The sequence below is a fragment of the Sebastes umbrosus genome, chromosome 15 (genome assembly GCF_015220745.1).
Source record: "Sebastes umbrosus isolate fSebUmb1 chromosome 15, fSebUmb1.pri, whole genome shotgun sequence".
Lineage (NCBI taxonomy): Eukaryota > Metazoa > Chordata > Actinopteri > Perciformes > Sebastidae > Sebastes > Sebastes umbrosus.
In genome coordinates, this window is record NC_051283.1 from 14,384,915 (window position 1) to 14,457,003 (window position 72,089).

At 41.4% G+C, this 72,089-nt stretch overlaps 3 protein-coding genes across 4 annotated transcripts; all 3 read right to left on the bottom strand.

Moving 5' to 3' along the window:
- Window positions 1–15,143: 15,143 nt before the first annotated feature.
- Window positions 15,144–20,665, bottom strand: snx10a (sorting nexin 10a). Its single transcript, XM_037793873.1, has 7 exons — window positions 20,315–20,665; window positions 18,080–18,127; window positions 17,508–17,594; window positions 17,321–17,421; window positions 17,113–17,211; window positions 15,778–15,972; window positions 15,144–15,686 (listed from the first exon to the last, which is right to left on the bottom strand). The coding sequence occupies exons 2-7, from the start codon at window positions 18,110–18,112 to the stop codon at window positions 15,611–15,613; spliced, it is 591 nt and encodes a 196-aa protein (XP_037649801.1). The 5' UTR covers window positions 18,113–18,127; window positions 20,315–20,665; the 3' UTR covers window positions 15,144–15,610.
- Window positions 20,666–24,681: 4,016 nt separating this feature from the next.
- cbx3a (chromobox homolog 3a (HP1 gamma homolog, Drosophila)) lies at window positions 24,682–28,720 on the bottom strand. Of its 2 annotated transcripts, none has more exons than XM_037795349.1 (5): window positions 28,567–28,720; window positions 26,800–26,953; window positions 26,441–26,597; window positions 25,746–25,840; window positions 24,682–25,301 (listed from the first exon to the last, which is right to left on the bottom strand). In XM_037795349.1, exons 2-5 carry the CDS (start codon window positions 26,943–26,945, stop codon window positions 25,175–25,177), a joined length of 525 nt encoding a protein of 174 aa, XP_037651277.1. In that variant the 5' UTR covers window positions 26,946–26,953; window positions 28,567–28,720; the 3' UTR covers window positions 24,682–25,174. The 2 variants fall into 2 exon arrangements, with proteins under 2 accessions (XP_037651277.1, XP_037651275.1); XM_037795347.1 differs by having other exon boundaries at window positions 28,423–28,653.
- A 1,649-nt stretch (window positions 28,721–30,369) lies between these two features.
- On the bottom strand, window positions 30,370–39,009 carry nfe2l3 (nuclear factor, erythroid 2-like 3). Its single transcript, XM_037795270.1, has 5 exons — window positions 38,095–39,009; window positions 35,048–35,128; window positions 33,423–33,536; window positions 32,748–33,216; window positions 30,370–32,650 (listed from the first exon to the last, which is right to left on the bottom strand). Exons 1-5 carry the CDS (start codon window positions 38,617–38,619, stop codon window positions 31,875–31,877), a joined length of 1,965 nt encoding a protein of 654 aa, XP_037651198.1. The 5' UTR covers window positions 38,620–39,009; the 3' UTR covers window positions 30,370–31,874.
- Between the last annotated feature and the right edge of the window lie 33,080 nt (window positions 39,010–72,089).

Sequence of the window (72,089 nt, forward strand, 5' to 3'; positions counted from 1 at the left end):
AAATAGAGACAAAACAAGAAGAAAAGATGAAGAACTAAATGAAGGAATAAAGGAGAGAAAGACAGAAAGAGAAGGCACCTTATTAGAGTCTACTGTTACATTAGGTGTTCAGTTTGTGACTTAGTAAAATGCTGTGTAAGGTGCTCCCCTCACCACACACACACACACACACACACGCACACACACACACCAGTAGCCCCTCTGTTGATTTGTCACTGGAGTTGATCAATAGCCGTGATGGAAACAGAATCAGCTCAGATGGATTAAACGTCCCAGTGGCGCTGACGTTATTTTCCCATTAAAAGAAGGCTAATCATTACACACACACACATGCACACACACACACACACACACACACACACGCACACTGAAGCACATACATATGCATAAATCTCTATACTGCACTGCATGGATGCAGTTTCATATCAATTTAGGCACAGTTAGCGACATTAACAGGACTTTATACGCATGGTGGCACGTCTAAACACACACACACACACATTGGATGTTAAAGAAGCTGTGACTAAAGTGCCAACAGTGTGACTGTATTGATCCAAGCTTGTTCCCCTCAACAACACACACTTTGCTCTTAAACAAAACCCCACTTATCACTTTAATTGACAAGAAAGCAACATTTTACAAGTTTTTCCCTTTTTATTACCTGTTAATCATGTAAGAAATAGAGTGGACATGGATTTCTCTGGATTATTGCCCACACAATGCTATAATTTATGTAATGTAATGCTGATGAGACGATGAAAAACGAGAAAATCCACATCAGATTGATGTAATAGATTTAATTTGCATTTAAAGGATTGCAAAGCAGATAGGTTTGGGTTTATGTGCCGAGGTTTTGAGATATTCCTCTCTAGGATATTCATCCCATTGTATTGAGATGGAGGCAAAAGTTGAAGGAAAAAAAAACATATAGTGTCCTTGTAAGTTCCTGAGCCACCATGAGTCTCCAAAACAGCTTCTCGGCATGTATTCTGCAGGTCTGTGGCTCTCTACTGGAGGGAGGAACGCCATTTTTCCAAACGATATTCCTCATTTGGTATTGAGAGGAGACCGCAGTCATACGTCACTCCAATGTCTCCCGTTGGTGTTCGTCGGGTTAACACGTGGTGACTGTGAAAGCCGTACTGCAGTAAATTATTTATTTAACTTTCATACTTATTAAACCACTCAGTGACACCTCATGCCGTGGAGGCAACTGCATTTTCTTTTCACTTGTTCGTTCCTTTTATTGTTCTTTAATTTGTCACCCATCAGGCGATATAAAACCAAAACTATTTGCACATCTAGATACCACTTGAGGTAAGTAAGAAAAAAGTGTTGTTGTTGTTGATGTTGTTGTTTTTTGCTTGTTTGTTGTTTTTTACATTTTTGTGAGCCAAGGCATTAAAAGATAAGGCTGGTGTTGCAGATCTCATGAAACAAAAGAAAGTTTGTCCCTCTCTCAATACTTCCCTACAGTACTCTGTCTGTGGCACTCAGCACTGAGCCATTCATTTCTACTGAAGATGTAAATCTCTGAAACTCGGTACACATATAGTTTAATTTTAAAATAAAGTTAAATAACTTCCTAAGACAGATGGGCACTGTAGTTGTTAGCAAAAGCTACTCAAACAGGAGTAGCTTTTGTAACATTTGTTAGGCACTATTTTCAGCCATGAATTAATACATATTTGTGAGTATTTACAGCATTACATTATTATTATTATTACACTCATATAGTGGATGTTTTTTGTCCAAAGCAACTTATAAAAAGTGCATTTAAAACACGTTGGAGCAAGATATTATCCAAAATTGGGAGTGTATCACTTTTTAAAAAGTCACTAAAACATGTTCAGTACTACGGGGCAAGTATGGCACAGAGGAATAAGCAGCCCGTTCACTGGGAAAGGCGTATGAATACCACAATAATGTGCAACGCAGTTAGCATGCAATAAGAGTGCCTTTCATGCATTTAGTGTGTCATTTGTGCACCATGCAGTCTGTACTGGCTGCAATGTAAACGCATCTGCATAAAAATGCTACGCTCAGAGCTAGTGATGTAGAATAAAAAGGGGAGAAAGACCGTTCACGTTCATTAACCAGAAAACCGGTGTTTTGTTATGAAAGTTACATTAGTGATGTTTGTGACGTGTTTTTTAGTGACATTTGTGGCGTGTTTTCCGTACTTATGTCACGTTGGTACCGTACGTATTTTACTTAGTTTCCGTACTTATTTTAAGCCCAACCATGACGTTTTTCCTAATCCTAAATAAGTGGTTTTGTTGCCTCAACCTAACTGCGGACGTTAGTTTTGATGCATGCCGTACAAATGACACGCGAAAAGTGGTGTACAAAGGACATGCAAAAAGTCTAAAATGCATCCTCATGACATGCAGAATGCTGTTGTAATGTCGTGCTATTTATACGCCTTCCCGTGAGACCAAGTTGGAATAACATATATCAGGCTCTGTCTACACAGGCGACATTGTTAGTAGGATAAATAGTTGCTTTTGGTATTTGTATGGGATTTGTTGACATTGAGAAAAACATGGATTGTCACTAGTATTATCCTTTAAGAATAACAACACCACAACAGTGACAGAAATCAAGTTAACCCTGCAAACCCCTGCCAACAGAAGGCATGAGTCAAGTGTAAGACAGCAAATAAGGTAAATACTATATATGACCAAGGACGGTGAGGTGAGGTGATGCATTATCCGACGTGTGATGCAGGAGAGAACATGAGGAGGGAGTGCAGAGAGAGAGAGGAGAGTGATAGCTCTGCAGGGAGGAAGCATGAGACCATCTGCTGTTGGCTACCTGCTGTTCACCCTCTCTCTCTCTCTCCACTCACCTTCCCTCTCTTCTTTCTCCCCATTTCCCCTGCAGTCTATGAAGGTACTCAGTCAGTTAGTGTCAGAGAGATGGCACACACATACACACACATGCACAGACAGTACAAAGCAAGCGTTCAGTTAATTTGTGGCTTCATATTTGATATTTATAATCTCCATTCACTGCATGCTCGTTGTTGCAGTTACTCCTTTACCCCTCATGCCTCTTTTCCCCTCCGTCTATGTCACTAAAAATGCATACATGACACACACACACACATGCGTATACAGATACACAACAAACACACACACACTGCGAGAGGGTCTCTCTAATGGATTCTGAAGATTCCAATTTCCCCTCTGCCACCAAAGACAGAAAACCCTCTGAGCTCAATTACCCCTGTCTCACACACACCAGACGAGACCACATGCACACACACTCGGACGCATCTTCACTTGTAATCATAGACGCACACACACACACATCCATGCACACCTTAAGCCACTGTGACATGCCGAGAATCACACAATCAGAGTCACGCAAGGCAAACTGAGAGGAGTATTAGTCTAAGGTAGATTTCATGTGATAGGAGATAACAGGGTGAGGGAGGAGGGAAAAATGAAGGGGGTTGGTGGGAGGTGAGGTGCGGGGGGAGAGGTCAGGATACACAAAAAGTGAAGATGGTCGGATAGAAGATGGCAAGATGGGAGAGAGAAATATGGGAGCTGGCAGAAGTGCAGAGGCAAAGAAAGATGTGAAGGAGATTATATGAGCAGACTTGAGAGGAGGTGCAGGCCTATGGCTTTTACAGAACCCACTCTTCCAGAAACCTTATTAAATTCCACAATTAGCCGAACGTCTCAGGCTATAAATAGGCTCACTTTTCCCATTCCGTGATGTCAGTCAGCGGGCCAGGCTTCGACTGTGGGGGGAAACAAAACAATTTAAATTATAGCGAGGCTCTCTCTTTGTCTGGCCACCCTTTTAACGGGATAATTACTAGTCTATTCATTCGCGTTCGGCCAGGGCGATATATCACCTCGCTGCGCAGCGGCCCCGCTTTCTGTGATAAACGTCCTTTACTAGGGGGATGTGGGGAAGGGGGGGGGTGAGGCTGAGGGTTAACGTGTGCCCGTTTGATATCAGCTCACTGTCTGCCGCTGGCTTTCACCGAAAGCCTCGTCCGCTAGATTGAATAGCCTCCTGCCAGAATCTGGAGAGCACCAGGAGTGCTGCACCTTGGTTTCTAGAGTGACACCGACACCCTCCCATGGGGCCCCTGCGATGAGGAAATGAGCGAGAGAGAGAGGGGAATGAAAGGGAAAGAGAGGGAGCGAAAGGCATCTATTATTCAGCACGGCCCCGACCCCTGCATACGCGAGCCATTAAAAATAGGAAATCCATAGCGGAGACAAATGGCTTCTAAATGAAGCGCTACAGGAGGAGAGCGGAGATAGGGACCCCTGTCACATGCGCTTTAATTGTCTCCCGGGGCGATAAGGGGATTTATCAAATTCATCGCGCTAGTAAGGGCTGTTAGGCCTGCGACGACGAGCGGTTGGAGAAACAGCGCAGCACGTGTTTGTTCGTTCAAAGATACGCGCCATGAGACGGGATGGGCGAGCAATTAGAGCGGTCATAAATTGTGCCGAGCTAAAACAACTCCAGAGCCAACTGACTGTTATGGTTAAATAAAAGCCAACGCATGGGCTGCTCCTTTGTAAGTAAAAACACAAAAGGAAACTTTCTGAGGACACAACAAGCAGTGATTGAAACGCATTTACTCAGCAGGTATGTGACAACAGCTGGTGAAAAGAATCAGTATACCTTCATCCCCATAAACCGCGTTATCGTCTTCACCAGCAGGAAAAATATATTGCCTTGTCATCAGCAAAGCAGACTTCACCTAAAACCACTCAAATGTTAGGAGACCTATTTGACCTTTCTGAGATCACAAGTGCTCCTCCCACAGAGGCCAGAGGGGAGGGAGCTGCTGAGAGATATGTTTTTTATTTGCTTCTGCTGTAAGGGTGGCCGCATGGGGTTTAGAGCAAAAGGGAAGGACTGCAGGGTTAACCTCTGACCCTGAATTATGGAGTGATGTTTCAGGGTTGTTTTAGTTTATTAATACTCACAAATGCACATAATAACATCCAAATATGATCTTTAGTTGGTGAATAGATTTATTTGGCTGCTTATGATCTCTGCTTTAGCCCCAACCATAACAAATAATCACAGAATAAAAGACACGAAAATGCGAAATACCTGCCTGCAAATATTATATGTCTAGGGCTTTTATTGTGAAAGGTAAGAACAGAAGGAGTGGATCTGGTCTGCGCGACCTTTGTTAAGATTGAAAGAAGTAACAAAGTTTTTTCGTCCTAGTTTGGACTCCGTATTGTTGTTTAATAAATATAGGCACAACTCAACTCGTTCCGTACAACATGATTGGTTGATGCCTTTATTCTCAGTGGGAAAATCTGTTGCATGTGACGCCATGCACACTCGAGAGTGCCTTACTCTCTTCGGCTCCGTTACAGGGCCAACAGTGTGCAACGATAGATAACGTTCGGTTAGAAAAGGAATCCGCTAACGCCAACAAACAACCAGCCCCCACCAAAACTCAGACGCCAACACAAACTCCACAGAAGCACAAAAAAAACAAAGTTTTATCTAGTTAGGCCCTTCTTGCAAATCAGGAATGTGACCGAGGTTTTGGAAAACTAGGATCAACATCGGCCGGGCCTTCGATTCATGGAGGAACCTTCGATTGGTTTGGTTTCCAAACTGAGCCTGAGCTGACAAATTCCTATTGGACAGGTAAGCTAACATTACCGCCAAGCTGAACTATAGATTGATATTGTGGTTTTAGCTGTCAATCACGTTGTGTCGCCTCACTGATTTGACCGACGCTCGCTCACGTCTACGTAGTGCGAGCACAAGCGCGAGCAGCGGGACGCTGACTGTCTTTGACTTAACAGCTACAGGTGTCACTGTTAACAAGCAATTCCTGATTATAGCCCCTTTAAGATGAACCCTAACATACCCACACTTGCTTTATTTTCATGCAAGAAAGCATTTTGTCAGTTTATGACAGTTCAGTTGTTTGTGAAATGCAAACAACACAAGACCATAATTCCTGCTAATCTATAAACAAATGTTGTTTTTCGACAAACAAATTCCTGCTGCCACTCTCGTCTCCAATCTCCATTTACATTAGACAAAGTGACATGTGCCCTGCTGCTACATTTTGGGATAAACACCAGTTACCCGACTGAGATTCTAATTTGGTGTCATGCTGTTTCTATTTTAGCTCTAGAGACACACGCATACATACATACATATTTGCTCTCTCGAAAACACACAGAGGCATGCAGCGTGCACGGTTCTGTTGTTGAGACATTATAAATGACCCCATTAAAATTAATGACAAAAGTAATTACAATTTAATTAGAAAATGAGCACTTTTATGATTGTTACAATTAACCCCGACTGATGTTACAACTGACCCTTGCTGCAGAGTAGATTACGCCAATGTGCCCCTCTGCTTTTCATAGCAGTGCATTTCTCTTTTGAGATTACACAGGATGCATTGAATCAGACAGATAGGAGTGCTCGGTATCAAATTTGGAGTCTCTGGGCGAAATAACCGCAGATTAATGGGGTAATAAAGCGAAGGCATTTCAGCAGTCCCTGCTCTCATTTAGAGCTGAAATTGGGAGGCAATTCCTTCTCTAAAATACTTTTGTGACAGTTATGGTCGGGAATAGAGACGGAAACAGAGCAGGAGAGAAAGATGTATCGATGGAGACCAAAAAAAGTCTTTTAATCTAAGTGGAAATTTAAATGAAAACAGAAAAAAAGTGTGTTTAGCTTTGTATCCCAGGGAGAGTGTATATGTATATGTGTGTGTGTGTCTGTGTGTGTGTGCTGTCTTTTGTGATGGATGAATGACAGTCGGCATGGCAGCTCATCTCCTCTCAGGCGGCTGGGTGACAGAGAGAGATGTTACAGCGCAGAGACAGCACAACCGCCACACTGGTGGGCAGGTGTCACACACACACACAGTCAAACACACACATATCCAAAGCATGCACCTGAATGCAACATCAAGATCCCTGTCTTCCCTTTCATGGCTTTCACCCGCCTCCCATTTCACAACCCTGCCACCTCTGTCCACCACCTCTGTCTGCTCGTCTCATGCGCCCGCCTCCACCCCCTCCATGTTCCCTGTAAGTGAGCTGTCTCTTTGTGGGCGGCGGCCTCCTCGTCTTCCTCATGGCCTCAGACCTGAGCCCGTCAAACGCTCACCCACCCCACACCCCCCTCACCCTCTCAATACCTCCCACCCCAATCAATGGGAGAGCCATGAAGATTTCACACACCTCAGGCAGGCGTGAGGCAAGCTAGGAGGAGGAGGAGGAGGAGTGTCCCGGTCGCCTGGAGGGGAGAAGGGGGAGAAATAGAGGAACGGGGGGTGGGATGGAGGGTTGGGGGAGGAGGGGGTGATTTAGGCTGTCAGGGCGCCAGTTTGGTGGAGAGATGGGGCTTCTCTTCCTGAGTCAGACAGGGCCAATAACTCATTAGAGAGAGAGAGAGAGAGATGTAGAGGTGAAGATGTGGCAGAGAGGAAGCGAGGAGGAGAGGGAGATGAGGGGAGAGCTCCTCGCCACAAAAGCAAGGAGATTTTTTTGTCTCCTTTCTCTCTTTCTGTCTTTCTCAACCCCTCACTTCTGTCTCTCCTCTTTTCCTTCTCACTCCTCATCTCTCCTTTTTTATTACCACACACACACACACACACACACACACCCCTTCCCCTCTTTCCCTCGGCAACTCCCCGCTAACCCCTCTCCCCCTCCTCCCCTCCTCCTCTCCTCTCCTCCCCTCCTCCTCTCCTCTCCTCCTCTCCCTCCATCTGTCTTTCTTGCTGCAGTGCCCATGCTGCCAGGCAGTATAAATCACATCTCTGGGCTTGGCTGCAATGGGCCTGAAAATAAAAAGGCATAAAAGTGTCGGGATGAGCTACGGGCTGGGGGGGAGAATTCCTTTATGATGGGTCTAAATCCTCCTCCCGCCCCGCGTCCTCCCCGGCACACACACACACATACATACACACACACACACACACACACATACACACAGATTGTTGATGCATACACATGCACAACATACGCCTCTACTCTGAAATTATCCCCCCAAACATCAGCAGTTTGGGTCTCTCTCTCTCTCTCTCTCTCGTAGACACCTGTGCAACCCCTACAAACACACACACACACACTCTGCCACACATCATATTAAAATCTTTGTTGGCTGTGATCATAATTGAGACGTGGCCTGTCTTTAAAGGAAGGGACAGTTCAACTAAAACTCTAAGACTATGTTGACATAAGCTTGTCACTGTCATCTGCCCTTGCTCACATTTCTCTAAAGGCCCAGACACACCAAGCCGACATCAGAGAACTAGCAGCGATGAAGGCCGACCGTTGCGTCGCCTCACGTCGCTTTTGTCTTGGTTGACAAGTTCCATTTGAACACACTGCAAAGACTACAGCCGACAGCCAGTTAGCACATACTGTACGTTCTGCGCCTGCGTGAGAGGAAATAACTCTCCACACCAGCAGGCAGCGGTAGTCTGTATTATTCATTCAAAAAGGGAAACAAGAAGGCCGAGGACTTTGGATATACAAGCCGTTGTTAGGTCACATACTTGAAACGAAGCGCCAATTACCGACCATTTTCACACCACTCTCACTCACCACTTGGCTTCATTCCAGATGGCCATGTCGTTGTGAAAATATCCGTGTATTGGAATGATCAGATGAGATGAAGATGAAAAATGAGAAGATCCTTGTGTGTTTTTCCTCTTGACTTTAGTCATTTGCTTGCTTTCCTCAGGTCCGTTTCTCTTCTCATGCACTGATTCGTTTAAGCTGAACAGCCAATCAGAGTGATTTCTCTCACCGACAAGCTCCGCCGCCAATTTAACGTGCTGAATCGGCTGAAAAACCTCTGACACAGGCAGATTAGAGCCGACGGTGCGGGACACACTGCAAAAAATAGGGCGACAGACGCTCACCGATGGCCCCAAACTGTCCAACGACCGACATCCGGACGAAATCACTCTGATTGACTGTTCAGCTTAAACTAATCAGTGACAGAACGGAAGTGAGGAAAGCAAGCCAACGAGTAAAGTCAAGAGGAAAAACACAGATGGCTCATCTTCATCTCATCTGATCATTCCAATACATGAACATTTTCACAATGACATGGCCATCTGGATGAAGCTAAGTGGCGAGCGACAGTAATGGTCGGCAAATGTTGCTTTGTTTCTTGTACCTTCATAAAAATGGCCTGTATATCTGAAGTACAAGGTCTTCCGGTTTCCCTTTTTGAATGACGAATACAGACTGACGCAGAACGTACACACTAACTGGCCGTTGGCTAGTCTTTGCGATGTGTTCGAGTGCAACTTTTGGCCAAGACACAGTGACGTGAGGCGACGCAACAGGCGGCCTTCATCGCCGCTAGTTCTCTAATGCCGGTTTGGTGTGTCTGGGTCTTTAGTGTTTGCAGTGACCCTGGAGACAAATTGCTCTTCTCTTTTTTTGAAAGAACAGGAAGCGATAAAGGATGGTGGGAGTGACATCTACAAATTGCCACATTCGATTCAAATGTGCAAGGGCAGGTTGAAAGAGCAGTCACGTTACTTGCAGCCCTTGAAGTATTTGAGTCCATTCCAATCTGAGTTTTACACAAAAATGAAACGTGTCATTTTTGAAAAAAATGTACACCAGCCCTTGCAAGATGATGCAATGGCGAGAAGTCACAGGTGATAAAAGGATAACCCTTCTGCAGACAGGGACTCTCACAATTTGGGGATATCAAATTTTGTTCACAAAAATGATATACAGGGAGTTCCTCTAAGGTTTAGTCTAGTATTAATGAGGGCAGTGGATGTGAGAGTAAATGTGCACCGAGTACCTGAAGTCATCCTTTACTGTCTGAAATGGATCCTACAAAGGTGTTCACCCCGGATTATAGCACAAAGGAGAGTCACTTCACTGTGTATAATGGTAATTGTGGACAATTTATGATCTCTCTCGTCTCCATCTATGTATCGTTCTGAGTAAATAAACCAATAAAAAATGATTGAGGAGGCCTATAACATATTGAAATGAACCTGCTGGCAGAGATGCATTGTAAAGGTTGTCTAAATGATTACGGGAATGAAGATGGAGGTGAGCGAACGCGCGGCGAATGGGCAACTCCATCACCTGCTAAAATCAACCTATAGCTCAGAGTTCTCCTTTAATCTGCGTCCCGATGTGCACTTTGTCAATTCTATTAGGTCACGCTGTGTGTGGTATGAACATAGGCACACACACACGCACACACACACATAGAGTGATGATGATAATGGTGAGCACCTCCCTAGGTGAAGCCTATTCAGTCACAGTGGGAGCCATCTCAGACCTAATTATGCTTGGTTTGGCGTTTTAACTGTATTGATCAAAACGCTGAAACAAACGAGAAATGCTTATCAAGCTGGAAAGGAAGAGCCCTCAGGAGTTGGTGTGTGTGTGCTCCACAGGAGTGAGCGAGAGTGATGGCGCAGGTCTAAGAGGTGGTGAGATATTGGTGGTTATAAAAAATTGCAATTCTGAGCTTATGAGTTATTAATTACAGCCTCCCCTCCTTCACCCCTTTTTACCAGCCATTACCAGCCACACACACACAACCAGATATTTCTATATGCTCACATATGCAGGCCTCGGGACATGCACAAAAACACACACACATCCAGGATCATGCACACACTCGCACGCGCAAATTAGCTCGTCCATATAGCAGCACTAAGTGTACAATACCCTGCTCTGATGAGCAAGCTCCCGTCGACCTTGGAACTCTCTGGAAAGACAATGCAAGGGGAGCCATGCTGCGAAAGGGAGGAGGTGTGGGGGGTGGTGGGGGTTGGTGGGAGTAGATAAGGCGGAGGGAGGGATGGAGAGAGGGAGACAATAGATGAGCGAAGGAGGGAGGGAAGGAGAGAGAGAGAGAGCTTCTCAGTATAGGGCAGGAGGGCAGTGCTCCCTCCCTCCTCTCCATCTCGGCTCATCTTGAATGCAAATGTGGTTTCTATACGGTTCCTTTGTGCCGCTTCTAACTGCTCCAGAGAGAAGCAATTACAACTGCTCCATTCACTCAGAGAGAGAGAGACACGCATGGATAGAGAAGGGTAATTAATAAAGAGATAGGAGGGATGAAGGAGGAGGAGAGGAGGTGAGCACGTACCTGTGGAGGAGCTTCAACTGTATTGATTGTAGTGGCAGCTTTGTTATTGACACACACATCGACCGGCTCATAATTTCAGACCGACTACTCTATGAAAGGTCAAAGGTGAGAGGTCATAAGCATTACACCAGAAGTGCTATGTAGAGTGTGTGTAATGCAGCATCACACCGTGGCCCCCTCTGTAAATATGCTTCATCTGTCTTAAGAGTCGTTATTCCCCCGATCACCGCTTCACCCCGCAGAATATATGGAATCAAAAGAACTCCATCTAGATATGACATCACCCTCCATTCCTCTCCGTCTTCCCACAGACGGATAGTTGCAGTGCCAGCGCCGTACCCCTGTTGCAGTCACAGCGGCCGGGGCGGCGCTGCAAGGTGCGGCGGGACTTTTTATGGCAGTCATTTGGGCCGCTAATATGTCATCTCCATTAGCCGACTTTTAACACTCGCAGATAGATGGCCCTGTGACATTTATCTGCGCACGGGTCGTATTTTAGCTGTTAAATGGCCGGCGATGTGCGGGGTGCGTGCAAAATGAGCGTGTGTGTTTTAGGCGTGCGATGGTTGGGGTTGGGGAGGGAGAGAGAGGGAGATGCATTGACTTTTAATGATGCTCTATGCAATAGCACTTTAGAGGTAATAATCGCAAATACAATGCGAGTCGTCACCTTTGACCCCCACTACCCTCGCCCCGGCGCGAAACAGAGAGAGTAGAGAGCCGACTGCGAGGTCGAGACCCAGACCTCCTTCCTCAACAGTTAAGACGGCTGAGGTACAGTGAGCCGGGGCCTGCAGCGTCAGCAAAAAAAACTACAAAAGAGTACAGCTAATTAACTTAGCGGTCTACAGAGAGATGATGAGGGTTAGGAGAGAGGAAGGAGTGAAGAGGAATAGAGGTGGAAAGACACTATGGGAGCAAATATAAGGTGCAGGAGCAGGGTGAGAGTTACATCGGATAATTGCTCATATGGATTTTGCCATTGTTGGCTTTTGTAGGGTCAAGGAGGTGAAGTCATTCCCCGTGGTGGCTTCAGGTGAAAGTCTAAATGAGCTAATAATTTAAGCTCATAAACTAATACTAATATTGACGGCCACCACACATATTGAAAAGCATTAGAAGGATCCCTGCCATAAAAAACAGCTGTAAATATGATATACCATCTCGTCATTTAACTCGTCACATACGGCGGCACCTTTTCCCCTCCTTTGCTCATAAAAGCACCATCAAACTACGCCGCATCAAAAAACTAAGAATATGTTCAGTGTCATTTTATGCGTTGCCTATACAGGAGCTCGGTCACCTGTCCAGAGGCACCGAAGTTGACTAATGTGACAGAAAATTAACAATTAAAAATATCACACGGGGCCCAGAGCCACCGCAACGTGGGCCGTTCACAACTCAGTGGACACCCTAATTGCTTTGAAATACAATTGGGTTTGGGCTTTGTTTGGTGTTTTGGAGGTATGAAGCGCATCAATGCACACTGGAAATTGAGTTATAAATTACCGAGCTGAAATAGACATGTACCGAGAATATCCAAATGTTCTCCGTTACAAAAAAGCAGATGCGTGCGTACACACACACACACACAAAAACACAAGATGCCACCACTTGAGATTGCATTTCATTTTGACAGAAAATTGACTGGCTCCGAACCAGACAGTGTGTGTGTTTATGTGTGTGTGTGTCGTGCTGTACGGCTGTCACGGGGTGCGTTGATAAGGTCAACCTTAACAGCAAACAGAGATGGAGAGCTACAAAACCACAAACCAGTGGGACTCGGAAGAGAAAATGTTCACTCATCCAAAGCTTCCCCACCAGTGTATATGTGTGTGTTTGTGCTCACAGCTGTCAGTGTGTTTTCAGACACGCCACTGTGTGTTTGTATGTATGTGTCTGCCGTATGAATACAGCTCAGTGGCTGCCTGGTGTGTGAAGTCACTGACAGCTTCATTATGGCTTGTGCGCACAGGGGAGACAGCACCATCCAGGGGAAAGGAGCGAAGAGGACAGAGACGGGGGACAGGCCAGGTTTACTGCTGGGGCCGGCCCGCGTCAGTCCAGCAGTTGGTTGGAGGGAGGGGAGGGTGAGGACAGCTGCTGTCTCCTTTAATGAGCCTTCGCTTCTTTCATCAGCTTTCAATTTACAGGGCTGTCCTGCACTCTTGCACACCCATCCACATCGCCGTAACACACACACACAGTTTGATGCTGTCTTGTTTCTTGCAGGTGATTCCCAAGAGTGGTCTGTAATAGTTAAATTAATTTGCTGTCTTCCTTTAATTAGACCATCTCACCTGGGACGGCAGTGACACGGGGATGAAATGCGACCAGCACTCGACCTCTTTCTCATCAATATCACATCACTGAAGATGGTTAAAATCGAACATGCACATACACTTGGTAGATAGATGTGGTTCATTATCACCTATACCTAGCAGCAATATTACAGCTTGTATAGAGCAGTGAAGGGCTCTACAACTTAAAAAGATTTTAGCAAGATACTGCGGTTTGTTACATACACCTAGTTCCCATGATATTACATGCATAAATATGCATGAAAAGTAGGCAAAGGCAAGTTCTCTCACTCCATTTTCTGTATTTTTGATCATGTGACTGAGCATGTCCATCTCAATGTTCAGTCCCGTTACCTAAATTATTTCTTAGATGTTTGTTTTTTTTCCAAGAGTTTTCATTTGGGGATGCTAAGTGCACTCATGATATAACATTGATGTCATGTGGCTACATTTCATGTATTTGCTAATGCTGTGCTACAAAGTCAGTCCTGTTACTTTATGAACCATTTTACATTTAGAAAAACCTTGTAAAAAAAATACATAAAGTGGCCTGACATTGACCGTTACACATTTTGAATGGTTAATGTGTGTTATGATATACAGTGCTGTAAAACGTTTTAATTATGAAAAGTTACAACATGCAAATGGCCCTGATTCTGTGGAATGGCCTGCCTTCATGAGGGGTTGTAATGTTCAGTTTTTTGTTGAAAGTGTAGGCCTTGACTCAACTTTACAGTCATTTTTACCTTGGATTGAGATGTAGATTTAATTGAGACCTATAGATTTAAAAACTACTTCAGTAAAACCTCTCTAGAACAGTTTCAACAAAAAGTGATTATGAAGGTAGGTTTTTTTGCTCACTGTTTACGCTAAGGTTTATTGGTCCCGTGTTTCCTTGCCCCAATAGGGACATGGATCATTTTGTACAACGTGATACCCACGTGGACGAGTGCATTATGGATGATCGTCACTGATGGGGATATAACAAGCATCATTAGGTGTGTTACATGCACAAACCCAGCAGCTTAATATTAGAGTTGCAATGATTAATCAATTAGTTGTAAACTATTAAATTAATCACCAACTATTTTGATAATCAATTAACCGGTTTGAGTACATTTTTAAGAAAACAAAAGTCCAAATTCTCCGATTCCAGCTTCTTAAATGTGAATATTTTCTGATTTATTTACTCCTCTATGACAGTAAACTGAATATCTTTGAGTTGTGGACAAAACAAGTCATTTGATTTTGTGTCGATTTCATCTTGGGCTTTGGGAAACACTGATCAACATTTTACAGATCAATCAACTTATTAATCAAGAAAACAATCTACGGATTAACAGACAATGAAAATCATCATTAGTTGCAGCTCTATTTAATATTGAATTATTGATGTGGCCTGAAATTGCACACTGTAGTCTTGCACCAATAATGCCTTAGAGAAAATTAAGAGAACTTTAAAAACGACACCATTGATCAGCACACAATCAACAGTGTAAATAATCAACTTTATCAGCATTGTAGACTTAAGTCCCCCCTGCTGTATTTCCTCAGTTTGAGGTCCTGTGATGTCTACACTCCCTCTACTGGGCGGTTACAACAATGCAGTCCTGTTGCAGTGTATTCATTAGTTACTTTTTAAGGTCCAGCTAAAGAAAAGTAAGAGCTGGCCAAAGTTAATAATATAATATTCAATGAATATTTAAGAATGGAGTCTTGTTTTTCTTCAAAAAAGACAATTTATTCATCCATTAAATCGTAAAAGCATTCAAATATTTTTCTAAAAAAGTTCTGTCAACAATTCAAAACATCCTTTGCTAACCCAAGTACAGCTTCAGTGCAAATACAAATAAATACATAGTAAATATTTAAGAATTCACCTTTATAAATGTAGGTTTACTATACATTTTTTAAAACATGTTTTTTCTTCAAGTACTCACTAAGTTAAATAAACATGGTGTTGCTTTAAGAGAAAACTAAAGCAAAACATTAAAACAATAAATGTCTAAGGGAAATCATGAAGTTAACAAAAGGGTAAAACAACATTTTTTGCTCTTTTGGAGGTTAACTAAGAAATCAAGAGCTCCATGGAGAATCACCAACAGGTTGATCCTCTACAACTGCTGTTTGTCAGGGTGCTATAAGTGGGGAATTCTGAACGACAGCCGAGCAGCTCTAGGTCTCTGTCAGGACTCTAAGAACGAGACGGGGCTTCCTCGCACCGTAGTGTCCACACTTTGACCCAAGCCTGACGAAGAACAGCTGCAATGGGAGGGAAAAGGGATGGAGGGGTCAATTTAGGCATTGAAAAGTATTCTTTAAAACATGTTAACTATTCTGTCCAAGCTCGTACCTTTCACAGTCTGAGTCGAAGGAGACCTTGTCCTCCGGTCTGCTGATGATGCCGCTGCTGGAACGCTGAATGGCTTCAGCCACCGTGTACCTGGTCTTACCGAGAGCACACCTCTCCATCTTTGTGATGCTGAGCTCTGACTGGAGGAACATATGGAGTCGACTGTCCGATAACAACAAAGGTTTCTGAAGAACACTAGAGAAGGAAGGACATTAATGGCACATTGTCAACCAGTGAACATAGACCAGGTTTACCAAAAATAAAAACTATGTCCTTTAAGAAAAACTAAACTGAATCAATATTGCCTGGGTAAAATAAAATAAATGCAAATTTATTTCCATTTTGATTTTTTAGCAGTGATATATCACAATTAAAAAATGGAGACAACATGAATTTCCGTCAACTCTCATGACGTTGAACCACAGAAATTGCATGTACTTGATCTTCCATGGGGTGGCGCTATGCCGCAATTGCTTCACAATGGATACTAAAGTAGTGCAAAGATTCAAGTTATGGCCATAGTGCTCACGGGGTTAATGTATTTTTGTAGGCCAACCAGGAAGTTAGCATCGCCCTGGTTCCCTCGACAAAAGGCCAATGTGATTTTTCCATCGGATTAAGTTTATGATACCTACATGTTTTGTTCAGCAAAATAATCTCCACAAATTAACGGCACTTAATGATTTTTGTAGTTTAAATGCGATCGCCAGAAGGAAAAGCTAACATTTGGCTATAAGCAAACTACACCACGATGCATGAAAGAGAGTATACACAACGAGGTTGTAAAGGCGGACGAGTCGGCGTGACAACGTTTTGTACCCACTTGTTAGCAACCGCCTTTCTTTAAGGCACGTAAAAGCTTAAAAACTCATGAGTGGGAAATCTACTGACGTATTTTATGTTGTAGAACAAAATGTTAAATTATCTTATGCTTGTGTGAACCACAGACCTTATTTCAGGCATCTAACTAAAAACCCATCGACATACGAGACAAGGGAACTGGAAGTGCTAAAATGCTAACTCATTTCTGGGTTTTACAACTCATTCCCGCAGCATTTTATCCCTATACAGTTCTCCAACCATTTATTTTGTATGTATATGTAGCTACATACATCTGAGACATTATAGCAAAAACAAACTAAATCTACTGTGAAACTAAGTATAAAAACTAAACCTTTTTAAGAAACTGAAACTAAAAATAGTAAACACACTGAAAACTAACTAAAACTAAAGTTAAATAAATACAACTAAAATAAGATAAAAACTAAAGGGTACCATTAAATGGCAATGCTATAATTTGGTCGCTGCCATTGCTTTAGCTGTGCAGAAACTCACCTTTCTAAAAACTCCTGGAAGCCCTTCATCCTCTGAAAGACCTGCTCTGCGTTCTTCAGACTGAAGAACGGGTTCCAGGGCGGTAACTTGGGTAACTCCCTGGACCGAGAACAAAGACAATGAATTTAGCATGCTCGGTTAAGTCAGACACAATGGAAGTCTGATTCATTATAGTGAGCTAACGTGTCAATAAATGATATGAACATACATGATCAGAGCATTCTGCGCCAGACAATGCCGCAGCCAAACAAACTCACTGTAACGCCGCCTTACACAGGAAGTCTTCTTTCGAAAGCACATGCTGTTGGTCTGCAAAGTGGGACGGCAATTCAACATCACATGAAGTAAAATTACCCCCCCACTCGGAAAAAAAGTTTCACCCAAGTGGCACTTACGTGTAAACAGATCTCGTAGTCGACGTGTGTGTGCCAGAAGTCGTCTTTAAGAACCCTTGGTTCCCGAACACAAATGCTGATAAACTCCTACAAAATTCAAAACCACAGTTCCATTACATGGTTTGTAAAGATTAGAGCTTCAACGATTAATCGATTAGTTGCCAACTATTAGATTACTCGCCAACTATTTTGACAATCGATTAATAGTTTTTTGTAATTAGAAAAGTCAAAATTCTCTGATTCCAACTTCTTAAATGTGAATATTTTCTGGTTTCTTTACTCCTCTATGACAGTAAACTGAATATTATTTTTTAGCATTTTATAAACCAAATAACTAAGCGATTATTAAATTAAGAAAATAGTCAATAAATTAAGTGACAATGAAAATAATAGTTGCAGCCCTAGTAGAAATGCGTGCACGTTTTAAATGAAAACACAATAGGTGCGTTTCAGCGAAATTATTTTCCATTGGTCCTCAATTCTGGGACGTTATCAGAATGTCAAATCAGTTGCGACTGCACAGACAACAGAACAAAACAGGAGATCATGAAAGAGCATGCTGGACCACTTACAGTTTTTGACAGATTGTCCAGCATACTGTCCATAGTGGGTACAAAAACCTGCCAGAGAAACAAAGAGAGCCTGTTGTATTGAAAATGAGCTGTTCCAACTTATTTTAGCACTACATTGTCTATGGTGACCCATGTCATAAAGAGTCAATTTTTAACAGTTGAACTATTACAGTACGTTACATTTCATGAAGAAAGCAGAAACGCATTAGTAAACACAGTAAAAGTTTAACACACTAGGCCTAATCATAAGTCCAGCAGCCAAAGTCCTTTGTTTTCAATGCTAGATCTGTTTTGGCAGGCGATTAATACTGTAAGGACTCAAAAGTGCCAACATTTGGAGCGGATGTACTGTAGTTTAAAAGGGGAACAGAGGGCAAGACACACATGCACACACAAACACAAAAACAGTTGGAAACAAAGAAATCCTTTTCTGGCACACAGCAGGCAGAAAAACAGGCCAACAAGCTCTTAGCCCACATAGCTATTATAATGAAAGTTTAACAATAAGATGCATTTTCAAGCAAAGCAAATTAGATGAAAGTGACTGCATGGATGATCAGCATTTCTTTAAGATTCTACAACAGTGTACCCCTCACATGACAGACGTATCTAAAGGCTCCAGCAACATCATCTGCCCCTTGACACCTTAAAGAGTCGTGCCATTTACATGCACCGAGTCCAAGCAGAGCAAATCAATAAGTACAAACAATGAATGAAAACAAAGTCCTGAGATGAACTCAAAGAGGGACATTCTGCAAAACATCACATGGAAGCATATCTAATTGGATATCGGTTAACCTTAAATAACAATGACAATAGTCTATCATTGAAAGGGGGTGGAGCGGTGGGGGGCTCCCCTCCATCAGGTGCCCTTGCTCAGACCACACCTGTCTTCGACCTCTGCCTTCATTTTGATCTCAGTGACACACCTGAAAAGTTTTGTGACTCCATCTTGCACAGTTGTGACACCATCACGTTGATAAAATCTGTCTCAAAACCACTTCTGTGGTAGTTCCTGCTACAGTAGGTGTCTCCAGGAACATATTTAGCCTTGATGACTCACACACAGGCAGTGGTGGATTAAGGTGGTCAGGGGGCCTGAGGCTAGTCTTTGTATGGGCACCCCCAACCTTTCTCATCATGTTTTAAAGTTAGCAGAAAAAAAGTAATTTAGTGCCATGTGTTAAAGTGTGCTAGGAATATTACACGACCTTACACGACCCGCACGTACACACTCGGGGAGCACTGGCATATACACACACACACATATTGAGACAGCCTAAACCTTGAAATATCTAGTCAATTTAGAGATTTTCTTTAGTAGATCTTTGGTCATGTTTTTGGTATGTCTGTCTCTTGTCTGTGCTCTACCTCATTGTCAATACGGATGTCATCCTCTTTTTTTTGCTGCAAAACAAATCTACCTACGGGTACAAATAAAGTCACCTGAACCTGATGGTGTTCTTTCAGCTGTTGTGCTTTTCGTTTTTGTTCCCCCCCATGATCATATTTTCATTTTATCGCTATTCTGTCCAGTAATGATGTATTATTTGAAAACCAAATTGAATTTATGAACCAGAGTACATCATGGGGCCATAAGGTCAGCTGATTGGTAGATGTGGGCGCGCTTAATTTTTTTAATGTTTCTTATAAACCAATAAGGGTAAAGGTTGTTTTTTTCTATGAAGTACATTAAAATAATTACAAATAATCTGGCCAATCTGGGGCCTTTGCAAACATGGGGCCCCTATAGGCTGCAGCCAAGGCCTGCATGTGCATCAATCCACCCCAGCACACAAGTGAAAATACCAGTCACATGCATGTTAAAATAAAAAAAATAAAAAATCACTGCTGTTTATGGAAATCAGCTTTAGGTAGGCCCACAATTGGTGCACTAAAATCATTGGTTTATGTCCAAAAAAGTAGCCCATGCCATCCATGTTATTCCAACCCTGATCCAGGATCATATGGCTGAAACAAGACATTAACATGTGCAGACCAGGGACGACCTAACATCCTGAAAACAATCAGATAATCACATTTTTAAGATATCCTACTTTACTATAAAACTACCAATCTATTTAAAAGTTGGTTTTAAAACATGATTGAAAAAATATATATATATAATTACCCTAGTAATTGTAGCTCCATGGCTTCTACTAGCCTCCCTACAATAACCTTCTGCACAAACTACAATAAACGTCTACAACAAAACATTCTCCAGTTTCATCCTACCTCTCCCGTCTTCTCTTCCAGCAGTAATCCGGTGTTTTGTGAGCAAACAGGAGCAGAACAGTGGTGGTGTGGTTTGAGACTCACAGCTGCCTGGACTGAATTGATACAATCTGCTAATACAAGCTGTTAACTCCTCAGTGAGACCTCTGACTCGGTGCTTGTTGTTGATGTGTTTTCAGTCCCTTACAGGTCATAAACGTTATAAAATACACACAAAATAAAATATCTTTAAAATATCAATTTAAATAGTTTAACTTAACCGCTCAGAGAGACAATGTGAGCCTTTATGAGTGAAACGTGTCGGCTATGTCCTCCATGCGTACCTGTCCTCAATTGATTGGCTGATTAAATGGAATCACCTGGTGGGCGGAGGTCACCTGATGAACCTCAGATAATAGGCCTACCAATAATATATAATAAATTCGCCATCAATACTATTGATATGCTATAATTATCAAAGATATTGTAGTTATTTCTTTTTTATATTGTCAATCTCAGGGAAAAAAAAGGAAAATGTCTCTACTCAATTTTTCTCCTTCCAAAATTTAATTTAAATTAATTTAATCAAATATGAGTATGAGTAAATATTTTTTTTTTAGCAACCTTGGGATTTCAATTAATATACATTCACACAGTATGATTCCAGTATTTTTTTAGACTGAATATTTGACGACTGTTAGGTCAACCAGACTTGTATTATGCACAATATGGAGAATTATTTCAAAATAAATGTAAACACCTTTGGAAATACAAATTACAGACTAACTGAACAATTGACTAAATTAAAAAAAAAAAAAAAATGAAAAAAACGACTTACAGACTTTATTTCTTGTGTCTAGGAGTCATAAAAATCCAACTACTGGTGTCATTTTATATTTTAGTTATACATATATATAATTTATTTTATGTTGAATCCAAAAGGACTCAATTTTCTCACTAACCTTAAACATGATCTTCTTCCAGTTCAATTCTCCATTGAGTGATGCCCACAAAAACAACAATGCTATTCACTTTCAACCATTAAAGGAAGACAAGAAAGATACAGTGATAACAACTCTTAGCTGCCCATGGCCAATCAGTGTGTAATACGTATTAAAAGAGTGTAGCTCAGGTCATCCACAACAGTAACTGTAAGAAAGGAGTGCAGCCACCAACCACCCTGCATGGTTCATTTAAACTAACACCCAGGATTTTTACAGTTTAACTCTCAATCCAGCATTCCCTTACATTACCAAAGCATCAGATATAACATCTATGATCAATTTGTGTTACCAGTCACTTTTACTCTTTCACCCAGTCTCATACCAGTAATGTTACTCTCCAGACTAAGAACATTCCCTGTAAATACCCGGTGACAACACACAGTATACTATCACGATGGAAAGAATAATATCACCTCTTGTGCACATATTGCCTTCAATTACAGTTTAGATTTAAGAAAGAGATCTTACCAAAGTCCTCAGAAGTATATTCCAAAATCCTATCCTGCCCAGGAGTGGAGGTGAACAAAACTAGTGGAACGTGGCCTTATATAACCTCAGGTAAGATCATTAAAGGGACACAATGGTCTGCTCATTTACATATAAAGGTATCTTTATCTATTTGGAAAAGTCATCGGGTAAAAAGTCTTTCAGTGGATATTCACTTTCAAACTGTCATGATAAGCTACAAGAGAGCAGCTTTATTTGAGTTTAAAGTCTCTAAGTAATCCAATTGTCTTGTTATGGCTAATAAGAGCAATTCAGAGAATGCTGAAGAAAGACATGCTGAGTGAGGCAGCTGCTCTATGATCCGGACTATAGACAACCATCATGTGCTGGGCACACAAAGCCACAGATAACAGCCTGGTAATACAGTCACGGACGTCCGCACAAAGTCCTTTTCTTCACTCATTTTGAGATGTAAAAAATAGATTTGACATTACATTAACATCCCATATCTCCCATAGCTCTTCAGCTTTGACCTTCAGTATGTGGTCATTCTATGCCACACAGCGGACATGAATAAAACCCAATTATATTTTTAGAAGATGTACCATTAAAAGTGCTTGATCAAGGGTTGAATCTTGTTTTCATTGTAAAGATGTAGTTTCGTGATCTCAGATTAGCATATAAGTGATGACTGTGCTGCACTGATTAGAGGTTTGACTTAATCGAGATATTACAGATTTAAGATGGACCCACAGTTTTTAAACTCTTCTCTCTTCTCCTTTAATATAAAAGAAACACAAACCTGCTTCCCTTTTGTTCCTCAATCTCAGTATTACTTTATTTACAAAACACTTTAGAAAACTGTCTGTTTGCCACTGTACTTGTAGATCTGCTTTCATGTGGGGAATCATAATTGTTTCCTGATATGATTCAATTTTAGTAGGAAAAATGTAATAGTTTTCTTAAACAACATGTTTGGATGAGGCCCATGCCACTTTGTCTGTTTAAGGATGTGATTTTTCCACGAAAACCAAATAACTCTTGTGAGTTGTCCCAGAAACTTAATTTTCACTAATGCGCAAAGGTCCAAAGTCCATCTCCCATGCCCTAATGCCAGTCATGAGACCGTTCTCCTCCACACTGCTGCAGTCAGAGGTAGCCATGCCATCTGGCCACATGGCCCAAGAGAGACCCATCACTGCTGAACTCAGCTGTTTGTTAGTTCTGAGAAGTACTGAAGGTGTCACCGGGGTTGAATGAGGTACTCAGTAAAAAGTAGCACTGCCACAATAGAAAGCTATCCTGGCACAAAATGAAAGTCTTACAAATTAAAAGCAATGAGGGACTTGCATAAGGAATATTGAGCTTCTTGTTTTCTTTATGTACAAATTAATTGGTAATTAAGGGCTGCATTTAGTAGAATAAAAGTCTCTCAAATCTGTGCTGAAGTATGGTATATAGTTACTACCAACCTATGCAGATTGGCTTCAGATTCAGGTAGACAAGAGGTGTTAAAGGAGGACAGCTGTCTACATGTACAATATGACTGGTTTCAGTATTAATAATAAGCTAACAGGGTATTTAGGCTCTTGTCTACAGTATTCATACTGTGTCTGGGCTAGGGATGCACCGATCAGACTTTTCGGTCTTGATACCAATACAGATACCTGGGCTCTGGGTATCGGCTGATACCAGTGTTTAATTAATAATCTGTATGCCTCACTGTGTGGAAGTCACTGGGGTCATTATTCATGTGTAAAACAACATCAGGCTTGACTTAAACATTGTTTCCTTAACTTTGTAAAAAAAAAACGTAACAAATAAATACATAGATGTAAATTTACTGAACTGATTGGATTTATTTGATAATTAGAAAAACACGTAACACTACATTGCAATCATTACATATGTTAAAAATCACCAAGAATAAAAACACAATAAAGCCTGAAGGCTTATTTCCATTGTGGTCCTCTGGTATAACACACCACAAGATAAACAATACACGACAAGACAACAAGTGCATACAATACAATCAGCATATAAATAGCAGGTGGCAGGGGAGCTATGTCAGCATGCTCTTGTCATCTTTATCATAAAAATGTAAATATTTAAAATTGCAAATGAATGTGCTATGGTATTTTCCACTTTAAACGTGTTCTGTGAAATACTAAATTTCAGATTTGTGGGCAGATTATATTCCTTGAATTGTTATAATCTAAATAACAAATCGTACACCAGCAATTAGGTTAAAAAAAAATCTTTAAAATTAACTTCAAGTCTGTTATATGGCATATAGACATGGAGTTGAATAGATCGGCCTCATCGTCACTGATATCCGATCCAGCTATGTGAGTCAGTACGGGCCCGATATCCGATATCAGCGCATCCCTAGTCTGAGTCAGAGTTAGTGATGAGCATGACTCAGCTCTTCAAGACTCAAGCAGTATTACACAAGATCTTAGACCCTGACCCGTCATGTGCAGGAAACGACAAGAAAAAGGAAAACATGCTCGAGGTATAGGTCAAACATTATGTCATAAACTCCTTAGAGACCAGCTGAGAAATGTCATCATAACTGTGGTGACTTGTGGGAATTTTGTCATCACTTTAAGTTTAATTGTGTTTGTTGGCACCAAGGCAACGATTTCAATTTAGATATAAACGTGAACATGTACGTGAACCACCAGAGCAAGAATTAACCCAAACTGTAACACTGAGACCAAATTAACAGTTAACCTTGAAAACTTAAAATCATAAACCCAGTTGCAGGTACGATCAAAATGTAAGCTCTACTCTGTCAACATCTCCAGTTTTCAACAAATCATCTCTTGATCAAAAATATGACTGAAAACATTTATAGTTAAAGCTGCATATGTATTTTACTTTACCAGTTCTTAAGACGTATTTCATTGGAACCATCACAAATAAGCCGTGGAATTTGGTCACATAAAACCTTTATTAGAACTTCAAATAATATTTACAGACAGAGTATACAAAATGCACTTTCAGAACAAAACATTAGCACTAGTGTAGAAAACAAAACAACAAAAACCATCTTACAGGAGATTGAGGAGGTTGATGCCTTAACGGACCAAAGTAGCCATTTAGAATTTACAAAATTTGACCAGATATGAATGAATGAATACGGGTGGTGGTGGGTTCTATCAAAAAATATGCTTTCTAAACTGCCATCACAGTAAATCATTACATGATAACGGAAGACTTCCATTTGTTATAAATCACAACACCATCACCTGCTCTCCTGCAATCAGTTCAGTTAATATGTACAACAACATAGTTCTCCTTGATAGCCAAACAATGCGGGGGCAGAAACATCTTCGAAAATAACTAAGACTAAAAGGCAAGCTAGAGAAGAAAATTCAGTCCTGAGGAAAAAGATTTAAGGGACTGCAGGGACCAGCGGACCGGACTACTGAGCTTCATCCTCTGGACATGAATGCCATGTCAGTCTCTCCTCATAGAAGGAAATGACCACCTGAGGGCAGCGAGTGTTGGCCTCACGGGCCGGGACCAAATCTGCTTCATCCGAGTCTTTCCTAAAGGAAAAAGGAGCAGAAAAACATTAATGCAACTGTGGACCCTCGTTTTTTTAAGAAAACACTCAAACTTTTATTCCAGCTTTTTCAATGTGTATATTTTCTGGTTTCTTTACTCCTAGGAGTAAACTGTCATAAATGACAGTATTCTGAATATCTTTGAGTTGTGGACAAAACAAGACTTTTGAGGACATCGTCTTGAGTTTTTGGGAAACACTTATCAACATTTTTTAGACCAAACAACTAACTTGGACGTAGACGTTACTTAAACTCGAGCGAAATTCTGCATTACCTGTCTAAATGTACGTCTTGCTTATCTCTGAGGGATATAAAAAAGCCAGCGTATCATTACGGGGAATAATGGATTTACTGATGGGAATATTAAATGTTTGCTTCAGGTGCAAAAAGGATTACAGTTTGAGGACCATTTCCTTCTGTACTCACCATTTCATCAAGAACATCAACTCCCCGCTACTGTCCGTTGCGCCGATGATCCGTTCTGGGTCGAGGTTCCTAGCGAAGCCACGAGGTTTCTCAGGCTGTAAGTGGTGACAACAATTGCTATAAGAATCTTTGGGTGGTCTAAACAACAAGGTAATGCTTACTAGGGATGTAACAATACATCGATCTGAATTGATTCAATAATCAACGATCCAATATCATCGATGCAAAGTGAGACTATCGATACATATCGTCATCTTTAAGATAAACCTGTATTTTGAAATTTCCACTTTATATTTATTCTTTTTATTAAAAAGAATAAAGAGCCCAGTAATAGAATTGTCAAATCATAATTACGTTGCTTTTTGTGAGTTGATATAAAGGTAACTGAATGTATTAAATGGGCACATGATATCGTCTCAAATCAATTGCAGGCACCTGATTTGAATCAAAATCTTATCGTAGCAGACTTTGTGATATAACGTATTGTTGTCCAAAGAATCAATATAACATTGCATTGTGATGAAACCTGTGATTTACACCCCTAATGTTTACAAGCAACATCTTATCCTTCCCATTTTTCAGAATTTTGAGAAATGACCCTCACGTGAAGGATACCCACTGCTAAATTCAATTGGTGTCATCTCTCAAGTAAAATGTGGGTTGGAGAGGCATGCGAAACGGTTGGGTGAACTCACCACATCTTTTTTCTTGGCTTCCGTCTCTGGCTCATCTGTTGACGCCTTCCGTTTAACGGGAGCAGGCTTCTCCTTGACATCTTTCTGTGCTTCCAGAAACGCTGAAATTAGCTCTGGACAATCCAGGTTATCCTCTGGCTCCCAGGTATTGTCAGCCCTTTAAATGAATAGGGAGAGGATTACCATTTGCAACACCCAAAACATCCCTTAAACACTGATTTCCATACAGATGCAAACAACATAGTTAGCTTCTATGCAAAACAGCAGCTTAGTCATGCAACAACTAAAGGACAAAAGGCATAGCACAACCCTATACCAGGAAGTACTTCAAGCTCAGTGGGGGAGCAGGCTATACTTACTCTGTAAATCCTTTCCACTTCAGGAAAAACTCCACTTTCCCATTAACAAGACGTGAGTCGAGTACTTTTTCGACAACAAATTCCTCAGGCTCCTCCTGTGGGTCTGATGCATCCTTCTTACCCTTGGGATTCTGCTTCTTCCCCATGTTGTGCACTAAAAACGAGAAGGGGTGTGAAAACTTTAGCTGTTTCAAAATGGTCCTGCAATGCCAATCCAATAATTCACATGCATAAAGCTACTGCTTTTATCCACATTAAGTTGAAGGGAAAAGGGGGGCTGAGCAAAATGAAGAGATGAAGAGGCCTTGAACCAACTCTGTGTAAAAAAAAACTAGAAGTAATCATAACGTGCATCATCAATGCTATTGCAATGCTTAGCTACAAACCCAAGTTGGAGTGTGAGAACTTTAACTGTTTAAAAGGGTCCTGCAATCCAATAATTCACATGCATAAAGCTACTTGCTCTTATCCACATTAAGTTTAAGGGAAAAAGGTGCAGAGCAACATGCCCCAAAATCAGGCCTTGAACCAACTCGGTGTAAAACAAAAACTGCTGTTATTTTAACTAAGAAGTAATCAATAAAGTACATCATGCAATGCTATGCTACAAACCCAAGCTGGAGTCTGAGAACTTTAACTGTTTAAAATGCCAGTCCTGCAATCCAATAATTCACATGAACATGCATAAAGCTACTTGCTCTTATCCACATTAAGTTGAAGGGAAAAAGGGGGCTGAGCAACATGAAGAGAGATGAAGAGGCCTTGAACCAACTAGGTGTAAAAACTGCAACTAAGAAGTAATCAATAAAGTACATCATGCAATGCTAATCTACAAACCCAAGCTGGAGTGTGAGAACTTTAACTGTTTAAAATGCCAGTCCTGCAATCCAATAATTCACATGAACATGCATAAAGCTACTTGCTCTTATCCACATTAAGTTGAAGAGAAAAAGGGGGCTGAGCAACATGGAGAGAGATGAAGAGGCCTTGAACCAACTCAGTGTAAAAAAAAAAACTGCTGTTATAATAACTAAGAAGTAACATCATCAATACTATTGTAATGCAAAGCTAAAAAACCCAAGTAAGCTTATGCAAAAGAGTATTCAAAGCTAAACAAATCACATCATAACGGTGTGTAGTTTAGCATCAGAATCGTATTTATTGCCAGGTGTAAGAGGTATACACTAGAAATGTGATTTGGTTTTGTTGGTGCAAGTAAGCAGTATAATAACAAACATAAAAACATTAGTATTAAAAAAAAATTAAATTCTACCAATATACAAAATAAGCTATAAATAAAAATAAACATAATATATGCTAATAATATCTCAGGCTTTACTGTGCAAAGTTGATTAAGATGTGTGGTGTGAATAATCAAGTTAAAGTGATGTTACATTAGCATTAGCAATGAGCTAGCAGGCTCATCCAGGTAAAAAGGCCCGAGGATGCAACAAAATCATTAAATACACATTTCCACGTGTAGCTAGCTGGTAGCTCACGTTAATGTAAACATTGATATATACATGACACACATTAATAATGCAACTTTACTGGTGTAAGTATGCTTTAAATGGTAGTTATCTAGCTAACATTGTTGTGTGGTAACGTAACGTTGTGACTCACTTTCTGCGCACAAACTCAGCGTTTCCTGCTACAAAGGTCCAACTTTACACCGACAGATATCGTTTACTTTGACCGAGTTAAACTACAACCAAAGTGTTGCACGATGCAGCATTCAGAGTGAATGAATTACTTCTGCATACGCACCTTTTAAAACAAAGACGAGCTTGCTTCAGTGATGTCTCCTCACCACGCGGTCAGCCTGAGCTTTATATCTCGTCTGAGTCTGAGTCTCTGCAGCGGAGCAGAGAGCCGGCGCCAAATGAGAGCTGGTGGACGTAAGCTACGGGAGCCCAGGAGGACATACGCGCTTCGCTTTTTGCCCTTTTTGCACCTTTTGACTGGATGTTACTGTATTTAAAGCTCAGGGGTCAGCAACCTTTACTATCAAAAGAGCCATTTCAGTCAAAATAAAAGAAATAATCTGTCTGGAGCTGCAAAAATTTGAGCATTGTGACACAGTTTATAGTCTAAGTATATAGTATATTAGTCTAATGTAGTTAGGGCCAAAGAGCAAATGTACTACAGAGTATTAGGGCCACATTGAAGGGAAAAACATCTGAAATTTCCAGAATAAAGTCATAATATTACGAGGAAAAAGTCAAAAGTTCATGAGAAAAAAAGTTGGAATATTACGAGAATAAAGTCACAAGTTTATGAGAAAAAAAGTTGTAATATTATGAGAATAAGTCATAAATTTAAGAAAAAAGTAGTAGTATTATGAGAATAAAGTCAATATTTAAAGTAGTAATTTTATGAGTCATTTTCTTTTTTTCTCGTAAAATTATGACTTTATTCTCGTAATATTACAATTTTTTTCTTGTAAAGTTATGACTTTATTCTCGTAATATTACAATTTTTTTTCTCGGAAATTATAAATAAAGTAGTAAATATTGCGAGATTAAAGTCATAACTTTACGAGAATAAGGTCGTAATATCACGAGAATAAAGTCCTAACTTTAGGAGAAAAAAAGTCATAATATTCCGAGAATAAAGCCATAACTTTGTGAGAATAAAGTCGTAATATTACGAGAATTAAGTCATAGCTTTCCGAGAAAAACAATTCTAATATTACGAGAATAAAGTCATAACTTTCCGAGAAAAAAAATTCTATTACGAGGAGAAAGTCATAACTTTACGAGAAAAAAAGAAAATGACTCATAAAATTACTACTTTAAATATTGACTTTATTCTCGTAATATTACAACTTTTTTTCTCATGAACTTTTTAGTTTTTTCTCGTTATATTATGACTTTATTCTCGAAAACTCTGATTTTTTTTTTTTACTGTCGTACCATAGACCTACAATAATGATAAATAAAATGAAAATGTAAACAAACAGTTATTCCTTTCCATTTTTAAATATCCACAGGGAGCCACTGGAGAGGGGCTAAAGCGCCGCAGGTTGCAGACCCCCGTTTTAGCCCAAAGGATGTGTGGTTCAGGGAACTTATAATAAAGGCTTCAGGGTCTAAAACTATTGAAGTGGTGGGACTTCAGCTTATGTCCCTGTAAGAGTGATTTATATATAAATATAGAATAATTTAGCCTGCAGATATCAGATAATAATGCACAGTGCACTTCATAGACTAAGCTACTGGAGTTACCCTGCAACTTACTAATTTTTAACAATCTCTTCTGCATTATATTAACTTTTTTGTTTTCATAGTCGTGTATCACAGCTGTGACCCTGCACTATATTCAGTTTTAACAGTTTTCTTCATCTCCTTGTATTTTTATATCTGGTATATTTGTTTTGTACTTTGTACTACTCATTTCTTTACTTCCTTTTTACTAAAATGTTTTGCACTATGGAACTGTGATGCTGGAAACTTGAATTTCCCTCGGATCAATAAAGTTACTATCTATCTATCCTACCATCAATGCTGGTTATTCAAAGAGGGGTAGCTATGCTCATAAAACAGTGACACACAAGAATGAGACAGGCTGTTTTATCTTCTTTCTTTTTTTTTAAAATCAGAAATACAATGTCTGCAATAGCATTCAAATTCCCTAAGCAAAAATCATACTATCAGCAGTCAGCAATCACCATGCAATCAAAAACATTTTTGCCCAAAAAAACACAAAACAGAAAAGAAAACTCTTGGTCAAACCAGAAAATTAAATACAAATGTGTGAGGGACTAGGAAAAAAAAGAAATTTCATGAGTTACACTATTACTTTATGCGCTTTTCTTCATTTAACTCACTCACTCTGCTGACGGTGTGTCCATGAATAAGATGGTAACTTTTATTAAATACTTATTTCACCTCTCAGATAATCTCAAATATATAAAAAGCAACATCCAAACGACATTCAAATCTATTAAATAGAGTTGGTGATTGTATTTTTTCTTCTTTTTTTTTTCCAGAAATGGGATGGTGAAGGTCCATTTAGGGCCATTTTAATAATGAGTGCATTTAAGTTACCCTAAAAAGTTTTCTTTTTAAACTATTTAGCCAAAATCTATAACATAAACTAAGGCGTGAGGTAGAATGTAATCTTGCCAAAACGCTTAAGTATTTGAAATTAAAGGGTTAAGCAAAATTGTGCTTGAAACAAATTATTAAAAATGACTGTAAACCATAAGATGGTAGCCTCTTAGAAACATTTTTGTTATGATAATGTGCATCTGTGGATCATGTGCACACACAATAACCAAAACACTTATCCAATGCAAATTAAGGCCTTGTCAGTTTAATCATTGGTATATTGTATGTCATCAAGACATAAGGAAAACAACATTTCAGTACAAACCTCTACTGAACAGTACATGCCCTCAAATATAGGAAACAAATCTGTAAACTTTAGATAGGCAATGTCCCAATATTCTCACCACTTTGAGATAAACTTACCATTATGAAAAAAAAGATACTGCCCTCGACAGTCTCATGATGCATATAAGCATTTCATTTACCTCAGAAACTTTAATAAATACAATCTTCAACCTCTTCTTCATACTGAATAGGTATACATTGAGAGGCAAGATTACATGGAAACAAACAAACAAACAGAATCCTCCTCTGAAATCTCTATCCAGTAAGTGTCACACTGCTGGCCATGTTGACTTTAGACATGGTTGTCTATGTTTGTTTGTAAAAAGACCCAATGACTTTAATGTTAACAGGCACAAAGAGAGGCTGGTGGCATCGCCAGCAGCTTAGCTGATCCCTTAAACTGCCCCGGGTGCCTTGTCCATCTTCAATAAGCAAAACATGTCCAGTGTGTAAGCTACATTTTTTCCCCATGAGAAATTATATTTACAGAAAGTTTTTTTTTATTTATCTATGATCTGAGTTTCTTTTGTTTTTGCAGCTTTTGCCGATTTAGGCTCCCAACAGCGGTGAATCCACACACACTTTTGCAAAAGAGGAGATCCCAAAACCAGAGTCAGGCAAGTAAGTTCAGAAATATCCAAAAACCTAAAAGCTCAAGTATCAACTGGCAATACCGCATCATTGCTTTTTCTCCTTCTTCCTCTTGTCTGTTTTGCTGCCTGTTGATGTGGTGACAGCAGGCCGCCTTATAGGCTGAACTACGACCCTCCCATTAGCCCCGCACTGCAGGGTGAATCTTTCTGGGTTCAGGGGATGTCCTGTATCATCCCTCAGCCGGGCCAGGACGTCTCTGGTCAGCTGCTTTATCTGCTGACCCACAGCACCCATTGTCTTGGCTGTGAGCTGCTTCTCCCTCAGCAGCCTGCCTCTCTGAGCATGCAGCCTCTCCACCTCCTCCTGCAGCCCCGTGATGGCATCTAGTTTGCGCTTCCGGCAGTTTTGCGCCGCCAGTTTGTTCTTTCCCCGCCTGCGGATATCCCTCAGGAGGGTCACCTGTTCAGGGGAGAAGCCGTGACCGTCGAGGACCTCCAGGAACTCCTCCACGGGCATGTTGACGATCTGCAAGACGGAGAACGGGATGCACATGGTGCGGGCGCGCATCTCATCGCGACTCAGCTCCCGGTCTTCAAACTTTGGCCCGTCGTCGTCTTCATCGCTGAGAGGTTCCTCTTTGATGCCTTTGTGAGGAAGTGTTACTGATGGCGGGCTGAAGAGAGCAGGAGATGAGTAGCTGTGGTCATGCCACACGCTCTCACTCAGATCAATGGGTGACCACGTTGTGTTGTAGTCCATGATGCCTTTAGAGGGGACTGAGTCCACCTCACTGCTGTAGCCTGTAGCTCCACACTCGTCCTCACAGTATGAGCTGGATGACGACGACATCTCAGATGAGCCTGGATGAGTGAGGAGTTCATTATTGTATTAGTATGTGCGACAAACAATTTCTTGGCTTCACAAAATATATTAAATATTAAGAGATTTTGAACTAACCTGGTGAGACTGGACCTCCGGAGCTGCTCTCCAAGGAGAGACCAGAGTCTGAGTCCAAGTCCTCAAGCACCTGTGGGTCTATGCTCTCCAGAGAGCCCATCAGCTGGGTGTCCAGGCCTTCCAAACCTAGCTGATTGATCTGGTCAAACACGGCCTCGTCAAGACAGCCACCCAGTGCGCTATGCGATGACACATTTCCAGCTAAATTACATACTGAAGCAAACGGGAGAGCAGCCAGGCCCACCGCCATCCCTGGTGATGCGTCAGAGTGCGAGGAGCCTGTGGATTCCATTCGGAAGAGGGTTCTTTGTTGTTGGGCGACTGGCCTGGACTCAACTCTTTCAGACGCCACACCAAACACTCCAGCGCTGGTCACCATGGCATCATGCAAACTGACATCCTGGCTGATGGCGCTGGTGATGTCTGTGTCGAGGCCTGTCAGGCGCTCAGTAACAAGGGAGTCCAAGTCCTGCACATGAGACATACATTTTAGCTGAATTTGAATTTAAAAAAAAACCTCCACAACATGTAGATCATCACAGGATGCTAAAACTCTCCATCGTAACGTACTGATTTGTCCTAGATTATGCATCTGAATTACTGTTTGCAAATTGGTATTACGCTTCATGTAAAATAAATTTCCAGGAGTCTAATGAACATGACCGGAGAACTTACATCAAGGTCAGTAACAGACAGAGAGAGTAAATTGCTCCAATGCTGTTCGATATCAATGGTGGGAGGATGGTGGCGTGCTGGATCGGACAGTGCAGTGATGCCTTCAAGCAGACTCTGAAATAGGCAAAAAGAAAATACAAAGAATACAGCACAATGTGAATTCAAGTATTTGTGCCAGAGTTTAAAATCATATCACAGTATATGTTTAAAGGGCGGGTCCATCTGCATTTCTTGCTTGTTTTTTAAAAAAAATGGAAACGCTCAGTTGTTTCGCAAAAAGCAGTGACGTAGGTTACCAACTTAGGCTAATCATGAAGCTAATCAATAAGGTTATTAATAATGTGAATGCTAGCTAGGGTCAAAGTCAGCTGCGCTAAGTTTGGAAACAACTGAAACGGTTAGTTTGTATTTTTTTGAAGTGGGGTTGTATGTATACTCCCGCGTTCTGTGAAGTAAAATTACTATTTTTGTGAATGGAGTCTGGTCAGTGAGATAACAGCTACAGTTCCCTTTTGGAAGGGCTGTCTGATGGCGAGATAAAGCAGCTGTGAATGGGAGCAGTAGAAAAAAGGCATTTTAGCCACCTAAAAAAAAAATTAATATCAGTTGAAGTTTGCGCCATATTTAGAATATTTTCACCACTTTACCTTGTCATCAGATAGCCCTTTCCAACAGGGAACTGAAGCTGTTTTCAAAGCCACTAGACCAGACTCCGGTCACAAAAACATTTTACAGTCACACAGTCATTTTACAGTCACACAGTCATTTCACCTCGCAGATTACGGGAGTTGCTGGTCTATCGCATCAATCGGTTAGTTTGTTTGTGTTGGCGTGTGACTAACTGTCTGCTTCTCCAAATTTGGAGAGTGCCGACCGCTATCTAAGTTACTGTAAGTGACGTTAATATACTGACTATAAGGATGTATATAAACTGTATATGTAGCAAAGTCATCATGCAGAAAACTACATCAGGTCACGTGGGAAAACGTTTTTAGAAGGGCTTGGGCAAATAGCATTTTGACGCTAAAACATACATACTTTGACCAAAATATGAATGTTTGGATCTGAATACATAAGGAACACCACTGAGAAGTTAGAGAATGATATAAAAACCACAAAACCCCCCAAAATAATGGACCAACCCTTTAATAGAACGTATAAATACAAGACAAATACAAGAGAAAAAGGGTTGAAAATGCACAATTATACTCTTAAATCCTCTTGAGAAAGCTAGCTGTATAGATCATTAGGAAAGGGAATTGAAACACAAAGTCTTTCCCTGTGTGACAGTAATTATTGTGCTTCCACATCCCCAAGCTTACATGATGTGACCAAAACAGCACTGTCATTAGATTGGTTCTAATTTGAGTGATGAAATCACGTGGGAACATGAATTTCTGGTTAAAAATAGCACCATGTAATTTTTAACACTGACTGTAGATGTTATGCAAGCATGACACAAATGTATTGTGAATGCCAAACCCTGTGGTGCATACTCTTAAAAGAAAACCAGCACTGCTACATTTCAGTAAACTGGAACTCTTTAAAAACACAGATGCAATCTGCAACATTTTCAACAGTATAGAGCGACAAATGATGGTAACCGTGACAAACTAAGATCATACCTCTTGTTCCAGTGTGGAACTGTGAGCCAGCTGATTGAGTGGGGCTGGGTCTTCCTCCTCTTTAACTTTAACGTCATCCTCCTGGTAAAGCAAAGAAAGGCAGATGGAGAGAAAGGGAAGACATAATGGGGATAAGAGGATTAAGGATAGAAGAGAGGGGTAAGAGAAAAATAGTACATTTTGTTAGCCGGCACTCCAAAGACCTTAAAGACAATTACATTTCTGGTTTGGTGACCCCAATCCAGATATCGTAAACCATTGGATATCTTAAAGAACTGCTATGACAGAGAAAAGGTTTGTTTTAATAAGCGGCTGTTTGGACTATGTCTGGACTGAACACACTACATTTAACCCTAACTTCTTTCATTCGCGACACAGGTTAGAAATGCAGTAGCAGCTGTATTTGTGTATGAAAGCGGTGCTCAGGAATTTTTTAATATACTAATAGTCAGGCTAATTACAGAGATGACACAACCCTGTTAGATGTTGTAAGACACTCCTGATACACCGAGTACAGCATTAAATGTAGGTCACCAGCTGTCTGCCACAGACACAATATTCTTGATATATCCACACTGACAAAAAACTATTTTCCATGTCCGAGTGATAACAGGGATGTGGATTTGCACCCATTCCAAAAAGAGAAAGACTGCAGAGTCATTTTTTTTTACGTTAATGCTAGAGGCAGAAATATGACAGCCTGTACGTTACACCCGCCCAGTTCTGCCTGAGCTTGTCGACTTCTACTGGAGCAGCTTTTCCAGCTTCAAATGGCCCACTGAATGAACATGTAGATAGTTATTGATCATTACTTTCAAATAGCACGGCTGTAGTCCTCTCCTTTTAAAATCTTGCCCTACAAGCAGTTAATCTATTACTAATTTTACAAAAGAGTGGGTAAGGAATAAAAGATGTATCATCACGTTATTCATGTGAACAACACCCCCGGGGGGGGCAAGAGTTCAAGTATGGACCACCACTTTTGTGTAAGCAAACAGGGTGTGGGTGTAAGCCCCACTTCTCCACCTCTAAAAGGTCCACAGCTGGCGGTTGAGTCTGAAGAAATGGGATACGGTTACACAATCGGCGACATCAACTGCCCTCAGGATGTAACATAACATCCACGGTGCAGCTGTTTCTACCCTGAAAAACTGGATCACTGAAAGGGGTTGAATCTAAAGCTCTGGGTGCATTACAGTCTTACAAATATAATAGCAGTCAAAGATTACATATGGCAGTCAACAACACACTTTTTAAATTGGTTATTATTGGTATTTTCAGTGTTTTTAACAATAACAATATTGCATGGTCACCCGATACACCGGTCTTATTAGGATCTTATTTGTGAAGTTAATTCTACTGTCCTGCCTATTCAGACATGGCTTAAGTCCCATAGTGAAGGGGGACAGGTGCAGCAGACAGTAAGCCGAACACTTGTGCTGCTGTACAACTGTCTGGTTGTCTTGCTAACTGGTTACATATTGGTAAGTTACTTGATTAACTAGAATGGGTAGGTATTGTTTAAACTGCTTTACCTAATGTAACTAGGCAAGAACTTAAATCACTGAATTGCAATTTGTGAGCCAAGACAGGAAGGAGCCATTCAAAGTGAAAGTGACATGTGCACATGTCAAGAATTGCCAACGGTTATTAACAGTGTGTTGTTTCCTGGTGCACCAGGAAACATTAAATAATAATAAGTTACAAGTGGATTGGACACCCATCATTGTATAACATGGGTTAGTGCTGCTAGTTAGCTGGTGATAGCTGTTCTGTTAAGCATTGAGGAAGTTTTAAAGCTGGTTAGTTCATTACTTTAGCTGGACAGCCAAATGTGTTGGTCATATTTTATCCCTCAAAAGTTCAATCTTGAGTTGAATTTGTGCAATCTTACCGTGAGTCTAAGATAGAACACACTATTAGAATGACCACAATTATTATCACAAAAATACACGTTATTTAATCTGAATTCAAACATTAGTCCCTCTCAGATCAATATGTTGCCATTCAGACTAATGTTGTTATTGATGAGGTAATGATGTCATTGATGATGTAATTAGGTCAGCCTATCCTTGGCCTTGAAGCGACTATTTGGATTTTTCACTGTATGTCTTGTCAGTGGTTTTACAGTCAAGAATGTTCATATTGTTTAATCAGATCTATAGTTTTGAATGCACCTATATGCCTGTTCATTTATAATAACTCCTTCACATTGCTCATACTGTACTTGCACATTATCCCCTCATCCAAAAAAAATGGTGAAACAAGCGGAAGTTGCCCCCTTATAACTTTTTTATGTTGTCCCTTCCACCTGAGTAAGATTGATAACCTATATGTACTGTGTAGGCTCCTGCACAGTTAACTTCTAATGCAAGAGACACAAACTGATCCTAAGAAAAAAATAAGGAATGGAAAACCCTCTATGATATATTTTTGTGCCCCGTTTGTTTTTTAAACTTTACAATCATAAGTCATACCAGAACCACATGATGCACAAAACAAAATGATAAAGGTTACACAACATCATTGTTTTGGACGAGCTCAGCATGTCCTCCAAGATCTCAGGCATAAACTGTTTGCCTTTATCAAGGCCATATCAAAAGGGCCCCTTATAACTTTTTGAGGTTGTCCCCTCCAGCTGAGTAAAATGATAACCTATATGTACTGTGTAGGCTCCAGGAAACGTTACATAATAATAATAATAATAAGTTACAAGTGGATTGGACACCCCATCATTGTATAACATGTGATCACCCATTCACTCTGTATCTTTTATATCTCTATTATTGTTTTTATAATTGTTGTATACCTTTACCTCTCCTGTGTTTCACTCTGTTTGCTGATGTTGCTGCTTTAACACCTGAATTTCCCTCTGGGGATTAATAAAGGTCCATGTTATCTTATCTTTAGTGCTGCTAGTTAGCTGGTGATAGCTGTTCTGTTAGGCAATGAGGAAGTTTTAAAGCAAGTTAGTTAATTACTTGTTGGTCATATAGCTTAGTTAGCAGCCAACTCTATTGTTGCATTTCACACACACACACACTTGCCTCTGTAAGGTACCCGCAGGCTCCAGTGCTACAAGGCCTTGGTCCCAGTTCAGGGGTTGTTTGGCACACCTCTTGGCCACTATCAGGCAGGTGTTCACGGTCATCCGTGGCTTCATCCCCGGGGCTTTCTAACCCTGGGTTGGTGTTGGTGTTGTCAGTGTTGTTGCTGGTTGAAGGCCCTGAGTCAGCCTTGTCAGTGGCAGACACTTGGTGCACCAGCCATGCGTTCAACTGTGTTGGGAACCGTCGTGATCCGAGCGTCCTCACCTCGTCCAGCAGCCGACGACTCGCAAAGAAATAGTCCAACTCGGGACATTTTGGGTGCACAGGGTATCCGTCAAGAGTGTCTCTCAGATTGTGAAAGGGTGTCTGGGTGTAGGCTGAGCTAGGACCCAAGTCTATCTCTATCAGAGGCGAATAATAGCCGCTTAAGTAGCTGTCGATATCAACACGAACTCCTATCAAACTGAGTAAGATGGTTAACTGAATCAGGCCTTCTGAGAAGTACTTTTTCGCGATTTGCATTTTCTAAATACTTTTAGAAGCTGCAGATAATTGCAAAACACTAACCCAACTAACAGTTCCTCTTTCCCGAGTGGACAAAGAGGTGGAAAAGCCTAACAAAAGAGCACGCCTTCCACTGTCAGACAAAGAGAGGTCCGCCTGTTGTAACGATACCGGCGAAATCCTTCTACAGCTAGCTGTTAGCAGTCAGCTATCAGCTCTAATAACCGGTTAATGGGGAACCTCTTGGCGCAAACATAGCGGAGATGTTGCTCTTCATTCAATAAGTCGGCGATGGTTAACGTGTTAGGTATTAAAATCCGTGCCCAGCGTTGTTAATTAAAGAGAAAATGAAACATCTGAGGAGCTAAATGTTGTCACCGCAGCGTGCTGCTACTGAGGAAACTTCCGTTTTTGCATGGCTCATGCTGATTGGACCAGAGCGCTCACGGAAAACGATTATGATTGGACGAGAGGAATGTCAGTCGGAATTTTGACCAATGAGAGTAATGGGATTGTTTTTAACTAGTCCCCACCCACATTTTTAACAACAACACACATTGTTTACAGAAATACTAATAACAGAAACCAAACTGATTTCACTACATATCAAACATTTTTATTTGTTGCGTTCATTTCCTACATTTCCAGTAGTTCATTGATCCCAAAGGGGTTTCTCAGGAACATGCAGTTCCGGGATGTTTGTGCTACTGACCTGCATTTGTCCAATGTTTGGCCTACTGGTAAGTGGCTGAATTACAGTTTAAATTTGTTAAACTCCCTAACAAAGGGGAAAGCCAGACATTTTCTCTAAAAACATGTCAGTTTATGGAATACAATTTATGGCAATATATATAAATAATTATGTATAACAATAAATTGTATTGCAATTTATATATACATATTATATTATATTATATTATATTATATATATATATATAGATATATATACAATTTTGCATTATGGATTAAACTACTTAAAACCACAACACTATATAAAATACGTATAAATTGCTCCACCTCTACCGATTTCAACATTAAAATGCTGCTTACACTGCATCAATAATAATCCAATTATGCCCCCCACCATATTTATAACAACACACATTGTTTACAGAAATAATAATAACAGAAACCAAACTGATTTCACTTAAGAAATACTCATCAAATATTGTTATTTATGTTATTGTTCATTTCCTTTCATCCAACAGTTCATTGATCCAAAAGGGGTTTCTCAGGAACATGCAGTTCCGGGATGTTTGTGTTACTGACCTGCATTTGTCCCATGTTTGGCCTACTGGTATGTGGCTGAATTACAGTTTCAATTTGTTCAACTCCTTAACAAAGGGGACATTTTCTCTAAAAACATTTCAGTTTATGGAATACAATGCATTATGGATTAAACTATTTAAATCATTATATAAAATATTTAAAATAGCTCCACCTCTACCGATTTCAACATTAAAATGCTGCTTATACTGCATCAATAATAATCCAATTATGCCCCCCACCATATTTATAACAACACACATTGTTTACAGAAATACTAATAACAGAAACCAAACTGATTTCACTACATATCAAACATTTGTATTTGTTGCGTTCATTTCCTACATTTCCAGTACTTCATTGATCCCAAAGAGGTTTCTCAGGAACATGCAGTTCCGGGATGTTTGTGCTACTGACCTGCATTTGTCCAATGTTTGGCCTACTGGTAAGTGGCTGAATTACAGTTTAAATTTGTTAAACTCCCTAACAAAGGGGAAAGCCAGACATTTTCTCTAAAAACATGTCAGTTTATGGAATACAATTTATTGCAATATATATAAATAATTATGTATAACAATAAATTGTATTGCAATTTATATATACATATTATATTATATTATATTATATATATATATAGATATATATACAATTTTGCATTATGGATTAAACTACTTAAAACCACAACACTATATAAAATACGTATAAATTGCTCCACCTCTACCGATTTCAACATTAAAATGCTGCTTACACTGCATCAATAATAATCCAATTATGCCCCCCACCATATTTATAACAACACACATTGTTTACAGAAATAATAATAACAGAAACCAAACTGATTTCACTACATATCAAATATTTTTATTTGTTGCGTTCATTTCCTACATTTCCAGTAGTTCATTGATCCCAAAGGGGTTTCTCAGGAACATGCAGTTCCGGGATGTTTGTGCTACTGACCTGCATTTGTCCAATGTTTGGCCTACTGGTAAGTGGCTGAATTACAGTTTAAATTTGTTAAACTCCCTAACAAAGGGGAAAGCCAGACATTTTCTCTAAAAACATGTCAGTTTATAGAATACAATTTATTGCAATATATATAAATACATATATATAACAATAAATTGCATTGCAATTTATATATATATTATATCATATTATATATATTATATTATAATATGATATATTATATATATATACTATTTTGAATTATGGATTAAACTACTTAAAACCACAACACTATATAGAATACTTATAAATAGCTCCACCTCTACCGATTTCAACATTAAAATGCTGCTTACACTGCATCAATAATAATCCAATTATGCCCCCACCATATTTATAACAACACACATTGTTTACAGAAATAATAATAACAGAAACCAAACTGATTTCACTTGGGAAATACTCATCAAATATTGTTATTTATGTTATTGTTCATTTCCTTTCATCCAACAGTTCATTGATCCAAAAGGGGTTTCCCAGGAACATGCAGTTCCGGGATGTTTGTGTTACTGACCTGCATTTGTCCCATGTTTGGCCTACTGGTATGTGGCTGAATTACAGTTTCAATTTGTTCAACTCCTTAACAAAGGGGACATTTTCTCTAAAAACATTTCAGTTTATGGAATACAATGCATTATGGATTAAACTATTTAAATCATTATATAAAATATTTAAAATAGCTCCACCTCTACCGATTTCAACATTAAAATGCTGCTTATACTGCATCAATAATAATCCAATTATGCCCCCCACCATATTTATAACAACACACATTGTTTACAGAAATAATAATAACAGAAACCAAACTGATTTCACTACATATCAAATATTTTTATTTGTTGCGTTCATTTCCTACATTTCCAGTAGTTCATTGATCCCAAAGGGGTTTCTCAGGAACATGCAGTTCCGGGATGTTTGTGCTACTGACCTGCATTTGTCCAATGTTTGGCCTACTGGTAAGTGGCTGAATTACAGTTTAAATTTGTTAAACTCCCTAACAAAGGGGAAAGCCAGACATTTTCTCTAAAAACATGTCAGTTTATAGAATACAATTTATTGCAATATATATAAATACATATATATAACAATAAATTGCATTGCAATTTATATATATATTATATCATATTATATATATTATATTATAATATGATATATTATATATATATACTATTTTGAATTATGGATTAAACTACTTAAAACCACAACACTATATAAAATACTTATAAATAGCTCCACCTCTACCGATTTCAACATTAAAATGCTGCTTATACTGCATCAATAATAATCCAATTATGCCCCCACCATATTTATAACAACACACATTGTTTACAGAAATAATAATAACAGAAACCAAACTGATTTCACTTGGGAAATACTCATCAAATATTGTTATTTATGTTATTGTTCATTTCCTTTCATCCAACAGTTCATTGATCCAAAAGGGGTTTCCCAGGAACATGCAGTTCCGGGATGTTTGTGTTACTGACCTGCATTTGTCCCATGTTTGGCCTACTGGTATGTGGCTGAATTACAGTTTCAATTTGTTCAACTCCCTAACAAAGTGGACATTTTCTCTAAAAACATGTCAGTTTATGGAATACAACGCATTATGGATTAAACTATTTAAATCACTATATAAAATATTTAAAATAGCTCTATTGATTTAAAAATTAAAATGCTGCTTATACTGCATCAATAATAACAATCCAATTATAAGATAAGATAAGATAAGAGATTCCTTTATTAGTCCCGCAGTGGGGAAATGTGCAGTGTACAGCAGCAAAGGGCATAGTGCAAAAAACAAGATTCATCAGCTAACACAGTAAAAAAAAAGAGCTAAACAAAGTGTAACAAAATATGAACCAATTAAATAGAAGGAAGTATAAAAAAAAGGAGCAGTATATACAGTATTGACAATAAACAGACTATTAACAAAATTGCACAAGTGGAAAATGATATTGCACAGTATGAATTACACCTGAGTAGTACTGATAGACAGTTGGTGTACAGTAAAGTGCAGTTCTTGTCAGTTTTTTGGTGTGTATGTGGTCTACTGGGAGCAGTGCTGGTTGTGGAGTCTGACAGCTGCAGGAAGGAAGGACCTGCGATAGCGCTCCTTCACACACTTTATATAATATAACAATCAAAAAAGGTCCATTCTGCATAATGAGATACTATTAATCCATTATTCTGACAAAATGTCTACACTTGTTTGTAAAATATTGAATGCAGGATGTTATTTTATTGCTACTTTTGCTTAAGTAAAATATCAAATACTTGAAATAACTCCAGCATGGTTCATAATATTGAAAGAGAAAGAACAAAGAGGGAATTTTATCCCTCAAAAGTTCAATCTTGAGTTGAATTTGTGCAATCTTACCGTGAGTCTATAGAACACACTATTAGAATGACCACAATTATTATCACAAAAATACACGTTATATAATCTGATTTCAAACATTAGTCCCTCTCAGATCAATGTGTTGCCATTCAGACTAATGATGTTATTGATGATGTAATGAGGTCAGCTTATCCTTGGCCTTGAAGCGACCATTTGGATTTTTCAGTGTATGTCTTGTCAGTGGTTTTACGGTCAAGAATGTTCATATTGTTTAATCAGAACTATAGTTTTGAATGCACCTATGCCTGTTCATTTATAATAACTCCTTCACATTGCTCATACTGTACTTGCACATTTCCCCTCATCCCAAAAATGGTGAAACAAGCTGAAGTTGCCCCCTTATAACTTTTTGAGGTTGTCCCCTTCAGCTGAGTAAGATTGATAACCTATATGTACTGTGTAGGCTCCTGCACAGTTAACTTCTACTGCAAGAGACACAAACTGATCCTAAGATAAAATAAGGAATGGAAAGCCCTCTATGATATATTTTTGTGCCCCGCTTATACACAACATCATTGTTTTGGACGAGCTCAGTATGTCCTCCAAGATCTCAGGCATAAACTGTTTGCCTTTATCAAGGCCATATCAAAAGGGCTGATTTCATAATACCCGTGCCTTGACACACTCAGACATCCAGGGTCTTTGTCTGTCGAGAAACACACTTATGTTTACTGATATGTAGTTATCCAGGGTCTATGTAAGCTTACATACATGTGATTAGGGGCAACCTTGAGTTTAATCAAAAGAACAAAACCAGAGGACAAACAGAATTAAAAACAGACACTGGGTTCACCTTTAGAAAACATTTATTATGGAAGAAAATTGTTAAAAAGATACAGTGGGCCGTCCTGTATATCCAGTGGTGGAAGAAGAACTTGTACCCTTTACTTAAGTAAAACTAAATGTCTTGCATTCAAAACTTACTCAAATGAAAGTAAGAGGTGTTGGCAGAAAAATGCACTTAAAAATCACAAAGTAAAACTTTCACACACACACCTTCCCTCTCCACTGCCTCTGCCTCACTGGCTGCGGGGTCATACTTACTGCCTTACTGTACAATACCTGTACTATATATACTCTCACATATGTATACTACTGTCCATACTATATATATATGACCTATAGTGTTCTTGTATGCTACTGTATAGCCTATACTGTAGCATATATCTGATCTATATATTCATGTCATGCCACAGCTGTGTTTTACTATCAGCATTACTTGTAACCTGCACTATATATTTTGCCTTTTGTAAATGCTGCACATGTTCACACTCTATATGCAGTATATACATATATTCATATCCACCCCTTACTGTTTATCATAGCCTATATTATCCATTGTACATATGCACATTAAACTGCTGCTTTTTTTGCACTTCTGGTTGGATGCTAAACTGCATTTTGTTGCCTCAGGACTCTGTGCAATGATAATTTAATTTAATTGAATCTAATAAAATAGTAATACTAAAGGAAGTAGGCCTACAAATACCTACAAAATTGTAGGTAAACACTTTTAAAAACTTTCCTCACATTGTGTATATTTTGCTGTGGGCTATGATTAAACAAGACAATTTGACATTTCTGTGTCTTCATGCAGATATAAATTATAAGAGGAAACAGGAGTACAGGGCTACAGAACTCCCAGTCACTGGGCTGGACTTTGCTGAAGGCCGATGCACATGAGAGTGTCAGTGATCTGGATCACTTGCGACCCCTGCTGTCAAAGAGTGGGAACATTAAGGGATATCTATTTTTAGGTCGCTTTTTCTACTTTTCAAATGAAATAAATTACAAAAACATGACTTTTATTTGGTAGATTTCGGGTTTGCAGTTTTTTGCAAGAAAGATATGTTAATTTGTTATGTCTTTAGGTTATAGATAAGCAATTTATTTTGTTGTGTTTAACAGCTTAATATATACTACTATTACTACTAATAATAATTAATAATAAGAATAAGAAGAATAAGAATGATTGATAAAATACTGCAACTAAGACTTTTTCTGCGTAAGCTACATTTTACCGGATACGATTTGAATATAAATTGTTTTCTTATTTCTTTACTTGCTATAAAAGAAACCAAAAAAATCTATCACGCCACTGACACATAACTTCACCCAATAAATGTCTCTATACTGCACTGACCTATATTTACCTCTCAGTGTGGCTGCTGTAGTGGAGTTTTTTTTTTCCCTGTGTAAATGAAAATCCACAGTAATCCTTAAAGACTTTCATTGCATCACAGAGAGAGAAGACCGTGCAGAAACACGAGCAGCTATAGTTCAAACACAACAAGTTCAACACACATTATCAGCTCGGCAGCAGTCTCAACAACAGCAGACAGTCTTGTCTTGCCCTCCTGCAGAGTGAGCACATTGCAGAGAAAGTCAAACGTGCTGTATAGGTCATCTGACTTTGACCACATCACATATTTAGAATGCAGCTGCAACATTGTTACAGACCAACTGCAACAATGTGACATTCACACAATGAGAACAACTGTCAACAGATAACCTCAGCTATTTGAGACTGTAGCTTTTAGTCCATCACCATGCACAGATTGTTGTTTAATAGCGCCCAGAGCTGTGTCAGAGTCTTGCAGAGTCTATAACAAAACCCCATTGAAAATAACAAGTGACATTTGCGGTCAAATCCAGATTCTAAACGCTCCAAACCGAGTTTAAAAAAAACAAAAACAAAACAAAAAAGCTGTGAAGCTGTAATCTCCTCCATTTGATGTGACGCCAGCGTGCAGTCACTTAATTAATCCGCGAGTATTTTCATAACGATGTGAAACACATTTAAATCAACTTTGTGAAGTTCTGACAGATTTATTGGGGGAGAGCTCTTAAATCACCTCCACATACTCCTCCTGAGGACGAAGCTGATTGGTGGGAGAGCACATGATGTGTGGGAGGCTAGTACGCCTGCGTGGGTCCCCGCAAAGACTCATGGGAAACCTGAGGGACTATTTTGTCGCTATACTATTTATTTTTTTATTTTGATTTATTTATTTATTTTTACCTTGAGAATTACAATTTAAAGTCATCTTTATACACTGGTCTCGAGTCAGATGTAAGGATATATATACTGAGTGCAAAATTAAGTGTTTTATATAAAAAAAAATTTTTAGCCTAATTTTATTTATTTATTTATTTATATTTATTATCAGACTTTTTTGGGGCAGAGTAGCACTTAATTCCACCCTTCATAAAAAAGTGGATGAGAAATATTAATATTGAGCATGAACCTATCAATAGGTAACCATTATTCCATAATCTATAGTGATTTTACTGTCTATGTCATTAGTTGCAGTTTAAATGAGATACAAATTATAAAAAAAAAGATTACATTAGCAAAGCAATTGCTAATGTTCTAATTGCATTTGAAATAATATTCTCTTATGTAGGACTATAATTATTTGAAAATTATATTTTTCTGATAAAAAAACAAATTATTTTTCTTATGCCTTAAAAAATAACAAGTCAGTTAAAAAAAACATATTCATCCACTTGTGTGTCAATAGTCAATTGTTATAGATTTAATTCATTTTAGAATATTTTTTTTTCTCAATTACGTACAAGGCAAATAAAACTTGCTTGAATAAACTTTTTTCATGGACAATTTTACAATTCTCTACCCCAATTATTATAACATCAATTGTCTAATTGTGTGGTCAATAATTAGGCATATTTATGAATAAGAGACAATCATAATAGGCTATTAATGGTTTACCATAATTGCCTTCAAATATATTTCATCTACATCTATAGATATATATAATTGTATTGTATTTTGAAATATAAAAAAATATCTTGGTAAATGTATTTATTTAATTAAGTGTAAATGTTTTTTGGACAGCTTGTGTCTGTGACATGCAGTGTTTGTGTAATGTATATGTGCAGTGTGTGTGTGTGTGATGTGCTCATCCAGCGGAGCTCTGTCCTCCAGAGAGCAAAACAACCGACTGGCTGCTCTCTTGCCTCCAGACCCCATCGCTGCTTGATTGACACCCGCGTTTAGCCAATTAAACGACCGAATCAGGATTCGAGCTTCCTATTGGTTCGCCGCTGCAGCTCCCAGCGCTCTGTATCAGCCAATCACAGAGCTTGAATCACCATAAAACCCTCTGATAGCAGCTCTGTATCTGGCAGACTGTGTGGCGCCCCGCAGCGGAGGCATATGGAAGCAATTTCACATCATGGCTCTCTCTCTGCAAATTGAGTTGTAATAATGAAAAATGCATTGCTATTTTCAGGGCTTTATTTCCTTTTCCTTTTCAATACAGGTTTTGTTTTAATGTTGATGGACTGTGCAGACAGACCTCTTCTACATTATGTGTCCCACAGGTCTGCAAGAAACTGACTGCTTTGTGTTAGTCTTGTTAGCAGTGTTACTTTATTCCAGCAATAGTAATACATCTCTTATTGACACTAATATAAGACTGCTGTTTTTATTACCTCACTAAGCCATTTAAGACACAATAATTCCCAACTTCTATTCACATTTTCATGTGATAATAATTTCGCAAAAGCAATTGTTTTGCCCAGAAAGTGCTTATGCAGCATTGACCACGAGGGGATGCTACCGTCCAAGTTTTGTGGATCACAAGGCCTGACCTGTATTCACTCCTCACAACTAGAGCATTAGGAACTGGACCTGTTCACTAATTGAAATGTTGCAGCTCCATTAGCTGTTTAACTGAATAGAGACACCGTTATGATCAGTAACATCTCTATAATATCAAAGCTGCTTTAACACACACACTGATTTTAGAGCTCTTCCTCACTTTCTCCTCTCTCCTTCCCCTTTCTCTCACCGTCTTCTCAAGAGCCCAGAGGCTGAGGGGGCCAGCAGTGGGGCGAGGCGCTGACAGATTTTCTTTTTCAGCATGAGAAGCAGTCGTGGATTTGATGTCAGAGACTGAGATGGCCGCCTTGATAAAGTCGGTCTGGCTCGCTGAGATTGGCAGCCTTCTCCTTAGAAAAGAAAACAGAAATGTCCCTACATAAACAGAGGAAAATGGCCCCGGCCGAGCAGAAAAACAGATCCTGTGTGATGTGACCTGGTAACTTTGGAACGATAGCAGCTCAGACGTGTATGGCGCACGCACACATATTGTATGTGGAGGGACCAAAACTTGTACATTTTTGTGCGTAATATGCATGTGGAAGCATACAGGATGTGTGTTTCAGGCCTTTTATTGTGCTTGAAGGAAACCTCCCTGTACCCGCTCTGTTCCTATTGTGTCTGCTTTACTTATGGACTCCTCTCCCCCTGTCTCCTTTTCCTCCCTCTTTCTTCCCCTCCCTTTTTCTCCCATATCATATCCATGTACTCCCCCGAGGGCTGATTAAAAGGCTTTCTAGCTGGGGTGAGGGGAGACGAGAGGAGAGGAGGAGAAGGGGGGATGGCGGTGGAGAAGAGTGGTCCTTATTACCCCATATGTCTGGACAGGAGAGGGTGGAGTGGAGGTCCTCTTCCTGTTAATCAATAGAGATACCATCCTTCTACGCTCTCCGAGTCTCTCTCTCTCTCTCTCTCTTTCCCTGTCTCCTCTTCCTTCCACCCTCAGACTCTCCCATTAGAGGTAATGTGTCTGGTATTGACACTGCACGGTCTGGGTACTATGACAGAAATACAGTTGTGCTCCGTGAGGCCGAGTTCCACGTCAAAATTCTGTGGTCGACGAAACGACCTGACTCATCGACTTGCTGTTTAACCAGGTTGATTGTGTGTTACATGATTTCATTGTTGGCCATTCACTGTGAGATTTACCACAGAATCGGTGCAATTGATTTCTTGGTAAAATGAATGATGAATTTAAAGAGATTCATGGTACAAAATATACATATTTAGTATTGAAGCTAATTCCCATTCCTCTCATGAGAAAATGAATATAAAGGCATTACAATTGATTATACTGGCACTTTTTCTCAGCACGTACCCACGATATTCCAGTATCTTCCAGGAAACTGATGTGTGTAAAAACCCTTTTATCCCATTAGCCATTGATTTTCATGGTCTGACTTTTTCCATATTCATATCATCGTTGTTTGGTTGCCAGTTGGCTTCAGTAAGTGTAGGTCCTTGTGTTTTGGAAAGAAGGTAAAACTGAAAATATTTTGACTCTCAGTTGTTGTTGTTGTTTTATTTTTATTTGATTTATATATGGATCTACAATGAATACTGCATGTGAGAAAGTAAGAACACATATTTTCAACATGGTACCAACCATAGACTGTAGGCCTATGTAAGAAGTGGACGTAGTCACTGCGACGTCACCCATTGGATTGTGGACTACTAATTTTGAAGCCTCAAGTTTAAAGCACTTCAGCATTGGCTTCACTTCTCAGACCCCGGAGATGCCCACTGGTATCAACATAAAATTACACAGTAGAGTCTTTAGAAGAAAACAAACTAAATTATGTTGGTAGAAACTAAACAAAATCATCAGCTTGGACCACTGATTGCATTGCGGTAGTGATTTGCTCCAGGTAATAGAGGGATGCTATTACTGAGCAAGTAAAGCTACAGTGTAACTTTAGAAAGCGATGACATTATGGGTGAAAACATAAATGCAAAATTACAAATGAAAATTATATTTAGTGGAAACAATTAGCCTGCCAGAGGAGACCGACTGGAACGGACCATTGTTGACTAGAACGGGGGGATCCCTGTCTCCCCTGGCTGGGCGAGGGTCATGCAGGGCTGCAGGGCTTCAGACAGAGAGACTTCTGAGAGATGCCTGGGGTAGCAGTGGGGAGAACGACCTCTGACCTCCCTGACTCGGTAACCCCTGGGGTCACAGAGGGAGGGGCCGGCACTACGGGGGATAGGCTGTAATTGATGTGGGGAAGGAGGGAGGGAGGGAGGCCTGTGGGGGCTGCTGGCAGCAGAGAGAGGGTGGGAGGGATGGAGGGGAAACCTGAGGCCCCAGAGAGGCAGGAGTGGGAGAGCTGATGAGAGCTCTGGTCTGTGTCCACGGGTCTATGGTGCTGGTCTGGATCCCATGGGGGGCAGAGTGGGCGAGATGACGGTAGATCAGAGCCTCGACTGTCCAAACCGCAGACAAATCTTATTAGTTGAACTGACTGGTTAACTAAAAGGAAATCTAAATCTTGTATGATTCAAAAATAATAAATTCTGTCTATTAATGCAACAGCTTGAACTTCCTTGCTGGCATATGCAATTAAAAGTCTTTATATAGGCACAGTTGATGTATTTCTGATTAATAAAGCTCTTATTTTAGACACTTTTGGGCATTTATTCAAGTATTTAAGTGTAAAAACTTTTGAAAAGACTAAATAACCCGAGGGGTTTCCACTTTCTCTTGTAATCACTGACGCACAGCTGGACTCTCTAAAGTCCTCTGAACCTCGAGCCAAACTAGTATTTGCTGTTATGATAACACTGATTTATCCATATACAGACATGCAGTTAAATCTGTCTCGCCTTTTGAGGTAGTTGTCAAAGAATTGCTAGTTTTTGGCAAAAGTCACAGTTGCTCTTTCTTCAGTCGAAGGTCAAAGGTCATGCTGAATTGCTGGGGTCTTGGGAGGAGGAGGGGGGGACGAGGGAGGCAATGGCTGACAGATGTTTACAGAGGCCTGACTGCACTTCTGTGACCATGAGAAGGGAGAAGGATTTTGTGTGTGTGCTTGTGCTATACCTCACCACCACTACCACCAAAAAAATCACAGTCCACTCCATCTTCACTATAAGGGACATGTGGTGAATGCTCCTCTTTGCTGTGGCAAAAACACTGGGCTCCCCTGTCAGCCTCTTTGGCCGCTACCCTATCCAGATGGCCTGGGTCTATCTCACCAGGGGCCCAGTGGGTCCTGTGTAGGCCCCCTATACCATCCATCCCATCGATTTCTACCCGCCTGGGTCCTTGACTGCCCCTCTTTCACAGCCACAGGATTCCTCAGCGCTCCCGTGTTCGAGCAGGCTGCTCTCGAGTTACCGGCAACCCGGCGCAGATCGTGTCGAAGTTGTTGTTTTAGAGCGCTGGGCGAGGAGAGGGAAAATGTGTACGATGTTTGTGAGGGAGAGAGATTCAGAGTTTCCTGTCCACATCATAGCACTCTTGAGAATTCTAGTCCCGTCACGGCGTCGAACATAAACATGTCCTCCCAAAGCTATAAACACATGGTCAAAAAAATAATAATTTAGAGGTGTGTTGGTGAAGATCAGTGTGGCTTTAGGGTGATGCTCATCCTTAAAAATGGTGAAGGAATTCATAATCCCCACATGCCTCTGGGAATTTAAACTCCCATTTGGGCCATCCTTTAAATTTCATTCCACACTTCTTTACTTTTATTTCCTTCGACAGACTGTTTGGAAAAGTTTGGAACACAGCGAATTAAATTTAAGTGCTGATAAATTCACATAACCTTAAAACGACCGGGATTTACGTGGAGATTGCGGAGCGGGATTAAGCAAGCACGCATATTAATGATGATGACCCTGATTTGCCATGCTTGACTAGGAGAAAACAGATGGTGTTATGAGGGAAAAACAATTTGGCTCGCAGAGCATGTTCCCCGCTCCAAGACCACTGGTTCGTTAGGCCACCGAGACGGTATAGTTTGCATGTTTCCAATCCCCATATTTGCAGTATTTCAGGGTGGTAAAATAGCAAAACAAACAAGCAAACAAAACCTCATTGGAAAATATAACCGCTCAGCCAGCCAGATCAGCTTAATGCAGGGCTTTCATTGCTATTTTGTGTCGTGCATTCAAAATTGATTTAATTTCGTCTCCCAGAGATGGTAAACTAGGACCCCACAGTATGTGTTGTAAAGTGAAATGAAGTGGAAAGAACGCACCACTTCAATAGAAAGTGGTGAAACATATGATGAAAGTGAAACTAAATTATAATACACACCTGGAAATGATTTAAATGCATAAAAATAGGGAAGGATGTCTTACAAGCGGGCAGTATTTGTCCTGCCCGTGGTGCCACATTGTTGTTTTTACGAACCAATTTGAACGGGAAATACATCTAATAAATAGAGACAAAACTTCAAAAGGTGTTCATTTGCAGTTGTTACACGATAGGCTGCAAAAGCACACCCCTCCTCTCTTGTTTAAAGCAACTGATCCCCATAGCTAATACCCATGATGGAGCACTCCCTGTGTCTCTTCGGCCTCCATGAGTGACACCATTGTTGCAGCGGGAGGAGGTGTGTGTGCGTATTGGCGACACGGTGCTGGTTTCACAGGACTGTGACTGGTGGAGTGTAACGCCGATGAAGACTTCATCCAATCTCCTGTGTTCATGATGGGAGAGCGGAGAGAGTGACCCCTATCCTCCCCCGAACCTCTCGACCCCACAGCGCTATCTATCTCTTTTTCTTCCCTCTTCTTCTCCCTCAGTTCCCTCTCCTCATGCTGCAATCCATTTACACAACTTGTGCATCTGTATGTCAAGTCCATTTTATTCATATAGCCCAATATCACGAATCACAAATTTGCCTCAAGGGGCACATGGTTGCACACAAACGTACACAGCCTAAAGAAAAACCTTCTCAAACAGTGTCATCAGGATGTGTTTCAGTCATAGACTGTATATAAAGATGGACGATATAACAGCTCCCCAAAAGTGAAGCCAAAACATCTCAATCGCCCCCTGGTGGCTGGCTGCAGTATAGGTCAGAAATCCTGCCCCCTTTTTGCCAATAAGTTTGGTTTTAATTAGTTATTTGATGCTATAAAAAAGGGGTGAGATGTCATGATTGACAGCTGTGAGTCTCTCTAGCTGCGGCCATGCTTCGCTCGTGATTGGTTTGGGTGGGTGACCTCAATACCGCATCAAAATCTCAAGATGGCAGCTCCTGTATCCGGGATATTTTGGCTTCACTCCTGTACAGTGGGAGGAAGTGGAGATGCGTTGTCCATAATATATACAGCCTATGGTTTCAGTATAGTTTTAATGATCTAACTGCTGTATGAGAAGCTTTTATTCCCTGCAGAGGATATAGTGAAAACACGGTTGCATGCATACACCTTGTGCAATGTATGAATGCAAACATGCACATTTGCAAACACGGAGCGCCATCTATTCCCTCACCTCACCCATGCATTAACACCATTAACTCTAGCACATAAGCACTACATGGAGTGTATTTCAGCCCGCCTTTGTTTGTGAATGGTAATGGAGGAGCTCCTAAAGGGAGATGGAGGGGGGAATAAATGGAGGATTTTCAGCTTGTTAAACGGGGCATTAGAGGGCTTGTGACTGGGAGTTGTAGGCCATAAAACCCAACGGTTCGGCTGCACTCATGTTTTAGTGTATTGGCTCACGGGCTGACAGCTTTGCTGTTTGGGTGTCGTTTTGGGCCATGCCTCAGGGCATGCTTTACGCTGCTCATTTGGCACAGGGGGAACTTTCAGGACCCACCGGACGCAGATTTAGGGAGAGACTGAGCCCCCACGGAGACCGGCTCCCCTGCACCAATCTGAGTGATATAACACAGTGTGCGGAGGAGGAATGTTTATCTCGCTGTTGCACTTCATTTCTGCCTCGGAGACTGTGTGTCTATCTTGTGATTTTTTATGTATCTCTGTGTTGTCGCAGGTTTTCGGCCTCTAAGCCAGATGTAAAGCTAATTGGGTTGGATATGATCTGCTATCAAGGTTTCTGAGAATCAGGCAGACATGTGTTTGAAATCTGCACATCTGAGTTCTGTACAGATGCGGAGGCATACATGTGAGCCTTCACGCATGCACACACACATTTATTATTTTGAGGCCTGGAGGTAATTTTAGGGGCGCTTAAATGATCCAGGCTGCCATAATGATGTCCGCATGCTGACATATTTTCATATTTTCAATGAAGTATTCCTCTTGTCTGTTCTCCATATAGCACCAAGCCATCTGGAATAACAACATCACTTTCAGCTGCAGAACCAGGGATGGAAAACAGATGAGGGAAAGAGAAGGAATAAAGGAACAGGGAAAGCTGTACAAAAGGCTCTCTGCATGTATCTGCGATGGAACATTCCCACTCAGCAGTTCTTACCAGAAATCGCTGGTTTTGTCCTCGCCGTACATCACTTTTATTACTCAAAAGGTCAGTGCCATAAGAGTACAGATTTACAGTCGTCAGCTTCATCAGCTGAAACATCAAGACATACAATTCAGAGATATTATCAGCAATATGAATAGTAGGGTGTTCTTTTGTGAGCAGCAACCGTACGGGAATCGAATGAGATTTAGCTGTGAGCAACAGTGTCCCGGGCAACCGCTCTGAGCCCTCTGAGCATCCATGCAAGGCATTCAAGGAATCTGTGGACTGTCATGGTGTATGAACAGCCTCCTGGCTGCTTTCGCCAACGCACAAAACTGTCAGCAGGCAACACATCACAGACAGAGGCGAGGACATTCAGCAGAGCTGCCTGTTCTCTACAAAGGATGTCTGCATGCCTGCGTTTGATTGGTGTAAACCGAAGATCAATGGGGTTACACAAAGATAATAAACATTTTTCCTCTATAATTACCGGCGTAAATAAATAGTTGGATAAACTATGACCTGCAATCAGTAATGAATACAAGACAAAAACGTACAGCTTTTCAAAGAAGAAATCTTTTTCTAAAAAAGTCCAAGATTAGTCGAAATGTCTGCCTAATAAAATTGAGCTGAAAAAAAAAAATCAAAAGACGGATAAACTGAGTGCACTTCCTGTTGGTAATACCTAGCCATGTTTCATCTTTTATCTTTTAATCTCTGTTGCTTAATGTATGTGCTTAATGGTTTTCGTTTCTTCCGCAACCTTTGAAATGTCGCCTTTTGACCCCAATACAGAAAATCAGAGACGAGCCGGTGAGTAATCAGACCTCAGAAGACACAAGTGAGGAGAGAGAGGGATTTCCTCTCTGAGATGATACAGTCATCCGTCATAATGGCTGTCACAATGATATGGTTCAACAGTTCCCATTTCCCCATCTGCTGTGTGTGTTTGTGTGTGATGATGTGTGCGCCTGCGGGAACACACATGCGAGCCTGTGTAAATGTACACAAGCCTGATCTTGTGGTTTATACAGTAATACAAATACAGGTACCTGCATTTCAGTGGTGGTAGAAGTACATTATTAGCAATAAAACAATGTGAAATACTCCATTATAAGTCCTGCATTCAAAATCTTACTTAAGTAAAATGCAGACATATTATCAGCAAAATGTATGTAAAGTATAAAAAATGAATATGGTCCCTGTGAGTAGTATATTATTGTATATTTTATTTTGGATCATTATTATTATGGATAAATCCAGAATTTTATTGCTGTAGCTGGTTAATGTGGAGCTATTTTTATACTGTTGGGTAGTTTAATTTAAAACAATACCTAATATTTTATAAGCTGATTATATATTTTGTGTGTAAATTGTATAAGAGTATCAAAGTAACTACAACTATAGCTGCCGATTACATGTAGTGGAGTAAAAAGTGCAATATTTGACTCTGAAATGTAGTGGAATAGAATAAAAAAAACGTACCAGTGCCTCCAAAATGTACAACATTTCACTAAACACACTTCATACAGCAAAAAGTAAACATAGGTTGCATTCCAGCGTTGCTTAAAGGTGCTAAATGTGAGATTGAGAGCATTTGATTGCACTGATTACAACACACACAGAAGGAGAGCGACTTCCTTCTCTGCTCAGGTAGACTATACTCCACAATATCTTTACATAGCAAATAGTTGTTTGCGGCTATATTAATGCTCTGAATATCATATAGGCCTAGAGCACCTTTAAATTAATATAATCAGTTGCTGAAGAAGTACTCAGATCATTGACTGAAAGTAAAAGTCCTTCATTACAAATTTTAATGAAGTAAAAGTACAAGAATATTGGCAACAAAATGTACTTATAGTATCAAAAGTCATAGTATTCATTCAGCAGAATGGCCCTGGTCAGTGTTATATTGTTATATATTGTTATTACTAGGGGTGGCACGGTGGTGCAGTGGAGGTCCTTGGTTCGATTCCTGGTCTGGGCAGCGTCTTTCTATGTGGAGTTTGCATGTTCTCCCTGTGTTTGCGTGTGTTCCCTCCAGGTTCTCTAGTTTCCTCCCACCATCACAACAATGAATCCCCCCCAGGGGGGTTGCGTCAGCGGGAAGGGCATCCGGCGGAATACCTACGCCAAATCTATGTGCAGATCAATGATCCGCTGTGGATCCCACTAATGGGAGCAGCCAAAGGACAAACAACATTGAATTATTATTATTAATGCATTACCTTGTAAGCTGTACTTACTTGTTGTTGTAGTTGGTTGAGGTCGGACTAATTTTAAATGCTTTATATGCTTTTGGGTAGTATCTATTACAATGAACCATATTTTAAGATATGTTTTGGAGTAAAAAGTAAAACATTTCTGTCTGAAATGTAGTGAAGAAGAGGTAGCAAAAATTGCAATTCAGAACAGTACATGAGTAAATGTATTTAGTTACTTTCCACTATGTCATATAACATTGTATAAATCAAACCATGGCAGAACCCTTCATTCATACTGTCAACTTTATAGTGTATTATACACAATAACCATCATTACAATTCAGTGATGTACACAAATTCAATGGGTGCCCTTCCCAATCAAACCCTGATTCCTCCCACGCAGTTCAAGTACACAGCAGGCGCTCACTTCTCTATGGTTTAAACGTGCCGACGTCCCAACCAAAACGCTGAATTGTGCTGCGTGAACCAATAGAGAGTAAAACACACGAGAGCCAGAAGTGTTTTTCAGTTGACAGTCACTTCATCATTATTCACAAGACGGGCCTTTGTCTGCTTTGTTTTAGTGACCATGTTAAATTAGCCCAAAACAGATGGGTGCTGTCTCGTTGCCAAGCCTTCTCTATGGAAGCTATGTGTGTGTTCTGTGCATGTGTGTGTGTGTAGGTAAGCGAGACAGGGTTTATTCATCTCCCTACGTTTGTGTGCGTGTGGCTAATTACAGCTAAGATGTATGCACAAATCTGTCTTTCCTCTTTGGCTGTCTAACTGTCCAGCTGTCGTATGTGCAGACGCATGTGTGTGAGTGTGTGTGTGTGTGTGTTCTGGTGTGCAGATGTCGCGGGGTTGTTGTCCTGCCAGTAACAAGGGCTTTTGGGGAGCAAAGTGGAGGGGAGGACAGCCAGGGGATTGGCAAGGCCGTGAGATGTAATCCACAGGGAGTCAAGTTGAGTGTCTTAATGTGCACATGTGTGTTGCTGAAGTAAAAGGTCTTTATGGTATCCCATTGTTTGAATTTCCAAATTTAACATGTATGTTCTTTGTCACACACACAGTTTGTGTATGTGTGCTCCAAACCTGATCTTGGATGATGTCATATGCAGCTGCTGCGTGGCTGACAGACAGTTTCCGCACCACAACATGGGGCCCTATGGTCCGCCTGTCAGGCCGATTGGCAGGTGAATGACACCAATGAGAGCCAGCCGTCCCTCCCCCTAGGAGCCAGGCCCTGAGTGACAGCCAGTAAGCAGCCAGAAAGAGCGTCTCTGAACCTGAAAGTAATCTCTTTAACTCCCTCTCTTTCTCTTTTTCGGCACCGCTCTTCGGTCTTTCTCCTTTGCCTCCCCTTCCTCTTCCTCGCTTTGGCTCTCTCTCATCTTCTCAGCCTTTTTTTCAAAAAAAGTCTCTCTTTCTTTTATTTCTCTCTCTGTGGGTATTTTTCTCGTCCACTGAAGGCCTCTGTCTTTTTTCACTGTCTCTCCTCCTCCCCTCTCTTTCTCCCTTTCACTCTGTCTGTCACCGCTCTGCACTGTTTTCTATCACTGTGTGTCACCGAGTCTTTAAGGAGCAGCTTGACTGCCTCTCAGTTCTGCCTCTCAGTCAAAACTGGGATAAAAAGTGGTTTAAACCGAGTCAAAATAGGCACCCAGGGCTGTGTGAGAAGGACTTTAGTTTGTGTGTGTTTTCCAGGCTGTTCTCATACACCGTTCGTAGCATTAAAAGTAATGCACTGTAATTTGTATATTTCCCACGAAATCAATTCGTATGTAATCCACGTAATAGTGAAACAGGAAGTTTAAAGAGCGACAAACACTGCCTAGTGAGGACTTTCCCTAAACACTGGACTTTCACCCAGGAGACAAACTGTTTGTTCCACCATGTGAAACCAGAAGTCAATGTTTATTTATTTGTCATGTAACTTCCGTACTTAAGTTACACCACTTCCAGATTTGAACCCAAACCACAATCCTTTCCTAAACCTAACCAAGTAGTTTTGTTGCCAGATCCCATCGACTGTATATAAGAAGTGGACGTAGTCACCATGACGTCAACCATTGGTTTGTGAACTGCTGTTTTGAAGCCTCAGCATTTTGGCCATCACCATCTTGGTTATTTGCAACCAGAAGTGACCCTAGAGAGTGTAGTTAAGTACAACCGAGCGTTGAATAAGACATTTTTAGGCGATCAAAAAGGTTATAATTAACTTTCATGAACTGAAAACACACTGTCAAGGGTTGAAGTTCTGAGACGAAAACACGGACAACTCCCAGACCGGACAACGCCGTGGTAGCGACCTGTCAATCACAATGTAGCCACGCCCTAAAGCGTACCCTACTTTATGGTCTATTTGACTCTAAAAGGAACCATAATTTACTAAATGAACATCATGCTGTATTGAAGAAGACTTGACACTAGCAATTGAGACCATAAATTCATGTTTACAATGTTTACTGAGGTAATAAATCAAGGGAGAAGTAGGCTCATTTTATCATACACTTCTATACAATCAGACTTCTTTTTGCAACCAGAGGAGTCGCCCCCTGCTGGCTGTTAGAAAGAATGCAGGTTTAAGACACTTCAGCATTGGCTTCACTTTTCAGTTCAAGTTTCCTATGAAGACGGAAGTTTATTTTGAAAAGCATGTATGCATGTAACAAGCGGAAATTAACACGTGTTGCTGGATATTGGCAGGAAAACAGACAAAAAATGAGGAATAACTTTTCATAAGATATTATTCGAATCGTTGTATGAGGATACATTTTTGTGAATGTGTGTGTTTTCAGAGGAAAAGACAGAGACAGTTTGGGGGTGGTATTCCTCATGTCAAACTGTTTGTACTAGACATAAATTTCTCTTCTCTTCTCTTCTCTTTTTCCCTTTCTTCACCCAGACCTTTGCGTTGACCCACTCCTCCTCATAAGACTCTTTGCTCAACGTAAAGTTGTTCCACCCAAATTCATAGATTTCTTGGCAAAGGCTGTGGGGTGAGATTTTATTGGAGTATCAGCATTTTGGAAACATTACATGGTTGGGTTACTTTGGTGCTAAGTTGGCTTAAGGAAATCTTCCAATGTATGTCTCCACCCTCCGCTCCATGCCCCTCTCACCCATCGGAACCACAGTAAAGCCCACCCAAGTGCTTTTCAGCCTGGCACTCTGCCCGCGGGCCCACACACCCATCTGACCCCGTAGCCACAGGCCCATTGCCCCGGCCCCCCTTTGCACCCACTGACCCCTCACCTCCTGACCCACTGTCCCACGCTCCCTCTGGCTTTCTTTTTGCCACCTCAGCCAACCACCACCACCCACACTGGCCTTCCACCCCTGAAATGTACAGAAAAAGCTTGGAAATGTGTGTTTTGGTGTATATATTTATGTGTTTACTTTGTATTTTTGTATATGTGTGTTAATGGGGCAGGGGTTTCCAGCAGTGTTTAATGAGGCTTGGTAGGATGTCTTGCAATGGAAGAAAAAATCTGCTTCCCCAACTCTGTCTCTCTCTACAGCGTCTCTCTCCTCTTTGCCAACTTCAACTCTGCCTCCCAACCTCTTTATCTCAATATGTTTCTGTCTCATTTGTCCATCACGTCCTTTCAATCCATCTTCATCCGCGTGGCGTCTCACTCGCTCAGTCAGTCAATCTCTGAGCCTCGCGAGCGTTGATGTGTCTCCTGGTGAGCCTCTCCCTGTCTGTTTCTGTCTTCTTTCTTTGTTGTTTCTCTCTGTGTGCCTTCCCTTTGCCTTGTGAGAAACTCTTAAGGGCCTTTGTTACGAGCTCGAGTCACTTCCATGGTGACCGGCATTGACTGACAGCTCTTACAGAGGTCTCTTCATCGCGGGGGCCGGAGGAAGGCATGAAGGAATGTGTGTGTATGTAAAATAGAGAGAGCGTGTGTGTTTGTGGGTGCATTTTTACATCTGAACATGTACACTTATACATGTGTGAGTGCTTTCTGCTCACCAGTGTGAGCGTTCATCCTGTCGCGGGTTCATTTTTCTTGACGAAGGGTTACTGTGATGTTTATCTCGGTGACATAGACAAATAAACCAGGGCAGAGTCAATCTAAGCCGGGCAGTCACTGCAGAGCCTTCTACGGTTCTGCAAGTCTGTTTGTTTATCCTCCATGTTTCCTTTGAACCCACCCACCACCACCCCAAACACACATATGTACTTATATAACCCAAGAGAAAGAAGGAAACACAGTAGAGAACTAAGTGTAAGTGTGACGTAGAAAGAAAGACATGCAGGGAAAGACTGATTCATATAAATAAAAGGACACCAAAGACACCCAAAATTTCCATCATTGGGGTTCATTCAAAGTTTGTAACCTTGTAGCTTTGTGACTGAGGTTATTCTGCTAAGAGAAAACCCTGCAGGCACTATCTCAGACATCTGACAAAGTGAAACAGAAGGAAGCTTTTACAAAAGTATTTTGTTGTAATTATTTCAATCTTCAAAATGCTCAAAACAGCAAAAGACTGCGCTCCGCACTTTATCTTGGCTGGACTTTTTCTGGACCAGGCCTCATTATTCTCTGTCAGCACATTAGAGCCAAATATCTGAGGATCTGATTTTAATCAAAACGATAACATCGATTGCACCGAGGAATGGAAAACAAAATTGTCGAAATGAAAGGCCGCGTTTTAACTACCTTAAGTGGACCGAATGATAACGAGAGGCGGGACAGGACGTGGTCAGAAGTTGACCTTTTGACTGACAGGGAGCCCCGCGGTTTGACAGACAAACACGATGGACCTGCGGAGCTCAAGAATGTCAGCTTGACTTGAAACTGAAGTCATTTTCCACATCTCTCCATGTCTGTGCAACGTCTAAGAGATGGAAATTTGTATCGGTATACCTCGTATCAATCCAAGTCAAACATCAACACCCTGGCAGTCCGAAACTCAAAGCCATACAATAACACGACCCATAGACATTCCATAGCACCCAGTGAGAGGGCTTGAACTACTGCGAAAACATTCAACATATAGGGAAACTACAGAAAATACACCGTAGTATTTTTAAAAACTGAAATGATCTGGAAGTGGGAATAAAAGCAGGTCTTTGCCTCCTCTGACTTGAAGCTTGCAAACCACATTACCAAAATACCCAGCTGTCGAAAGAGCAGATTATTTTGTGGTAAATGGCTGACAATCAAAGTGGTCAAACGGCTTAGAAAAGAACCATGTTGAACTGGCAGTACTAACAGCACACTGCAGATTGGTGGTCATTCATTTCAGTGTTCCAGTTTTCAGTGGGAACTGTCGTAATTTGCAAGTAATGGAGGAGAGAACGCAGATGGGCGAGCATGCAAAACGGAGACGCAGTTATTTATATTTTTAGGTGGATTTATCGTACATCCTTTGAAAAGATCCAGCACTTTGCCTTGGGACAGAGATGGAGTGAATGACCAAAGCCCAAAAAGAAAGACGATGAGTGTCACAGTTTCTTGAAAGTGACAGCCCGCTGCCCCATCTCTCCGAGCTATCAATCTCCGGGGCATTCTAATTATCCATAATTGGTCATAATTGGATTTAATTGGCTTTGATTGGCTGTAATTGGGGGCGATGGGCTAATCTGATTCGAGATCAGAGGACCGGGGGTCCTGTGTGGTTTGTGAGTGAGTATTCCCTCGCCCCTCTGCTGACCCAAGATGTGCACATCAAACGCTTGTTTGTAACACAGCTGATTGCTACCGGTCATTGCCGTGTGATTTGGGAGTAGAACTACATAACATAAAGTTTTTGTGTGTTTATGTTGCTAGCTGCAACTTCCCTGACAATGCTGTGAGTTTATAGGAATTTAAAACTACTTCCTTATATAAATAAATGCCTGCTGGGTATGTGTACGCATCATACGTGTAAGTGCATTCATGCGTCCAAACACACACACGAAGCGGCCTCAAAGAGAAACTGAGAGGGTGTGAGATGGCAGGAGAGATCATAAGTAAACAGTAATGTAATACAGCACTAATTTGAATCACATTTTCTTGCCTGGAGCCGCTGAATTCCTAATTGTGCATGAAGCTGTCCAGAAGTCATGCTGAATTATAATATCCCGGACAGAAAGAGAAAAGTGACTCTGCAGCATTTTGATTTGGTCTGACGAGGGACTTTGAGAGGAGGAGAGGGGTGGGAGGAGGTGTGTTTGTATTGGAGAGAAAAATCCCTGTTTTTTTTTCTTTCTCGCTCTCACTGTCTTTTGTTCCTGATCTCGCGGTCTACCCGGTGGCTTGACAGGCAGATGGAAGCGATTACATCGTAATAATAAACCATGGGAGGAAACCATGGGAGAGACGAGATGACAGAGAAGGAGAGGGGGATATCTTCGGAGCGCTCACGGGCCAGCACACGTGTCGATCGGGGCCTGCGGATCAGCGCCTGTGCTCATTTCCATCACCTTGACGGCTCAGACCTACATCGCACCGCCGGGAAAGAAATCGAGAACGTGGCCTCTTCGCCAAATATATGCAATGCCTTTCCCAGAGATCTTTGATCACAGCTTGATTAGACTTGATTCAGCGTGCAGATGTTTCACACTTTGAGGCCCGATCTTGAAAGATGAACTCATTTTCTCATTAAATCAACAAAATCATTTCTCTCACTGTCTTTTCGTTCTCCATGGCAGGTGCTGTATGTTTTTCAGTTTTGTGCTGCGGTCAGGCTCTGACAGTAGCCCTGTCTCTCGCCCTGTCTCCCCTCAGTCACAGTGTGTTTAACATCTGCCCCGTAGGCCTGTACCTCTCACAGCCTTTCAGCACCTGTTGCTGCTCGCTCGACGTCGCAACACCAAAGTCACACCCAAAAACAGCCCTTATTAGCTGCAACTCAAGTGCCATCGTTGTTCAGCGTGGCATCACCATCAAACAGAGACTTGTATACTACAACCTGTCAGCGATCACAGAGAGAGAGCAGTGGACTGGGTAAATGTCAAACTGTGCCTGCAGGACAGATCTAGCAAAGACATCAAGCACCTGCATGAAAAATAGGTTGAATGATGCTGGTGAAAAAGTGTTTGTTGAAAATAGAGAGAAGTGATTGGAGCCTGGGGGGGGACAGAGGTTGAGTGGGTTAATGTGTAGAGTGTGCTTACGCATGAATGTCAGCATATGTGTGTGTGTGTGTGTGTGTCAGGGGCAGCTGGTCTACGGATGAGGGAGAGAGCCGTCATCCAGAGCAGCGCCGCACCCTCCCCCTCGCCTCTCACCTCTAACCTCTCACCCCTCACCCTAACAGCAGCATAATACGTCTGTTGAGGGATCAGGGTAGGCAAGGTTGCTTTCTGCTCACATCAGCATCCTCTCTGTCCTCCAGATTGCCTTTGAAAGCACTCAGTGCCATGCGGGGGTGGTTGGTATAGCCTCTTTTGTTCTGTTTTCCACGGTTGTAGCATTTGCATGGCAGAGACACCTACACTGAGTGACTGAATGAATCGTACTGAGAGCCTCAAGGTGTGGTCAGAGTGATTTTAGGGGTGGTGTGATTGCACACAATATCGTTGGAAAAACTGTGAGCGGAGTTGTAGATGGCCGCGAACTTAATCAAAGATGCGTCTGCACAAGTTGACAATGTTTCAAGTTGAGCCCAAAAAAAATTATTACAAGGCTTTATTATTCCATGTATGGAGACAAAAGAACAAATGAGAGGGGTCTAGAGGAAGATATCCAAATTTTAATTTCTGGAATCAGTCAGAGTGTGACTCCTCTCACTCCACATGCACAATCAGTAGGCCTACATATGTTGCTAACTAGTTAAAGCTAACATCTGTACACTCAGGACATTTGCTGTTCAGGGCTAATAAGCTACAAAAATAATTAAGCGGCTAAATTTGTACAAAAATAATTGAATAAAATGTACTTCTTGGTCAATTTGAGCGCACTTCAGCTAACTTAACTATTCAGCAATGACCAGCCTTTAAGGATCACTAAAGGCCAGGGTACGCTTGAAAAAAATTTGTTTGTATGATGTGTTGTCTGACCTCGTCTGACGGCATCGTTATAGCTGTTACATATGATGAATCTCAAAGGAGTGAAAAACCTGCCAGCCACTGCACCAGTTGTTCAAATGGGGATAGTGGTGCACACTTTTGTACAGTCTCTTGCCCAAGGCGTTCACGGTGTTGCACTTGTTTGTACATACAACTACTGATGGAAGTAGTTGCGTGGAGAATGAAAAAGTTCAAATCCTGCCTACCACTTCCGCGCACCTGGCTGCATGAAGTGGGCGCGAAAGTCGGATTGTCAGTTTTGTAACTGGTATACAAAAAGGACTCCTATGTGGTGGTATAAGAATTGAAGGGGTCTTTGTTTTCTCAGAACTGAACACACCAGTTTGTCAAAATGTAGCAGAACCACTGACATGTGTCACCACTGACAATGATAAAAAACGATATTCGTGCTTTTACCCTGTCCTCGTCTGCTTTGTCTCCCAGGTCCAGGGAGTCGCTGAAGCCATCACAGTAAAACAACCATGATTTCACCCAATATTCCTGTCATGTTTCAACAGGCTGTTTATTAAAAGCCCTCAGCCTGCCAGCAACCGCACTGCACACTCTCAGCCAAGGCACCCAGAAACAACCGTCGCCTCCAATCTCTGTCTTTTCCCCTCTCTTCATGCTACAGCTCTTATTTTCCTTCCTGCTGTCCCAATGGTGATTTCCTAAGAATGACATCATCACTCAGCGCCTGAGTGAAGGCTCGATGACCCGTGGTGCACTTCAGATGCAACTCGAGTTTAAAAAAAAAATAACATTCCTCAGAAAATCTTATGCAGGGGTGTTGAGTCATGGACTGTAACCGGTGTGTATTTCTGTCACACCCATCAACAAGGTGTCAAAACAAACAGACAGAAGACCACGCCTCCTATTCAGAACAGGATTCTAATAACTGGATTTGGGAATGGCGGTTTTCCTTTTCCTCAGATGAATAGATGTCTGATTGGCACTGAGGGTACAGCGAGGCACTTCCTGGACCAGGGTTTCCTTCCGGCTACTACAGGGGCCTCAGCTCTGATTAAAGAACAGGAGGACGAGAGACACCTGAAAGAAACGGCGGCTAATCAGACAGAAGACATGCACGCACAGCACACGCAAGCAACATGTCCATACAAGCTGACAGCACTGGGAAAGAAACTTGTCATCAGCAGAAACATGCATCACATGCATACAGCCTTTAATCAAGATGGGTACTTCTCTTGCCAAATGTTTGTCAAATAATGATGTGCGTGCGTGTGGGATTGCTCAGCTGAACATGATTTCCCAATGCCTGCTGCGCCGGATACCACAAAAACACCGCGCCGCCTCCATTGTCTGCCTCCCAAGGAATTCCCAACCTCTCCCATCGCTTGATTAGCAGCTTGCTCGATTGCGTGATCCTCGCTTGACTTGCAGACTTTCCCCATGTCGAGAAAAACACATGTTGTTGTTAACGATATAAGATCTGAATTACAGAACCTTGGAACCACATGTCCTCCCATTTTCCCTCCAAGGTGAGCAGAGGTACACTGGAAAAATCTGGAGTTTGAAGAGGTAGACATGAACACAGGATGGTTTTGCGTTTGCACAATCACAGCGATACAGTCTAGACACATGGCCACACGTGGGTATAGACACTACGTCAGTTTGTGAAGCTGCCATTCATTGATTTCCTAGCAACTGTGTGTCTATTTTGATGTCATCGTCCGTGCGTCTCGGCAGGATACTGCTGGATTAAGACGATGGAAAAGCATTGGATCATTTCCCCATTCTGAAGGCTTTTCTCTGTCTTCCCCTATTGCGATTTACACCTCTTCCTTTCAACTCTCAATCGTTTCATCCAACCATCTGGTGCCCCCTTCCCCACTGAGCTGAGTTTGCTACTAACAACCCACAGCTGGGCTCGCACACATCCATTTATTCTAAAGTTAGTAGAAATGGCCGGCAGCGAGTGATCCCCGAGTCTATCTCTCAAATGCTTAGCTTAAGAGACAGCATGACCTAAGGGTTGGGGTGGCACTGGGTAATGTTGTCCCAGCGTTACTTAGGGCTTGTCGGAGGCTGATCGCTGGCAGATGCTGTTTGTGTAATGGCAGAAGGTCACAGCAGGGTAAACCCGGGGCGACAGGAGCGCTGCAGATCCACAGAAAATAGAGCAGACGTTGTTGTAGACGAATGCAGAACATAGAGCAGGTCTCTTCGGTCGTGAGCTGAGATCCGAACCCTGGTTCCTTCTCCTGTCAGGACCCCGGGGCCTGGACACCGTCAGCCACCAGATACACACAGAGAGTTTTTAGCAGACTGAGTCCTTGTTGGAGCCCTTTCGCACCTTTCCCCAGATCCAAATCTAACATGTCATGAGGCCAGAGGATTAATTGTTAATCTTAACAGCCGTCATTATCTGGGATAATTCTGAATTCCTTCATTCTCGCCTGGCCAGCACATGTGGCCTGTCCGTTTGACTGCTGAGGAGGTCCAGAACACTTTCTTTCTCCCCTAACTTCACCCCTTTTTCTTTCACTCACATTTTTTTCCTTTCTTTTTGTCTCTCTTTAGGACTCGGTCTCCCTCCTTTCGCTTCCTGGAGCTAATTTTCAGAATGATTTCATGGCCGCAGAATGTCCTAATTGCGGAGAGCTGGTCTCCTTCGCTGCGGGGCTACTTTTTAGGCCTGGTATTTCAGTGTGGGTGTGTGTGTGTGTGTCTGCAAAAAGGGGGGGAAACTAGGTTTCGGGGTGGGTCGGGGAGTTTTAAGGCTGGGGTACCTGTCATTTTGATGGACGTCTGAGGGACCTGACTGCCCTTGCGCCCCTGACCTCCTTCTCCAGCCCTCCACCACGCCAACATCTCACTCTGTCAGACAGTTAAACCCAGGTGGGGGGACAAGATGTGAGTGCGAGTGTGTGTGCTAAAGAGCGACATAAAGCAGGGGCTTTTTCGTAGAGAAACCCCAAACGGACAGAATAACACACTTAAACTCTTCATCTCAGGCAGTGCCGTAAAGTAAAACAGGCCTTTTTGCATGTTTTGCACAATATGAAGAATCCCCATTTCATAAAACCAAAGAAGAAGAATTCCCATTATCATCTTCTGAATGTAATTATGTCATTTGGAGTCGAGTCTATGCATTCGGTTCACTTTTTCCCCATCTCCAGTTTGAATGTAATGGGTTTTGTCTCATGGCTTATGCAATAGTGTTCATACGCGTTTCTTCACGTGTGTTCTCTGTGTTACACGCCATTATTTACACACGCTCTTTCTAATTTCACACTTCACACGCTTTCTGTCATCGGCTGGAAATAGAAAAATGAAAAAAACAGGCGGCAGCGGTTGATGAAAGTGAAATTGAAAAATGAAAAAGAAGTCAGGTCGCCGGGAAAGGAGGGAGCGCTGTCGATGGTTTAGCCCTCAGACTCGTGATGGAAACCAATCACCGTGGAAACAGCACGAATCAGCAGACCACGTCGTAACCCTCGCAAACACACACATGCAGTAGATGCACACGCCTCGCAGGCACAGTAACCTCAGTATTGCTTTTGCCTGAGATCTGTACTGTTAAATGAACACGATGGGTTTCCCCAGCTGCTCAGACGTTCCATTAAACACACACAGTCAATCTGATACACGAGCACGCACAAACACGAAACCACCACGCCACTCTACATAGGCCTTCCATGTATCTCCCTGTGCGCTAATCTTTGGCCGCCTTTTTCTCTTTCTCAACCTCAAATCTGCTCAAATTATTCACTCGTTTTTGCCTTTCCTCTTCTCTCTGTCCTTTCCCTCCTCCTTCTTACCCAACGTTTCCCTGTCAGACAGTTGTGGCAGGGACTAGCGGCCTAGTGGTGGGGGTCCTGTGGTGAACGGAGAGAAAGAGGGGGGGTTGGCTGTCCATGTCTGTGCCTGACAGGAGCGGGGCTGCCTTTACACTGTCCAAACGGGCCGAGCCGTCACTCCTTATTAGCCCTCGTGCTGCACAGAGCCAGGGAGTCGGGGGTCTCTGGAAGCCATTACTCAGCCTGTGAGTGAGTACCCTGTCCCCTCCTCTCACCCTTCCAACCTTCCCGCCACCCCACCACCACCACCCGCCCCTCTGGCTCAACTTAATCACTCACAGCTGAGGAGAGCTAGAGGAGGAGGAGGAGGAGGAGGAGGAGGAGGGAGAAGAGGCAGAGGTAGTAGGAGAGCTAAGGGGTGGAGTCGTGGCTCAATCAGCAACAAGTGCGATTGATTCCCTTTTGAGTGCATGACTTTTCATTGCCGTCAGTAAGAGCATAGGCATCCCCATTATTCAATTAGGTAGAGCAAAGTAGTATAGTTTTATACTCCACTTTTTGCCTAAAAGTAAACTTATCATCACACAAGGCCCAGCAATAAGGTGATTATATTTAAGCAGCCTATAACAGTGATCATTTCACTATTTTCCAAACCTTGCACAGCAGCTTGATTCTCGCAATGTCACGAGACCACACGAGAATCTCTGTATGAAATGCCACACAAAAATCCATCTTGTTAGGCTTCAAATAATGCGTTTGTGTCCGGCTCGCCAGACAACGGACCAATCAGTGTCCCCATGAGGAGCTTCTGCAGCTACATGCGTGGCTCTACGGTGTGTGAGACCTGAGACCCGGTGAGACCATAGTGTGAGACGAAACAGAGAGGCGACTGTTCGTTCTAAACAACAATGGAGGCTCCTGAAGAGTTTAGTGTAGATGCTGCAATAGCATCAGTTATTGCACGGCTTTGTTGAATACTCGATTCTGATTGGTCGGTCACGGCGTTCTACGGTCTGTTATTTCTTTATAGCAGACCGTTGCTATGTATAATAGACCGTTGCTATGGACGCAGGTCTGATGTCGGACTCTGGCGGACTGCTTTTGTGTCAAATTATTGATTTCTTAAGTAAGTAGCCGTGTAATGAGCGGGGTAATGTATAGCTAGAGGGTCATTGTTGTGAAATAAACCCCTTCAGGGAGATGCAAGACCCCTCTGCGAACCATCCCTCTGCTTCGCTTCGGAGTGCCGCATCACCCTGTCGGGGTTTATTTCACAATAATGACCGGCTCGCTGTATATTATCACTTACTTAGAACAGAACTGGAGAGTATTTCTTTATTGAAAGAAGAGCAAAGTACGGCACTGAAGGCGATGTTTTTGCCCTCAGTTATTTTCGCTTTCATTAGTTTGATTGACAGATGTTTCATCCAATCACCTGCCAAGTATTTTTTGAAAGTGCCAGCGCTTTTCCAAACAGTTTCCGATGACGGCGTTTCAGATGGTTCTGTGAAACAAACCATCTGACAAGGTCAGGTTAACTTTTTTCAGCAACTGACAAAAACATGTAATAAAAAAAATCATACATTTTCGGACCACCCTTTGAGTCGGTTCAGTCAAACCCGTCGCTGATTGTTTGCCACGGCACGCTTTGGCTGTCCATCACAATCTGTCAATCCACACAGGAGTCTGACTGTTTACAGAGGTAAGAAACATTTAGCTTAACTGCGATCATGGACTGAAAATAGAACATAGGAAAGATGAATGAACCTGCCTGGCCCACTGACTCCAGCCAAACTTTAAATTAGCTAAAAGTAGGATTGTAATGTCGCCGAAATACCGAATCGATTTGTTTGCTCGCAGATCAGACAGGATTTGGCCGTGGAGATGGGACGTTCACGAAGGAGCCGAATCAAAGATGTAACGTGGCTATTAATATTTTGAATTATCCTTGTTGATTTAACTATTTGGGATGCAGAAGGTTCAACCAAGAGGTTAGGTGGTGTAGAAATGCAGGAAAACCCCAGCCAATTATGTATCTTTCCAAGTTTGCTCCCCCACTTTAAAACATAAGCAGGCGCCCATGCAAGAGAACACACACACACACACACACTGACACACACTCACAACAGGCCCATTTGCCCCCCGACGGTGAGCTGCCATGTTCTGTGAGAGGAAAGTCTGCCTCACAGGAACAGGAAATGAAGGAGTAGACACATACACAGGCTGCCTTGTGTCACCATGGGTACCAGCCGACACACACACACACACACACACACATTCACACACACACACACTCACAGTGGCCTATCTCCACCCTCAGCTGGAGCTTGTTAAAGTCGAGACTGCTGGGCCAGCTTGTCTTTGTCAGAACTCTGATGCCACATACGAGCTGATGGCTGGGACATTTTCATATGTGTGTGTATGTGTGTGAGTGTGTGTGTGTGTGTGTGCAGACTGGCAAGGAGGCCGAAGGATGCTGAGCGATGGTGACACGTCAACCCCAGGCCTCCGTGTTTTCCCACAATCCCTCTCTTCCGTTAGCAGCTACCCATGATGGCTGCTGGGTGGGCACGAGTCAGAGCGAGAAACCTGAGCCTTCATCAAACACACGCTAATCAGCCACATGGACACAAACAAATGCACGGTTAATATGGATCAACACAAAGATCTAACGCCCAACAGCTGTCTGGTAAGCCAATTTTAGAGCTTCCAACTTTTCTCCTGTTATTAACAGTGAAAGTGTTTCCGGAGCTCTTGTGTAGTGAAAGGAGACAGTCCTCCTAAGAAAAATGACAGCATCCGTTTCCCAAAAAATTACATGTTTACATTCAAGTGTCAAAGCCTTCTAGCAGACGGAGTAATTGGGAGAAAAGGAACAAGTACTATCCGCAGAAGGAGGAGGTCGGGGTGGATGGATGGATGGATGGGACAACAAAACATCGGAGATCACTGTTGCTACACATTCTCATCCTAACTCATTACATACTGCGCTTTCTCACGCCCCGTGGCGTCACTTTAGGTTTAACCAACAAAACCACTTAGTTAGATTTAGGAAAAAAATACATTTGAGCTTAAGACTACTACGTTTGTAAAGTGAATTTGAAACTTAACGCACTGGACATGAACAGCGGTCTCCTGGATGAAAGCCTTGTGTTTGTTGGACCCATCCAGCTCCCCTGCCGCCGAACCTGTGTGTGTCTTTTCGCTCTTTAAACCACGTCACCACACTCTCGGTGCACTTTCTCCGAGCGTTTGCTGTTGCCGCGGATGGGTTTACATTGTAGTTAATGGAACGCCTGGTGCGTCTCATACAGGCGCTAAAGGGTGCCTCGTGCAGTGGGTATTCAATCGGTATTGAACACCCTGGGGATTAGAATGCGCTGGCTGTTTCTTCCCCGTGTCCTACTCTCATCAACGTTGGTTTCTTTTAACTATGACTGCGGTTTTTAACCTTTAACCGGAAATTGACACGTGCGTCACATGTTGCTGGACATTCGTAGGAAAATGCACAACAAGATATCATACAATGCATTGTATTAGGATAAGTTGCCTTTTGATAAAGACATGAGGTCAGTAATATGCGTCATTCTTCTGGACATTTTATTGTTTATTCTGGAGGACTTGTTGGGTAAAAGGCACTGAAAGGTGGATAAGGCCTCACGTCTGCTTTGATTCAGGGACACCCCACAGGAACGAGGGGGGTCTCAGGAGCTGAAAAGGAAGACCCATGTGATGATGGATCACATTTCCCGCTCGCCTCTACCTCTCATCTTCTGTCTTCTGCTGTCCCTTCCCTTTCATCTTTAAAGTGCGGCGCCCAGGTGCAGAGCA

Coding starts and splice junctions, on each gene's coding strand:
- snx10a (XM_037793873.1), bottom strand. CDS start 18,112: ATGGACAGTATGCTGGACAATCTGTCAAAAACT. Junction 17,595..18,079: donor TGGACAATCTGTCAAAAACT/GTAAGTGGTCCA, acceptor TGAATTTTGTAG/GAGTTTATCAGCATTTGTGT. Junction 17,422..17,507: donor ACTACGAGATCTGTTTACAC/GTAAGTGCCACT, acceptor CCCACTTTGCAG/ACCAACAGCATGTGCTTTCG.
- cbx3a (XM_037795347.1), bottom strand. Junction 26,598..26,799: donor AAGTGGAAAGGATTTACAGA/GTAAGTATAGCC, acceptor ATTCATTTAAAG/GGCTGACAATACCTGGGAGC. Junction 25,302..25,745: donor TTGATGTTCTTGATGAAATG/GTGAGTACAGAA, acceptor TTTTTCCTTTAG/GAAAGACTCGGATGAAGCAG.
- nfe2l3 (XM_037795270.1), bottom strand. CDS start 38,619: ATGCAAATCGCGAAAAAGTACTTCTCAGAAGGCCTGATTCAGTTAACC. Junction 33,537..35,047: donor GTTCCACACTGGAACAAGAG/GTATGATCTTAG, acceptor TGCCTATTTCAG/AGTCTGCTTGAAGGCATCAC. Junction 32,651..32,747: donor CGGAGGTCCAGTCTCACCAG/GTTAGTTCAAAA, acceptor TCACTCATCCAG/GCTCATCTGAGATGTCGTCG.